Source organism: Monodon monoceros, unplaced genomic scaffold (assembly GCF_005190385.1).
Source record: "Monodon monoceros isolate NGI ecotype Baffin Bay Population unplaced genomic scaffold, NGI_Narwhal_1 Super_Scaffold_7, whole genome shotgun sequence".
NCBI classification, from domain to species: Eukaryota; Metazoa; Chordata; class Mammalia; order Artiodactyla; family Monodontidae; genus Monodon; species Monodon monoceros.
Window position 1 is genome coordinate 10,862,644 of NW_021703784.1, and position 72,089 is coordinate 10,934,732.

The window sequence follows — 72,089 nt, forward strand, 5'->3', positions numbered from 1 at the left end:
CAAAAGACCTCAAATAGCCAAAGCTATCGAGGTATCAGGCTCCCTGACTTCAGAATATACTACAAAGCTACCATAATCCAAACAGTATGGTACTGGCACGAAAACAGTAATATAGATCAATGGAACAGGATAGAAAGCCCAGAAATAAACCCACACACCTGTGGTCAATTAATCTATGACAAAGGAGGCAAGAATATACAATTGAGAAAAGAGCCGTATCTTCAATAAGTGGTGCTGAGAAAACTGGAAGCTACATGTAAAAAACTGAAATCAGAACACTCTCTAACACCATACACAAAAGTAAACTCGTAATGGATCAAAGACCTAAACGTAAAGCTGAATAATATAAAACTCTTAGAGGAAAACATAGGCATAACACTCTTTGATATAATCGCAGTAAGATCTGTTTTGATCCACCTCCTAGAGTACTGAAAATAAAACCAAAAATAAACAAATGGGACGTAATTAAACTTAAAAGCTTTTTCACAGCAAAGGAAATCATAAACAAAATGAGAAGACAATCCACAGAATGGGAGAAAATATTTTCAAACGAAGCAAACGACAAGGGATTAATCTCCAAAATATACGAATAGCTCATGCAGCTCTGTGTCAAAAAACAATGACAACAACAACAAAAACAAACAACCCAATCAAAAAAATGGGCAGAAGATCTAAACAGACATTTCTTCAAAGAAGACATACAGATGGCCAAAAGCACATAAAAAGATGCTCAACATCACTAATTATCAGAGAAATACAAATCAGAACTACAGTGAGGTATCACCTCACACCAGTCAGAATGGCCATCATTAAAAAGCATGCATACAAACAATAAATGCTTGAGAAGGTGTGGAGAAAAGGGAACCCTCCTTCACTGTAGGTAAGAATGTAAATTGGTACAACCACTATTGATAATAGTATGGAGGTTTCTCAAAAAACTAAGAACAGAGCTACCATATGATCCAGGAATCCCACTCTTGGGCATATATCTGGAGAAAACCATAATTTGAAAAGATACATGCATCCCAATGTTCATTGCATCACTATTTACCAGTACAATAGCCAAGCCATGGATACAGCCTAAATGTCCATTGACAGAGGAATAGATAAAGATGTGGTGCATATACACAATGGAATATTACTCAGCCATAAAAAAGAAGGAAATATTGCCATTTGCAGCAACATGGATGGACCTAGAGATTATCATACTAAGTGAAGTCAGAGAAAGACAAATATCACATGACATCACTCATATGTGGAATCTAATTTTTAAAAAATGATACAAATGAACTTATTTACAAAAAAGAAATAGACTCACAGATTTGGAAAACAAACTTATGGTTACCAAAGGGGATACTTGTGGGGGGTATAAATTAGGAGCTTGGGATTAACATATACGCAGTATTATATGTAAAATAGATAACCAACAAGGACCTACTCTATAGTATCTATAGCACAGGGAACTATAGCACAGGGAACTCTACTCAATATTTTGTAATAACCTATATGGGTTAAAAAAATCTGAAAAAGAATGAATATATGCACACGTATAACTGAGTCACTTTGCTGTACACCTGAAACTAACAACATTGTAAATCAACTGTACTCCAATTAAAAAAAAATAATAATATGACCAAAGAAAACACAGGGTCTAGCCAACATTCAGTGCTTCAGAGTTGAGTGGAGATCATGCTATTTTGGTCCCTGTTTTACCAGTTTGTTGGAAATTGTTAGTATATTCCTGAATTATGTCTCAGATGTCTGTTGTTGGCTCCATTTCCAGCTCAGGCTCAAAGGCAGTCCCAAGCCTAGTTCTCTAGATCAGGTGAAGGTACTTGCTGCAACCCACAGTGACAATGGTTTTACCCCTAGATGTAGTTTATTGCAAGCTGAATAACTCCAGAGCAATCTGTTGTCAGTGTCTACCAACTGCCAGGGTTGGGTGCTAAGAACCCGAAAGGGCAGAGGAAAGAGGAAAGGCCTCTCTGGCAACACTCAGTTATTCCAAGAGAGACTCTTCTACGAAATAATCAATACCAAGAGTGCCCTTTACTGGAACAAGAACCAGAAGACACAGAGGAAAGAAGAGACAAGGTGTCCTAACACACAGGAAGCTTCAAGACTAAGATGGTGGCCTGAGAAATAGGATGCACCTCCATAAAAAGACATAGGACACAAAGAAAACATGACTTTAAATAAATAAATTGCAAATTATATGCATAATTTGTCTCTCCTCTGCTCCCAGAGATGAAATCAGACCATGAGCTCAAGTATGGAGCCAGAGAGGTGAATGGACCAAGCACATCATTTAATCACCTTGGTAAACCGTCTGGACTCTTCAGTTTGAACAACTCATATGAATTTACAACAGGGAAGAAAACAAACAAAATATTTCCTTCAAAGCGGTGACTATAATTTCACTGTCCTCCAGAGCATTCTTCTAATAAGGTCACAGTGCTATGATGCTTCATTCTCTGATCTCACCTATCCAGACTCCAGGGCTTTTTTCCATATTCACATGGAACCTCTCTGTCATGCTTCCTTTCAACTGCTATTTATTCTGAACCTCTGGACTCCAGAAAGCTGACATTTGGGATGCAGAGTGATCTAGACCTTCATGAGTGGTTGGTTCCCATTCAATCCCAATTGAAATGTGACTTGTGCCTGCTCTCATCCCTATTGGTGGCCTGCTTCCCTGCTCACCCAACCAATGGCAAAGAGGGAGACACCATAAGTAGGTATCAAAATGGAATCTCAAGGGAAAGATGCAATGACCTTGAAGAGGAGGCCACACAAATAAGAAACTGAAACAGCTGTGATGTCAACCTACCAAAAATGATATCAAATGAAAGGCTGATCAAAGAGCAATCCAAGGGCTCTGAGATAAAGATGCAGAGGGGAGCATTAAAATCCCTCCTCCAACCATGCTGGTGGATTTTACTTCCACTGAAGCACAAAGGAGACGTTTTAAAAGACCAGAACTGGAGCATGAGAACCCTGGTTAGGAGCTCAGACTCTGCCCGATTCCCAGTACTGCCTCTCACCAGCTAGGTGATCTTATAATTTGTTGAATTACAAGTTCCTGTCTGTAAAATGGGGATAATCCTACCAACCTCACAGGAATACTTCCAGGTTTAAATGAGATCATAACAGGAGCACTTCTGTAGCACCTACTATATGCCAGACATCAGTAAACATGATATTTATTAAGTAACTTGCCCAAGGTCACACAGCTAGAAAGTGGCCAAGTGGTGACTGGAACCCAGGAAGGCTGGTTCCAGTCCGTGTTCTTATCTACCACACCTCTCAATACAATGCCCATAAATCACTCAGCCTGGTGCCTGGGATGTGATAATCATGTTGTACATGTCAGCTATCATTTTATTATTTTTCTTGGCATAAGAAAAAAATTCTTATCAATAGAGACTGAGGGAGGAAAGAGGCTCTGGAATGCAATACCTGGAGCTCTGCATGCCAGAAGAGTTGTTTGGGGAGAATTCAGAAAGAACTCAAAGAAATGTGATGTAGCTGCTTCCTGGAGCTGTGTCTAGCTCACACAAGTGTTCTTGGTCTAGCACCATCGTCTTTTCTGTTTTCTAAGACTGACTCAGAGCTCTAAGTCTCAATGGAGAATTGTACATGACCCTCACCCTCTCATTTTATACACGAGTAAATTGAAATCCAAGTTATATCATTTGATTACAGAAGCTTTGTAAATTGGCAACAAAACTAATACTTGAATGAAAGTCGCCTGATGCCCAGATAATGCCCTGTCTCCCAAACCTAGAGCCAATACATATACCAGATTTCTAGATTTCAAAACGCCTTGCACATTGTGTGCATAAGTGCAGTCCTCTTGGCTAAATAAGCGATTTAATTATTGATTTGGTAAATACAATTATGACAATGATTCATCACAGGGAAGACAGTTACACAACATCTCTCTCCATTTCCTTCTAATGGCCTACAGGGGTGGAGGCGTGGTGCTTAAATCAGAAGGTCCCTAATTACCTACCACAATCCTCTTGGTCTTCAATGGTCCTGAGGTTTGAGGACCTGTTTGCCAGTGCTGAGACCCAAAAGCTCACATTGAATTAGGTCGTTCGAGTGCTCCAGAGGGGACATGAAACACTGAAATTAGGGACCTCCTTCCACTCCCCACAAAAGATCCTTTGCCTTTAAGGACTCCTTTTAAAAGCCAGCAAATGTTCTCTGATCCTTCTTAATAAAGTGCCCCAGCAGCAGCGCGCCCCTTCCTTGAGATCTGTGCAGTCTCATTAAATTTGATGTGTCACAGAGGGCTTGGTTACGTGAAAGGGAGGCTATGGGAGAACTGGAGGCTGCCAGCTTTCCTAAGGAAACGTAATTCATTACGGCTTCTCAAAATGGACGCCCCTCTGGCTTCCTGCTCCATTGATTTTTCCCCCTTTGCAAGTAACAAGTGAAGGGCCAGCTCAGCCTGCAGATTTAACCCTTATCAACAGCCGTTTAAATCAGAGATGTGGTTTGATGGAGAGACAGGAGCCTTCGTAGATCCCCACTCAAAGGAAACCGAGAAGAGACGATTAAGGGTGAAAGCACGCTAGGCCGGTGGTGCGGCATCTACCCCCATCTGAGGAGAGTCTCGCACCGCTATTAAGTAGTTTACCCAAATAACGTGTGCCTACTTTTCCCTGATTAAGTATTCATGACCCACTCCTTCCTCCCCCGTCCCTTTCGAAAGAGTAATGGAGGAAGGAGGATTTGCTGCTCTACACGAAGTGACGAACAGGAGGACAATGGCAGACCACCAGCCTGCCTGACCACTGCCTCCTCAGCAGGACTGTTTCAGAACATCTAGGATGATGACCTACCTGGCTGCAGCCTTCCCTGAGACCTCGGAGTGAAAAGACGGATGCTCTGGTGCTCCTGCATGGCCGAACCTGAAGGAGACCCACCTGGTCTGGGAACAGATCCTGCAGGACAGAGAGCAGATTCCTCATGCAAATAACAGCTTCACCTCAGTCTCTGGGGACCAGTGTGTGCGGGGGCCACACAAGCTAACCAGGGAGCAAAACTGCAATGGCAAGGGCAGCGTTTTGATAAAGAGAGGGCGAAGACATCCAGGATGAGGCTGCCCATCCCAGCCTCTCTTCCCGTTTTACGTGCAGCCTCGTAATGCCTCAGATTCCTTAGGCCCCTAACCCTACGTGGTCTTAGGGGTGCCATCGTCATTGTTCCTCTGAATTTGTCCCTTAAGAGAAGAACATGGGGCATTATACCAGGTACAGCAGACAAAGCAAGACCTACCTGCCCATTGGGAAAATGAGCCATGGTAAAAGACCATCTTAGGGAAGGATGGGGACAATGTGTCCCTCAAGCAGTAAAGCCCACTCTGTTCATATTTCTGCTCCCCACTTCTGCTAACAACCCCCATCTTCACTCTAAACATAAAGAAAATAACCCCCAGAATCAGGGTCATATCCTTTGGAAAATGGATACACGTATAACAACACAGCTGTAAAAATGAAAAGCATCAAGGTGCCTGTCTCATGTTCATACTCTATAAACTTATTTTTCTGACTTGCAGCATCTAACTCAAGGAATCTAAAGAGAAACATTCTATGACAGAAACAAAATAAGACAGGCCCAAATAAGTCCGGGGCTGACAGCACTGACATTTACATATTAAGTGAATGGGGATGTCAGCTCACTTCATTCTTATTTTACTTTCAACTGAAGTGCGTAGAAGAACTTTCGGGAGTCTAAATTTTATCAGAGCAACTCATAGTGCACAAACTTCAGTACACCCTAGTTTTGACTCTACAAAGAGTAATTCTTCCCCCCATCCCGCTCCCCAAGTCCCAAAATAGGACAGAAATATATAGAACACATGGCAATGCCTCTCCACATCCTCCTCCATTCACCTTGGTGACTTTTCGGCAAGTTTTTCTGGGAGACTCAAAGTGTACACAGAGTTAGTTATAAATAGGGTTTTCTTCAAACTGTTTTGAAACAAAGTTTCAAAGTATTCACAGTGTCAGAGAGAGTTACTGCCAGCTTATGCTCACCATGGCGAGGAACATCAGAAATACAGGCTTTCCACGGTTTTTACTAATTGACACCATCAGGGAAGTGCACCAAGATGAAGCACTGGGAAAATAAACTATAAATTTCCAACGTATGTCCAGTCCAGGGGCAGATGAAGGGAGGTGCATGCTGTATGAGCTGCCAAGAACTTTCAGGTTCAGAACAGGGGTTCAAGCAAGACGCAGTCTTGGCAAAAGCTTGTTCCTCTTAATTTCAAATTCGCAAGTATGTGCAGGGAAATGTAATCCCTGTTTTTTGTTATTTTTTTCTGAGACACTTTCCCTTTCTAGAACATCCAAGCCCTGCTTTACAGGCACGTACCACATGAAAAAGGAGCTAATCACATGGAGGAAACTTTCCTGCCAAGCAAGGAAGTTACACAGCAGTAAGAAGTTGTGTATTGTGAGGTGGGTACTTCAAGAGGTCTTTTGCTCATGTACACCCTGCAGTCCCACAGTGAAATACTTCTCTGGCCCCTAAAAATGTACAGAATGATAAAGATAAAAGTGGGGGGCTTCCCTGGTGGCGCAGTGGTTGAGAATCTGCCTGCTAATGCAGGGGACACGGGGTCGCGCCCTGGTCTGGGAAGATCCCACATGCCGCGGAGCAACTAGGCCCGTGAGCCACAACTACTGAGTCTGCGCATCTGGAGCCTGCGCTCCGCAACAAGAGAGGCCGCGACAGTGAGAGGCCCTCGCACTGCGACGAAAAGTGGGCCCCGCTTGCCACAACTAGAGAAAGCCCTCGCACAGAAATGAAGACCCAACACTGCCAAAAATAAAAATAAATAAATTTAAAAAAGGCTCAAGCTTTAAAAAGAAAAAAAAGTGGGGACTAGGGAAGGAAGAATAAAACGGATACTGCTGAGCACTTAGTATGACCCAGAAGTACTTAAGAAATTTACATGCGTTGTTCATTTCATTTTTGCAACAACTTCTATGAGGTCAATTATCTTTTTCACTTAAAGATGAAGACCCTGAGGACCAGACGGGTTGGGTGGACTTCTCCAAGGTGGAAGGGGCTGAGGGAGGACTAGGGTCACAACGTATCTAATTTTGAAGCCACTCTGTTTCCACTCTACAATAGTGTCGCCAATGGCAAGGGTCTTCAGAAACCACAGAACCAAACACCATGGAAGTCACAAAACAGTGGAAACAAGAATCTTGATTCTTAGCTCAGTCTTATTTCTCATGATAGCAGAGTGTGTTTGCTTCAAAATGTTTGTTTGCTCCATTGAACTTCTAAAATGAGTCTAGCATTCTCCTGTTACAACACTTAACTCAGTGTCATATGTAGTCAGACACAAGCCATACTATACAACAGTGATGACAGTAAAGGGGATCAGTTATATGGACCGTATACATATTTACATATTTACTTGTGCCCAGTATACTATAAAGATCCTAGGGTTAAAAAAAAAAAAATCCAGGGGCTTCCCTGGTGGCACAGTGGTTGAAGAGTCTGCCTGCCGATGCAGGGGACGCGGGTTCGTGCCCCGGTCCGGGAAGATCCCACATGCCGCGGAGCAGCTGGGCTCGTGAGCCATGGCCGCTGAGCCTGCGCGTCCGGAGCCTGTGCTCCGCAGCGGGAGAGGCTGCAACAGTGAGAGGCCCGCGTACAGCCAAAAAAAAAAAAAAAAAAAAAAAAAAAAAATCCGTACAGGCAATAGCCTCAGCCTGGCCTCCTAACCCCACTCACAATACCCTCCGCCTACCTTCTACCCAATAACACTATTATCATTAGAAACTAAGAAGACATTGTCAAGGCAAAAACAGACATAAACAGATATTCACATAACACAACAGAGAAGTGGTCTGAATTCCCACAGTGAAGGTAGAACGCCTCGTCGGCAGCCTCCTTCCCTGATCACTAACACAAGTGCAAAACCTTTCCCTGGCCCCAAACTTGGTCTAACTTGTCTCCCTACTTCTAGTCTAAGCACAGAGCCCACCAACCTTATTCCCTTCCCCTGCTTTTCCTTTTAGTCACCCCCACCTACAGCTAAATCACTTTTTCATCCACACCACATATTCCATACCATCTTTTCAACAAGTCTCTTCTTTGGCGTCCTGTGGAATCCTGCTTAATGAGCAAACTCCCACATGGCTGCAAATCCTTACGCCAGCATTCTTTCCACCTCACTGTCAAATGGAAATGTGGGTTTCCCTTAACTGTAACTAGCTCTCAAACCCCTTTCCCGAAGCTGCTTTCTCTTCCCTGACCGCAACTCTAAAAAGGTCACACTTGCTTTCAACCTACCTTGCAGAGCGTTGTCCTGCCGCCATCGCCCAAGAGCCCTTCTCCTTTGCAAGTCTTTTCCCTCACTCCTTAATGTACCCTTCTGACCTTTAATCTGGAGCACGGGCTCACCCGAGACTCCACGAGCACACTGAGCTTTTATTGATCACTGATGACCTAAGCCTCTCAGCATCTCAACCTCCTCAACATCAATGACCTTCACCTCCTTTCTGTTTCTCACCACAAAGCAGTGGCTCTCAAAGCATGGTTCTTGGACCACTAGCATCAGCATCACCTGAAACGTGTTAGAAATGCAAATCTCAGGCCCTGCCTAGACCTGTAGAATCAGAGAGTTTAGGGGTGGGGCCGGCAATCTGTGCTTTAACAAGCCCTCCAGGTGATTCTGATGCACAAAAGTTTGAGAACCACTAATGCAGAGGATGGCCCCACCATGGATCATGTATCAATTGGAGATTTTCAACTCTAAGACCTCTGCTTCACCAACTTGTCCTCATGTTTCCTAATCTCTCAGCCTTGTTAATCTAATATTTGCCATGGTCTGAAGATCTAAAGCCTCTTCTGGCCTCACCTTCACCCAGTCTGGACCCTGGTCAGCATTTCCATGATGGCTCTAAGCTTGCAATTGCTACTAAACTGGTTTCCCCTAAATTTGGACATTTGGCACAAGCTATGAAATTGTGCTGATTGACTCCAAGCTAGCTCTCTTATCTGGACCATCGATGCTGGTTTATAACCATAGTATTCATTTCTTTAGGATTGGTTAATTTGTTCTTTACAGTATTTCTAAAATTTATCCACTTTCTCCAATACTGACATTTCCACCTTGGCTTGACTCTTACTTTACTTAAAAACAAAGGCACCCAATCAAGTTCCCTCCATTTCCACCCACTGCTCTCCAAATCATCTCGAGAGCTGCTTCTCCCAAAGTAGAAGCGTCCTGCTCTCTTACGCTCTGAATCTTCTCCCTCATGACTCCACCAGAACCTCGCTCCTCAGGAATGCCAGTGGAATGTAGGGCCTCTAAGAAGGAAAGTTCAAGACCATGTCTTGCCAGAGGGCAGAGGAGGTTGTCAGTGATTAATAGTGTCATATGCCAGAAATAGATCCAAGATAATGAAACTGAGGAAAGGTTGTTTTGTTTGGGCCATTACTAGATAACTGATTTCAAAATTGCTGTTTTAGTAGAGAGGTGAGGACAGAAGACAGATTGCAGGAGGTTAAGAGAATGAAGTAAGGATGTAAGGGTGTGTATGGCCCACTATTAAGAGAAATTTAGCCATGCAGCAAAAAAATGAGAGTAGAAACGTAGCTAAAGAGACTGAGGACTCAACGGACAGTCTTCTCTCCACCATTAGTGAGATCTGTGTTTGTTTTATGCAAAGGGAAAGCAGCCAGTAGAGAGGGACAGAATAAAGACACTGGAAGATGGGTTAATTAAAGGAGAAAAGTCCTGCAAGGGACACAAAAACATGGCGTAGACAGCAAAATCGGAGGGGTCTATTCATCAGGACTCTTGACTGCAAATGACAGTATATCTTCATCAACTAACTTAGGCTAAAACAGAAATAGACTGGCTCACATGACCAGCAAGAGGAGTGTAACAGGATATAACTGTAGCCAGAGGTTTGATGTTTCTGGGACCACTGTCTCATCTCTGCTGCACTGTATGTGTCTTCCATACTCTCTCCCATGAAGACAAGCACAGACTACACCCATTCCACAGGCTGCTCCTGCTGTATATGTCCCCAACTTTTCCACCAGAAAATAGAGCACTTCTCCTCAGCTCTGGTCAAATGCCATCAAGACTGATTGGGCCAATCTGACTTTCATGCCCAGTCCCGTGGTCAGGGAAAGAGGAAGAAGCCAGAGTATTCGGATTCACAGTCCTCATGGGAAACATATGCATGGAAGAAGAGGAACTCTTCACTCTCTCACAGAAGGTATGATGCCTTGACCAACAGACTGGGAAGAAATGAGGTACAGGAGAGACAGTGCCAATTAGCCAGGGTCAGCCCCAGATAGGAACAAAGGCATCTCTGTGACACTACGTTGGGTGTGAAGGTATATATTTGTGTGTGTATGTACATTATATATAATATATACATGTATAATGTATGTACATATATAATGCACATATGGGTGTATTTGTATACTTACATATACACACGCATACATATGTATAGTTATACAGTTGAAGAGGCGTGTCACAGGCCAGGCGCTCTGAAAGCAGATGCCGAGACAGTTTGGTTTGCAAGATGTTCATTGGGGATCCACACCTGTGAAAGGCAGGAAGAAGCTGTATTTGTCAGAGGACAATGCAGAACTGTAATGCGGACCTCCTTCAACCCAGAGGAGCACTCTGGAGTGGGTGTTGCTAGTCAGAGTTGTCTTACGTCAATTAGAAAGAGCTGGACCAGGGGACTTCCTTGGTGGTCCAGTGGTTAAGAATCCACCTTCCAGTGCAGGGGACATGGGTTCAATCACTGGTCGGGGAACTAAGATCCCACATACTGTGGAGCAACTAAGGCTGTGCGCCACAACTACTGAGCCCTCGCACTCTAGAGCCCACGAGCCACAACTAGAGAGCCCTCGTGCTGCAACTACTGAGCCCACGCACTCTGGAGCCCACGCACCACAACTAGAGAGAAGCCTGCGCGCCGCAACTAGAGAAGGCCGTGCGCCACGACAAAAGAGCCCACATGCCGCAATGAAGATCCCGCGTGCCGCAACTAGGACCTGACAGAGCCCAATAAATTAAATTAATTAATTAATTAATTTAAAAAAATAAAAAAAGAAATACCTGGACCAAAGTGCCAGGGCCTTTATACACCTGTGTCGCTCAGTCACTGGAGGTGGGCTGTCCCAGGGAAGGTATGATCTCAGGGGAGGTCATGCTCTCTATAGCTGAAGCAGAGTCAGAAGATGCTGACAGCTGAAAGCTGCTCTCTGTATTTCCCAGAACAGGGCAGCGAGCCCTTCTTTAAAGAGGGATCTCGATGGTGCGTCTCCATGTGTACCGTGCAAGGGTGGAAGAATAGAGGAGCTTTAGGGCAGTGAAACTACTCTGTATGATACTGCAGTGGAGGGTCGATTTCATTATACATTTCTTCAAACACATAGAATGTACAACACCAAAAGTGAACCCTAATGGTAACTATGGACTTTGCTTTATTGTTTTTGTTTTTAATTTAGTTTTATTTATTTATTTTTATACATCATGTTCTTATTAGTTAACTATTTTATACATATTATTGTATATCTGTCAACCCCAATCTCCCAATTCATCCCACCACCAGCCCTGCCCTGCTTTCCCCCGTTGGTGTCCATAGGTTTGTTCTCTACATCTGTGTTTCTATTTCTGCCTTGCAAACTGGTTCATCTGTACCATTTTTCTAGATTCCACATATATGCGTTTAATATACAATATTGGTTTTTCTCTTTCTGACTTACTTCACTCTGTATGAAAGTCTCTAGGTCCATCTACATCTCTGCAAATGACCCAATTTCATTCCTTTTTATGGCTGAGTAATATTCCATTGTGTATATACACCACATCTTCTTTATTCATTCGTCTGTCAATGGGCATTTAGGTTGCTTCCATGACCTGGCTATTGTAAATAGTGCTGCAATGAACAATGAGGTGAATGTGTCTTTTGATTTATGGTTTTCTCAGGGTATATGCCCAGTAGTGGGATTGCTGGGTCATATGGTAATTCTATTTTTAGTTTTTTAAGGAACCTCCGTACTGTTCTCCATAGTGGCTGTATCAGTTTACATTCCCACCAACAGTGCAGGAGGGTTCCCTTTTCTCCACACCCTCTCCAGCATTTGCTGTTTGTAGATTTTTTGACTATGCCCATTCTAACCGATGTGAGGTGATACCTCATTATGACTCTTAGAGGAAAACATAAGAATGCTCTTTGACATAAATCACAGCAAGATCTTTTTTGGCCCACCTCCTAGAGTAATGGAAATAAAAACAAAAATAAACATATGGGACCTAATGAAACTTAAAAGCTTTTGCACAGCAAAGGAAACTATAAACAAGATGAAAAGACAACCCTCAGAATGGGAGAAAATATTTGCAAATGAATCAACAGACAACCGATTAATCTCCAAAATATAAAAACAGTTTATGCAGCTCAGTATTAAAGAAACAAACCCAATCAAAAAATGGGGAGAAGACCTAAATAGACATTTCTCTAAAGAAGACATACAGTGGCCAAGAGGCACATGAAAAGCTGCTCAACATCACTAATCATTAGAGAAATGCAAATCAAAACTACAAAGAGGTATCACCTCACACCGGTCAGAATGGGCATCATCAGAAAAGCTACAAACAATAAACGCTGGAGAGGGTGTGGAGAAAAGGGAACCCTCTTGCACTGTTGGTGGGAATGTAAATTGATACAGCCACTATGGAGAACAATATGGAGATTCCTTAAAAAACTACCTTATGATCCAGCAATCCCACCCCTGGGCATATATCCGGAGAAAACCATACTTCAAAAAGACACATGCACCACAATGTTCATTGCAGCACTGTTTACAATAGCCGGGACATGGAAGCAACCTAAGTGTCCATCGACAGAGGAATGGGTAAAGACGACGTGGTACAATGGAATATTAGCCTTAAAAAAGAATGAAATAATGCCATGTGCAGCAACATGGATAGACCTAGAGATTGTCATACTGAGTGAAGTCAGACAGAGAAAGACAAATACCATATGATATCGCTTATATGCGGAATCTAAAAAATGGGTACAAATGAACTTATCTACAAAACAGAAATAGAGTCACAGAGGTAGAAAACAAATTTATGGTTACCAGGAGGAAAGGGTGGGTGGGGGAGGGAAAAATTAGGAGATTGGGATTGACATATACACACTACTATATATAAAATAGATAACTAACAAGGACCTACTGTATAGCACAGGGAACTCTACTCAGTACTTGGTAATGACCTATATGGGAAAGAATGTAAAAAAGAGTGGATATATGTATGTGTATAACTGGTTCACTTTGCTGTAAACCTGAAACTAACACTACATTGTAAATCAACTATACTCCAAAAAAAGTAAAAAAGAAAAAGCCGCTCGGCGGCTCTGCCTGAGAGTGTGCAAGAGTAGAAAGAGGAAATGAAATTAACTAAGTTCACTTACGAGAAGTTGAAACTTAGGGACGATATGGTGTGCTGCATCATCCATGGGATTGAATTATGTGTCCACTGCCGTTAAGAATGAAGGGTTTATCGTTTCCTAATTACTCAAACACATTATGAAAGAAATGTGTGTAAGGACCCTGTTTGATTCCTAGACAGGCCTCTGAAATATACCATGTTCAGAAGAATTTTAAATAATTTTTTAATGGTCCAGGCCCTATACAGATCACATAGAAAACCTGACCTCTGACCACTGTTGTAAATCAAAAATGATTAATTTAACCTTTCTCTCCTTCTGTGTAATGATCCATGGCAGATATGGTTCTGACCACTCCTGTTCTGAGCGCTTGTTAGCTCTACTCAGTCAGTAAACATTTACTGAATACCCCACTATGTGCTAGATGTTAGGCTGGGCCCAGTAGAAACAATGGTTATTAACACGATGTCGCTTATCTTCAAGAAAACCTCGGTTTTGTATGTGAGATAGGCCCATAATCGGTTATCACAATACAGGGTGCCAAATATTAAGATTATGTTCGTAGTATGTGTTCAACTAGTCAGTCATATCATACTACTATATCAGGAGAGATGGAAGAGAAGGTACATTAATTGAATGCCTACTGTTTGCTCTATATTTTATATAGGTCATCTCATTTACTCTTCACAAGAGTTCTACACAGTAGATATCACGTGCCCCACGCTCTATGGCTCAAGGAAGAAAGTCACTTACCCAGGGCTAGGTGTTTAAAAAGCCTGGACCAGGATCTCTCTCTCCAAAGCCCAGCTATTTTCCCGATAACCTGAAGCCTCCTGGGGTGCTACATTTATTTGTATATGTCTGTCTCTTAGAATGGATTGTATTCATTTTAGGGTGAGAATCTTACCTACCTCATTATTTTCCTCCTATGCCAAAGTATACTGATTAGTTGGTCAACAAATATGCATTTCATAACCAAAATGTAGTACAAGTTTCACAAAACGATGTTCCCTAGAAGAACATAATTGGCATTGAGTTATTATTTGTAAGAAAAAAAATGAATGAAAGAAAGACTGTATGAATGAATCAATGAAGGCATGAATGAAGGCTGAACTTGCTTTTGGCTCAGGGCACTTGCGTTTGCTGGTCCCTGGTTGGGGACTGTCTTCCCCCACATTTTTACATGACTTGCTTCCTCAACACTCTCTTCAGGTCCCAGCTCAAGTGTCACCTTATCAGCACCACCTTCACTGGCCACCCTGTGTAAATAGCAACTACCCCTCCAGCTGTCACCTCCACCTCCTGACCTGCTCCAGTTTTTTTCACAGCACTTTACCACCCCCTGACATACAGTATATTTGCCAGTTCATTCATCCTCTCCCTCCACGGGAACCCGCACCCCACGTGAACAGAAACCTGTTCTGCCCTGTATGCTGCTGCAGCCCCAGTGTTGTAAGTGCTCAATTAATATCTGTTCCAGGAATGAACTTGACTGTTAAACACAGTCATAGAGATCAAATTCCTTCCTTACCTTTTCTCTTGTTTTGCCTGGAAAAATTAAATAATTTTATCAACGCTTTAAACAGTGCTGTGTTCCAAAAGTATCATCTTTCTGTGAAAAAGCTATGAGGTTGTCTTTTCTTTTATGTCTTTTTCATGTGCACAGAGGATGGGGCTTTTTTGGGATATGCCACTGCTTTTTCCCATCTGCAGAAGTTGGAGATAAAACAGCGTGTCCAATCTCTCCTCAGTGAGCTGAAAGGTTAAAAGAAGTGCTTTCTACCCCCTAAGAGGAAGGTGTTTTGACTCTCTCCACTTCTACTTTCCTCCTCATGACTCGATTTTGGTGGTGGTTTGGAAGTTAAGTGAAAGATTGTTTTAGCCACTATAATATTGGAAGAGCGAAAAGAAACTCTGAAGGTTAATATTTACTAGCAGGACAAAAGAGGTGCAAACAGCTCAACTGGAGTTTTCCGTGTCTCCTGCAGATAACTCACAATCAAAATTCTTCCACTGTAAAGGAGGGCCCTTCACTATCTTATACAGGCTCTTTTTTTGTCTTAGATAATTAGAGAAGGTACTCGTTTCAAGATAGCACTGAAACATAATACCGTAATAATATTCATTGCAATGGAATTTTACCTTTATGATAATATTATCTAGTGGCAACCAATCTCATTCCCCAATTCTCTGTGTCTCTAATTACTTGGAGAAACATTCTAACACTGTGATATTTAAGGGTAGGTCCTATGTGACTAGGGTGTTAACAGACTTTAATGCAGAACCTTCGGGATTAAAATAAACGATGAGCTACTGAGTGCACACTCAAAGCTGAAATAGTAATAATACTTTATATGACACTCCACTTTTCTCACTTTTTCGTCACCACCGTCTCTGCATTAGAAAAAAGTCAGAATTGGAAATTTTCCCCAAATTACAGGAGAGATTCCAAGATCAATAACATCTTACAGTCACACAGCTAGAGAAGATACGGCCAAGACTCGAGCCTGGGTCTTTGGGCTCCTATGACCTCCTCAACTGGCTCTCAACAGCCCAGAAAAATGGAAACTGTGCCATGCGCTATAGGCTCTCCCCTTCAGGATCTAATTGCTGGATCTCCAAGTCAATAACATATCACAGTTTGGACCATACTGAAAAAAGGAAGAATTAGTGGAGACAATTCAAGATGAGAGCAAAACTGGCAATTGTGACCCAGCCCAGGCCTGTGACTTCTGGGGAGAAAGCCCTGAATCACATACTGAACAGAGGGAAGAAGTCCCCAGATGAGCTAGCTGCCAGAGCAGGCCAATTTGGGGTCCGGCCAAGCATTTACTCTGAAACCCTCATGGATTATTCAGTAGTAAATCATTGTTTCCCTTCTTAAATTCTTTCTCCGCAAAGAGGAGTTATTTCCTTTATGATTAATAGTTCCCCGAAACTATTCATGTGGGTGCATTTCTTTATCGCCTCTCTCTCTCCTCTCTCTCTCCCTGCCCCCCTCCTCCCCCTTTCCACATCCCACCTCCCTCTTTTCCCCTATTTCGCTCTTTTTATCACAGCTTTTAAATCCTCATTCTTGCCTGGGATATTACTTTTTATTACTGCGTTAAAAATTACCACAAAGTTGGCATCTTAAAACAACACAAATTTATCATCTCGAAGTTTCTACATGTCTGAAGACTGGGCAGAGCATAAATTCTCTGCACAGGGTCTCATTGGGCTGAAATCAAGGTGCCAGCTAGGGCTTCAGTTCTCATCTGAGTCCTCTTCCAAGATCACTGTTTTTTTGGAAGAATCTGTGTCCTTGAGGCCATTGGACGGAGATGCCCCTTTTCTTGCTACCTGTCAGCCCAGAACTGCTTTCCCTGGCAGTTCCTTGTCATCTGCCCCCACTGTCCATTCACAACACAGTGTTTGCTTCCTTCCAGAGCAGCTGGAGTCTGTCTTTCTGACCTCCTCTTGTACAACCAGCTGGAGAAAGCTCTTTGCTTTTAAAGGACCAATGTGATTAGGTCAGGTCATCCACTGTGCCATGTAGCATAACCTAGTCACTGGAGTAAAGTCCATCAGAGTCCCAGTCCCAGCGCCGATGCAGGGCATGCGTACAAGGAGCATTGGGAAGTCTTGGGGACCATCTTAGAATTGTGCCTACCGTATTTAGCTTCGTACTCCGTCTGTGTAGCATGTTGTACACATCAAAATGTTTTCTTTTTCTTTCCAGGACACGATTCTGCCCTCCTATTTGAACCACACTCTTCATTTGTCCTCTGAGAAGCCAGTTTCTTGAATCTCCCCTTTCTCCTTCCACACTTCCCAAGCTTAGAGGTATGATATTGTATTACTTATATTACTTCTCTCTCCTCCGTAGGACTTAGCACCGTGTCTTACCAGCGAAGATGTTCATTATATGTTTGCGGGATGAGATTGGATTGGTTCAAATCATTGCATGTCTTTGAGAAATTAGGCATTTAGCTAGCAGACTATTTTTTTTTTTACATCTTTATTGGAGTATAATTGCTTTACAATGGTGTGTTAGTTTCTGCTGTATAACAAAGTGAATCAGCTATACATATACATATATCCCCACATAGACTGCTTTATTGCACTTCCAGGCCTCAAGGACTGAGCAACAGTCATCTGAACCTCTGGCAGTCAGCTCGCTGGACTGACACTGCAGTTACCCGTCTAGGTTGCTAGGAGAGAGCTCCCAACCAACTGACGATTCTATGATTTCATCGAATGCAAGGGGCGGTCAAGAATGATCGGGGGGGAAAGGCCTCTTTATAAAGAGTGCATTAAACTCTCTACCTCTTTTCCATTTCATGCTCATTGTATTTTTTTTAATGTACTTTAAAAATCTTTTTGAAAGCAACGTCTTTTCTATTCAAGTGGAATAATATGATTCACCCTGCACTGCCCGTGGTCCCTACTGTGCTTCCAGGGGATATAGCAAAGGGCTACTTTCCTTTACAGCCTTTGATTTGTTCCTTCTACATCCTGTAATTTCCATCCACACCCAACAGCCAAGTGCTGTGTGGGGCTAATTAAACACTATAATTATCCATGAGTTATGGCCCAGAAGCAGAGAGAAAATCTAACACATATCTGATTGTAATATCAGGTAAATACTCAAGATATGTGACTGGTGAAATGCAAAATATTCTGTTCATTTAATATTCATGATGAATAGTGAATTAGTCTAATCACATTAGCTATTCTATTCATTTATTAGGTGAGAGTGATTAGATGTGAATAGCTGTGGAAAAAAACCCTCTCGAGTTGCAAAAATTAGACTTCTATAGTTTTATTATGTTTATTTTCAACCGAGGGTAATTGTCTATAGATTTCTCTGAGACTAGTCTACACCCCTCCCTTATCTTTGCCCCTTGAAAAACTGAGTGCAGATTACAAGGGTAGAGAGAGATGAGACAATGCAGATCTGGCATACAAATGCTCACATAGATTGTACAAACATCTGAAAATACTGCATATCAACATTGCACTTCCAAGGATATAACCATACTATTTTTTCTTTTATTTTTTTATTGTGGTATAATTTACATACAATAAAATGCATAAATCTTGCCACAATGGAAAACAGTATGGAGGTTGCTCAAACAGCAAAAAATAGAACCACCATGTAATCCAGCATTTCCACTCCTGGGTATATATATGTCCAAAGAAAATGAAAACATTAATTCGAAAAGATATGTGCACCCCAGTGTCCACAGAAGCATTATTTATAATAGCTAAGATATGAAAGCAACTTAAGTGTCAACAGATGAATGGATAAAGAAGATGTAAAAAAAAAAAAGTAGAAATGAGAAGAAAATCCAAAAAAGAGGCGATATATGTATACATATAGCTGATTCACTTTGCTGTACAGTATAAACTAACACAATATTGTAAAGCAACTATACCCCAATAAAAATTTTTTTAAAAAGAACCTAGAAAAAAATACACACACACACACAATGGAATGTTACTCAGCCATTAAAAAAATGAAATTCTGCCATTTGCAACAATATGGATGGACCTAGAGGGTATTGAGCTTAGTGAAATAAGTCAGACAGAGAAAGACAAATAGTGTCTGTTATCACTTATATGTGGAATCTAAAAAATAAGACAAACAAATATAACAAGACAGAAACAGACTCACAGTTACAGAAAACAAACTAGTGGTTACCAGTGGGGAGAGGGAAGGGGGAGGGACAAGATAGGGGCGGGAATTAAGAGATGCAAACTACCATGTATAAAGTAAATAAGCAACAAGGATATACTGTACAGCACAGGGAAATATACTTTTTTTTTTTATTCTCAAGAAGAAAAAACCCCACTATATCTATTTAGTTTAACATTTACCCAGAGCTAAAGAAAAAGATTTCAAAAGATGACCTAGGACATATACCTACGCATGCACCCCCTGACCCAGATAACCTAAAAGAAAAAAATAAGGGCAAAGTTCTGTCCAACAGATAAATTTATCTTCGCTTCTGGAAGATGTTTCCACGTCCTCTCCCTCTTGCGGCCTCTTGGGCCTTCAGAATAGCAGCCTTTCCCCGACCGGCCCTGAGCCTTGGGTTTATTTTTCATGCTCTTTAACATGGGTGCGTTTTTCAGCATGTCAGGCAAAATCAGAAAGCGGATCTTGCTGCCATGGATGTACACCTGCTCCAGCTGTGCCACTCGGCCATCTCTGTACGTGACTGTGATGTCGGACATCCGGCAGTTCACGTTGTCCTCGGCTTCAATGAGCTTCCCTCGATACACCTCACCAGTGTTCATCTCCCATGTCACGATGTGACCCTCAGCCTCATGTAGGACTTTAATCGCATGCCAACAGACATCTTGGCAGGAGGAGAGTTCGGCTCTGGTCTCCTCTTCCTTTCTGGTGCGGAGGTGACTCTCGCAACTGTGAAGGCGTGAGGCAAGTGAATGGCGGGTCCTGCCTAGACATTATTTTGCACTAACTTTAAATGGAGTATAATCTATAAAAATATTGAATCACTGGGTTGTACACCTGAAACTAATATGATATTATAAATCAACTATATTCAATAAAAAAATAAAACTTAAGTGTACAGCTCAATGAATTTTTACCTAAATAGATGCCCATATAAGATATAGTTCAAGATCGACATTTCCTAGAAATGTTCCCTTGTTCCCCTTCTCAGTCAACACCCACCGCCTCCCCAGAGGTAACGACTATTCTAACTTCTATCTCCATACACTGGGTTAGCCAGTTCCTAACTTCATCCAAATGGAATTATACAGTCCCATAATACTTTTTAAAGAACTGTATGTATAAAGTCATTTTAATAGAGAAAAGCAAAACAAAGGGGAAAATCTATTATCCCACCACCACCACCACAACCAAAAATGAAAACAAGAAAACCTTTCAACATTAAAACAATTGATATATACATATCATTAAATATTTCAGACGCAACAGAAAAGTATTTGGGAAAGCCTTCACTTTTCAAGGGTTGTTTATTACTAAGCAAACCCTGCTGGATCTTCCCCATTGGTTCCTTCAGATCCCCCCTCCATCCCTCTGCAGCCTTCTCTGGGCCCCTGGAGGCTGGCCTTTGTGGGCTGCATCAATGGCTCCTTGGCTACCTTGTGTCTACTTGGGAACTGAAAGGACAGCACTAGCCACAGATGGGAGGGCAGCAGTGAGTTAGGCGGGCATGTTCATTCCCCTGACTCTCCCTGCTTCACCTCAGGCAGCCTCTCCTAAAGCTCGCTGCTCTCCCCAAGAGTAGGAATGGGCTTTCCCCTTGACTCTTAGGCCACGCTGGTTACACTTCCCAGCTTGGGCTTGCCCCTGATTGCTTCAGCACCTCTGGCTGGCTTGCCTTCATCCTTCTCATGCCTTTAGTAAATAACCCCTTCATTAAACTCTACTTCATTTGAATGTGCTGTCTTCTGCCACTGACTACCATCCACATTAAGTTTTTTTTTTTTTTTTTTTTTTTTTTTTGCAGTACGCGGGCCTCTCACTGTTGTGGCCTCTCCCGTTGCGGAGCACAGGCTCCGGACGCGCAGGCTCAGTAGCCATGGCTCACGGGCTCAGCTGCCCCGCGGCATGTGGGATCCTCCCGGGCCGGGGCATGAACCCACATCCCCTGCATTGGCAGGCGGACTCTCAACCACTGCGCCACCAGGGAAGTCCCACATTAAGTTTTAAATAGGGTTTTTAGGAAATACTTTTGCATCCATCATGTGCATAGGCTATACAGTGCTTCATGGGTGATAAACTGTTTCTACAGGTTCGCTTTATTAGCTACCTCCTTCTAATCAAAGGACACTTACATCATTCACATCCCTAATTCATCCAATCTTTAAGCAGAACAAGGAGACTTGTCTTCAGGCATGAGCAGGTAGAACCAACATCGCTACAGTAGAACTGAAGCCCAAGGTGGATGAGAAAATCGTCAGAAAACAACTAACTTATTTTAAGTGTCCAGATCCCTAAATCCAGACAAACTGCATCCTGGAGTGTGAAGATACTCAGAGGTGCTGTCAGAGCCACCATCTTTTTTAAAGAACTGTGGAAAGAACCAGAGATGTTTACTGTGTAATAGCAAAGACCTGAGAGGAGGGGACAGGACAGCTCTCTAGGGATGGGACCATCTCTGACGCTCCAGTGGATGGGTTCACAACCAGGCGGTGGAGGTTACAGTGAATGTGGCTCATGGCCTGTCAATTTCACTTCATTCATTCACTTATTCAACAAATAATTACTGAGAATCTACCACCTGCTGGGCACCGTACTCAGTGCCAGTATAATAAATATGACAGTAAACAGAGACAAAGCTCCTGACGCCATAGCTTGTTTTTATGGGAATAGACAATAAGTAAATAAAGGAATATATAATACGTCAAGATTGATAAGCACCGTAAAAAAGTAGGTCCAGGTAAAGAGGGTATAAGGAGGTGAAGGAGGGCGCTCCCTTTTATATAGTGTGGTCAGGTTCAGATGTCTGAGAAGGTCTCTTCTCTGAATGATCAACTTAGAGATCTGGGTGATGGGGTGGAGGTAGGAATTCATGTGGATACACAGGAGAAAAATGGTCCAAGTGGAGAGAACAGCATCTACAAAGGTCCTGAGGTGGGTGCATATTTCACCATGTTTGGGGAATAATAGCAAGGAGATGATGACTGAAGTCAGATCATCGTACCCAGTGGTGAACAAGGAAATTGGTAGAAACTAACCTTCCACCTTAATCTGCTGGAGACAGATTGTGTAGGGTCTTGGGCCCTTAATAGTACTTTGCCTTTTACTTTGAGTGAGATAGGAAGCTATTGGAAGATACTGAGCAGAAGAGAGATATGATATGACTGTCTTGTGTAGAATAAACTATAGCTGAGTGGAGGAGGCAGTAAGGAGACAGTTCGGAGGCTGTTAACCCACATGAGAGAGGATGGTGAGCTGGACTAAACTCAGGGTGTCGACAGAATGGTTAGAAGTGGTTGTTAGATTGGATATATTTTTGAAAGTAGAGTCGATAGCATTTGCCATTGAATTGGAGGTAGGATGTGATAACAAATGATGTGTCAAAGATGATCTCAAGGTTTTAGAGAAGAGAAAATTATGGCATGTAATTGTCATTTATTGAAATAGGAAGAACTTCACAATAGCAGATTTCAGGGGAAAATAAGAAGTTTGGTTTGGGATGTGATAAATTAGAGACATCAGTTAGACATCCAAGCAGAGTTGGTAGGGAAGCAATTGGCTATATGAGTCTGGCTTTCAGGAGAGAGGGCCAAAATGGATATAGAAACTGGGGAGTTATCAGTATATGAATGGTATTTAAAATCATGAGATTAGATGAATCCCTCTTTCCCACCCCTAAGTTTGTGTAAACTGAGAACTGAGCCCTGTGGCACTCAAAGATTTTGAGGTCATAAGGAGGAGAAGGAACCATACCAAAAAAAAAAAAAAGATTGAGGAGGAACTGCTGGTGAAGTGGGGAGAACCCAGAGGGAGTGGTACCCCAGGGACTAGTGAGGAAAGTGCTTCAAGTGATCAACTGTAGCTAAGGTTGCTAACAGTAGACCAAGCAAGATGGTGCCTGAGACATCTATCCAGGGTGAACTCTAGTTCAAAAAGATACATGCACCCCAATGTTCATAGCAGTGCTATTTATAACAGCCAAAACATGAAAGCAACCTAAATGTCCATCGACAGATGAGTGGATAAGAAAGATGTGGCGTGTATATACACATATGTGTGTGTGTGTGTATACACACATATTACTCAGCCATAAAAAAGAATGAAATAATGCCATTTGCAGCAACATGGATGAACCTAGAGATTATTATACTAAGTGGAGTAAGTCAGACAAATACCATATGATATCACTTATATGTGGAATCTATAAAAATGATACAAATGAACTTAATTACAAAACAGAAACAGACTCACAGACATAGAAAACAAACTTATGGTTACCAAAGGGGAAATGGGGGGATGAATTGGGAATATGGGATGAACTGATACACACTACTGTATGTAAAATAAACAACAAGGACCTACTGTATGTCACAGGGAACTATATTCAATATCTTGTAAAAACCTACAATGGAAAAGAATCTGAAAAAGAATGTATATATGTATATATATATATATATATATATATGACTGAATCAGTTTGCTATACACATAAAACACTGTAAATCAGCTACACTTCAATTAAAAAAAATAAATTTTTAAAAAGAAATTTCAACATACCTTAAAAAAAAAGATAGTGCCTGAGAATCATCTGTAACTTCTGGCAACGCCAAGTTCTTTTGTGACCTTGACTAGAGCCATAGAGGAGTCATGGGAACAAAGACCCACCTGGAGGGAGTTCAAGAAAGAACTGGAGGGGAAATGATGGGGCCAGAATGTATAGACAACTCTGTCAGTGGGTTTTGCTGTAGTGAAGAAGGCAGGGATGGGGTAGTAACTATAGGGGGTGTGGGGTGAAGGAAGATGCTCTGGGTTGGTGGTCTGGCTCAAAGATGGGGACTATTCCACCATGTTTTCAGGTGGCAGGAATGATCCAGTAGAGCAGTGTTACATGTTGATATGGGGGACAGAGGGGAAACTGCTCAGGGCACATCCTTGAATAGGGTAGAGGATAGGAGTCCTAGTGTACAAGTAGGAGGGGTTCTGTAGAGCCAACCAGAGTCATTCTTAGCTTATCTGCTTTGTATTTTGCAGTTCCACAGAGACTTTCACCAGTGGAAACATGAGTGTTTAACTACTGATGTAAAAAAAAAAATTGATAACTATTTGCTTTAGTTATCTCTCACACATTTTTCTGAGCCATTTTACCCCCATCTTACTAATAAGGAAGGCTCATAAAAGTTATATGACTTGGGATTAACATATACACACTATTGTATATAAAATAGATGATCAACAGGGACCTACTGTATAGTACAAGGAACTCTACTCAATATTCTGTAATAACCTATATGGGAAAAGAAGCTAAAAAGGAATGGGTATATGTATATGTATAACTGAATCACTTTGGTGTACACCTGAAACTAACACAACATTGTTAATCAACTATGCCCCAATATACATAAAAATTAAAAATAACAAAAGTTATATGACTTCATCAAGTTCTCAACGCTTATATGAAAACCAGGTCTCAAGCTAGTTCTGGCTGATTCCAAAGACCATAAATGTTCCACGACATCGGAGCCTAGAATTCCCCCAGAAGGTCCACCAGCTAATGAGAAAGGGACGACATCATCTTAAGATGCCAGGCAAAGAAAAGCACAGCTATGTAAACCTAGAGAACCCCACACGCAAGCATTGAGGAAGCAAGAGTAAGTTACAAGCCTGGCCCCGATGCAGTGACGCCTTTGGGGAAGATGCGGTTCACTCGATAGATGGTAAAGGCAGAGGTGATGGAGGCATCAGTATCTGACATGACAGAAAGGTCCTGAGAAGAGCTGGTCTCCAAAGTAGGGCTGTTGAGTCCCGTGTGGATGGGAGGGAGCAAATGTTTCCACTTGAAAGTGGGGCAGTGGAAGTTGAGAAAAGCATTATGGGGCTTCTTTGGGTTTCCAGTCACTTCAGTGAACACTTATTAAGCCCCTGCTATGTACACAGCACAGGACTTCATGTTCAGGAAATGAAGAAGAGCAGTCCTCCTTCCAGAAGTTACACAATGAACAATTCGAATTCACATGAGATTTCTAAATACCTGTATCAGTCAGTGTTCTCCAGAGAAGCAGAATCAATAATACATACATAGAGATATAGATGATCTATATAGATATAGATCAGATAAATTTATTTCAAGGAATTTAGGGCAGGCCAACAGTCTAGAAACTTGGGCAGAAGTTGATGCTGCAGTCTTGAGGCAGAATTTTTTTTTCTCTGGGAAACCTCAGTTTTTTTTTCTTAAGACCTTCAGCTGATTGGATGAGGCCCACCCACGTTATCCATGGCAATCTAGTTAATCACCTGTAGCTGGTAACCACATTTACAAAATACCCATCGGGTCAACACCTGGGTCAGTGCTTGATTAAATAAGTGAGTACTCTAGCCCAGCCAAGCTGATACATAGCACTAAGCATCACAGTATCCTATCAGTTCCCAGTTCATTCCATAGAGGCCAAAAGCAGGTACTTTATTTTAGAGACTTTTGCCTTTTAGAATTGCTGTTGCTTGATCAGGTGTTGAGCTGTAGACCAGTGAGGGGTCAGAGGAGGGGCTGTCTCCAAGCCTTGGTACTATTAAGGGTGGTTTATAAAGGTTCTAATTCATTGTAATTAATTTTCATTGTGCAGAGGCAGAAGGCTGGCGGAATGAAAGGGGGTAATTTCACAAGTCAAAATAACAAATAAGTAAATACAAATAGTCCCCAACTTCCCAGGAGCATATCACCATCTCCAGGTCTCGCCACCCGGGATGGATCACAGCCCTGAGCCCCTGTTGCTCCCCCACCTGGTGCGCGTGCGCACACACACACACACACACACACACACACACACACACACACACACGAGAGATTCACCACAGGGCGGGCTGGGGGAGAGAAGCCCTCCTTGGTTGCGCTTGTTGCAAACAATGAAACGTTGCACGGAGCCTCTTTGTTCATCTCCAGGCTCGGAGCCCTGGAGAACCAAGCAGTGCAGGCACGTGTGCCGGATATTAAGTCTCATTTCAAAGCCGCTGAGCCGACGGGGTAACCTGACGGGTGACGTGGGAGCGGCTGCATGCTGGAAGTGGCAGGCTGGGATCCGCTTTGAGTATCCGCGTGGAGGGACAGGCGATGCAGAGGAAGACGAGGCTCTGGGCTGTGGGGTATTTTCTTTTTCGGAGGGTGAGGCAGGAAAGGAGGACTTGACTTTCTCCGGCCTGAAATCCTGTGTTGGGGTTTCAGGAGTCTTGAGTAATGACTGGTGTAGGTTTCTCATGGAGGACTCATTTATCTAGGTGCCAGTGGGTGAGCCTGGCTTCCCAAGCTTGAAAATTTAGATTTATTGGGTGCCAGAAATTGGACTGGACGCCATTTAATAGGCCCATGCACCATGAAGGTGAGGGTGGGAGGATAAGTGTCAAGAGGGCAGAATGGTTGGGGAAGGGGCTCAGTGTGAAGAGAAACAGCAAAATCTGATTAGTGCCGTAGAATGCTGGCCGCGGCGGGCAGGAAATACAAGACTCTGGAGAAACCGGTGGTTTCTGAACAGAGCCGAAATCAGATAAACCTTCGGGAAGAGAGAGATGGTGGAGAGGAAATAATCAGTCTCTTGGAACTTAAGGAAGGGACTTGTTGGAGGGGGTGGGGGAGAGAGAGAGGGAGGGATGGAGAGACAGACTCCTGAAATCTAGAGAAGGCAGAACTGCCTTCAGAAGAGGCAGATCGATAAGAAAGCCATTTGCTGGTTACAAAAAAAAAAATGCATATATCTTGTTCAGCCTCTTGCTCTGAAATAGAAGAAAAGCTTTGGGATTTATGGAATGTGGATTTACATAGAGAGGCCCTGGAATACATAAATACTCGGCTGACTTCTAATGTCAGCGAGAGAAAGGCCGAGGGAGGCACGTTTGCAGGAGGGAAAGAGCAGAGGGAAGTGAAATCCAAACCCTGGACTCCGTGCCTCATTCCCCAAGTGCACATGGGGAATTCATATCCCTTCTCCGCGTGCTTCAATTTCTTCATTATTTTTATCTGTTTTCTCCCTGGGGCTGGGGAAGCAGTGTAAAAATGATTTCTCAGGCTTTGAGACATTTAAACAGAAAACTGTGTAATGCAACGCAGCTGATCTGAATCTCTCTACTCACAAACATAGATGTTCATTCAATATTTATTGTGTTTCTTCTCAGTGCAAGGCACTGAGTTAGATTCATGGGTGGAGATGTGCATGGTAAGTACTTCATTCATTCAACAAATATCTGGGAGGAAAATCTTCCCGCAAAGCTCTCCCATCTTTGTGGGGATAGGTGGATAGGTAAATTCACATGCACGGCATGCCGGAGACTTGAAGGAGGGCCAACTGAATCAGACAGAAGAATCACAGACACCTTCCTGGAAGAGGTGACTTACACACAGGCTGTGGGCCCCTGGCCCTCAGCGGTCTGCTGAAAATCACATTTCTCAGTCAACAACCCAGATGTTTGGGCTATATGTCAGCACACATCTAGGCATTTGGAAATGCTTGGATTTCTGGTGATTAGATCCAAATGCCCACCAGCACTTGTAGAAAGGAGAGTATGCATGTACCTTGTAAATAATGCAAGCGTGGATTGTGTAATAATTGTTTTTATGAGCCATTCTTCTTCCACCAGGATGCAGATCATCAAAATTCTTCACTATTTATTACACATTAGTTTATCACTTGCCCTCAATTACATGGTGAAATTTATATGTTTGCACATGACCAAGGTGGTAGGCCCCGTGGCCCAAGGCAATTAGATAAGGCCTTAAAGAAATCAGACTGTGAACAAGGCAGAAGTTTAATAAAATTTGAAACCCACAGCTGTCAAGCTACGTGCAGCCCCGTGTTCATGAATATCAGGCAAACATCATTACAGAATTGGTCAGGGTAAGAAGCGCTTTGCATCCCATTTTGGTGACAGATTTAAAGACTCTGTCGGTGTGTGTGTGTGTGCACGCATGCGCACATGTGTACATATACATACATACATGGGTATATCAGCATGCCTGCATATGTATATGGTGTATTTATATTGACGTAGGGATGTGCTAGAGGGAGGAAAGTGAAACTGCGTAGGCAATGCTTCTTTTCAGCCGTCCCTAGTCACTTGGTCTCTTCTTATTTCCCTCTCCCTAATCACCGTCTTATCCCACACAAACCCCCAGACAGCTCAGAGCTCATGACCCTCACCTCAGTATTCCCCCTCCAGCTCCAGAGAAGCCTATGCTCTGATCCCTAATTCACATAAATGTCCTTCCCATGAAATATTTTAATTTAAACCACTAATATAGCCAAAAGATAAAGTCCAGATGATGGTAGAACTTTAGGAATGAATTGGCAACAAGTCAAGGGTGGATGTGGGGGTAAGAGGAACAGGAGAGATTTTCCTGATCAGGGGAAACGTACAAGAAAGAAATGATGATTCTGAACACCTGGAGAGGAGCCTCAGCGCTAATCCCTGCTACATCCGGCAAAGCACTTGCATCCTCTTACTTGGAGTCAGTCTCTTTTCTGTCTCCCAGAGCCTTTTGCAATCACCTAAATAGATACTTATCAGATTGCATAGTCACTTATTAGTTACTTGTTTCTGGCCATCTCCCCCTCTAGAGGGTGAGCTCTTCAAACGAGGGGACCATGTCTTCCCAGGTTCTAGCACCGATGCCTCGCTTGTAGTAAATGCCCCATTTTGAAAGCCTTCCAATGAATTTAACTATTCCGAGTCAGTTTCTCACCTGCAAAATGCAAGTTTCTCCCCTCATCCATCCATGTATTTACTTGCCATTTGCTGGACAACCTGCTAGGTTAAGTGCTGTAGGAAGCATACAAATGCATAACTTATCTAGTAACTTATCTAAAATAACATTCCCTGCCTACCTCCCAGTACCATAAGGAAGAACAAAGAGACCGTGTGTATGAACGAGCCTTGGAAACTGTACACGCTACCTGAGGTAAGGGGTGATCTTTATTCTTACTCATTACATGTGTCGTGCTGATGCTCTGGGCCCTCCTGGCCCTGCAAGGGTTATTTTTGCAGATTCCCCATCTCCCCTCTCTGTAGCTCCCAGCAGATGTATTAAGTGTAATCTTGGAACTGTTCCAGGTTCCCTCTTTAAGACTCAGAATGTTCAATATTTCCTGTGCACAGCAGGCTCTCTGGGCTGGCGTGATGCCAGGTGCTGTGAAGGGCTCACTCCCCAAGCATCCCTGGTGTCTGGGTCCCAGCCCCAACTTGTCCAGTCTATTCCATTAAGCCTGCTTGGGAAGCGGGGACAAAACCCCAGCAGAAGCTGCTGCTGCAGCCCCACCAGCTTGTATCCAAGACAACCTGCTGTCCTACAACCTCTGAGGCACCAGCTGAAGAGGGAAGTCCCACTGCCCACAGCCCCTCTGCTTCCTGACTCAGCCTGAGCCCTGCAGGAGGCAAGTGGGGCATTTGGGCTGTCCCAAGGCACTGGCTTGTTTGATGGTGGAATTAGAACTTTTGAGAGGTCAACAGGAAAATAGGTGAACAGTAGCAAATTGAGTCCCCCAGATGCTTGCTGAGCTAATAATATCATGGGACTTAACCCCACCTCACCATGTGGCTGACAAGACCCCATCTGGTTCTGCAGTGAAAACTGCCTTCTTGTGACTGCTCAGGGCTAAAGACTCATCTTTCTTATGGCAGCAGCACAAATGGAGTTCATATCCTTCTCCAAAACTGATGGGGAGGGAGGAGTTCTAAGGGATCTTGGGGAGCAACTTCCATGTGGACACATGATCCCCACCCCTCCTCTTTCCTCCCTCTTTTAAATTAATTTGCATAATCACTTGCACTGGTTGAACACATGTGACACACTCAGGACTCATGTTTGCATCTAAACAGGAACCAGTTTTGTGCTTTTAAATGTAATCTTTTCCTGACTCTTTCCCCACCCTTTGTCTTTCTTTTCACTTGGTCTCCCATCCTCTCCTATTTCTTTTTTCTCCAACCCTCCCACTCTCGGTGAATTCCATGGTCACTGTGACCTCCCTCCATCAAATACCCACCCTCTTCCCCAACCACATCAATTCAATCGAACAAGTAGATTCCGCAGTAGAGAGGAAGGAAACTAAGATTCATTGAGCTCCTCTGAGGCACCAGGCAGTGTGTCAAAACGCAGAATACAGACAGACAAGCTCCCTTGCACACGCAGAGCTCACCTGTAGCCTAGGGGCCAAGCTGATGCTACAGCACCTACCTAATGCCCAGACCTACTAAGGCAGGGAAGGCATATCCCAAAAGTACAGGGTAAGAGCTACAGAGGCCCTTAAAGGGCCTGAGATCCAGAGCCCAGCCAGTAGGAGATTCTCCCACTGAAGGTGACTGAGAAATGGTTACCTTTCCTTGTGGAAAGAATTGCATCCCAAGTTCAAGTTCAAGCTCTGCCTTTAAGTGACCTTTGTTAAGCTGTAACCTCTTCTGCCCCTCAGTTTCCACATTTATAAACTAGGACAATTGAACCAAATAACCTGTTATATCTCCAGTTCTGAAATGCTTTGAATCTGTGAATCCTTTCCTGATCTTTGCTTTGTGACCCAAAAAACTGTGTTAAACTGATAAAACTGTATTAAAATGGACTGTGAGAACAGGTAGATGTCAGCTTATTTTTGTCCGTAGACCAGCTCTCTGAATTCTTGTCATAATGGTGTGTTTGAGGCTATAATGGTTTGTAATCATTCTTGGTATATAGCATGTGTCTGACTACTAAAATCAGTGCTTCTCTCAGTATTAGGATCCATGTTATTTGGAAAAACAGACTGTTATTCATTGTGTAGACATCCTTACTGGAATCCTTTTCAGACAGAGCTTGAGCTGCTTGAGCTAATGAGAGAGACCTTTTATCAAAACCTGGAGGTCAGCAGATGTGGGCTTTATGGGAAAAGTGAAAGAATGGGGGAAATTCCATCACGGTCATGAACAGGCACTTCCAGTAAATTCTTATCCATCAAGGGAGAGTAACAGGTTGTTCTGGTCATGGCAAATAGAGAATCTTCATAGATGCTGCATGGATTATCAATTTTCAAAGGTTGAAAGAAACATGGAAATATACCAAAAAGTTGCTATGAGTAAGTTAATCCTCTCTGAGGATTCCAAAACCCTTTGTATGGGCATCACATAGCAAATGAGAAGTATCAGATTTAGAATATAATTGTTGCTATTCGTCACAAAAAACAGTGGGGCTCCTGTTTACCAATCCTGTTACTTTTGGGGAAAAAATAATATTACCAAACAAGATTTGGGTTTCCTCTCAATCCTCATTTCCAACGACTGCCCTGTTCTGCTCCATGCTCTAGCCACAGTTGGCCATGACCATTTCTAGAAAGAGACGGAGTTTCCCAACTCACACACCTGTGCTCCTGTACATCTTCTCTCCTAGCTCTCACTGCCCTACTTCCCTACCTGCCATCTCAGCTGTGGTCTCCTTCATAAACCATCCATAATATCCCCCCAAAATATGGGATTGTTCCCATTTCCCAACTCTCACAGCTCTTTGTTTTCAACTCTCTCAAGGTATTTATCAATGCTGTGCTCTTTGGACCACATGAATCTATCTAGTTCTGGCACTGTCCTTTAGAGGAAGTTTGACACATAATTTGCCTGAGGGCATAAATATTCTCGTTTGGCTTATACCTCTTGATAGGAATAGACACGTGGTACTATTAATCAGGATTTAAAATTTTGAAAGCATAGATGATGCTCTGTATTCCTTATCCTTATATGGCTATGAGCATCTTGCGGGCAGCATCATGTATAAGCAAACTGCATTTCTGTCTCCAGCACAGAGCCTGGCATGTGGGCGGGAGCAATAAATGTTTGCTGAATTAAACTGAACATAATAAAAGGACACCTTGGTGCATTCACACATTAGTGGAATGCTAGAGAGGCAAATGTTCACCAAACTTACATCTCTCATTTTCAACTGAAAAATAAAAACACATTTTACATTAGAAACAGAAGCAATGGCATACGCAATCTCGTTTGGAAGTTCAGATGATTTACGTTGATAAAGAACCATCACGAGCGATGATCTTTCAGGATATTGTTGACAAAGGCCACGCTGTCAGGTTGGCTCTTTACCGTCATAGGTATCGATTCATTCATCAAATATTACTGAGCATAACTATGAGCTAGAAGTCGTTAAAGTTTTAGGGTTGCAGCAGAGGAACAAGGCAAGATTCTTAAACTCATGAGGTTATATTCTAGAAGAGGAAATAGGATAAGAAAGTAAACAGATAAGAAATACGGTTGAGTGATACAAAGAAAATACATCAGGGTGGTGATAACAAAAGTGATGGGGAGATTAGTATTCTAGGAAAGACGGATGGTCAGGGAAGGTTGTTTGGAGATGACTATTTGACTTGAAGGAGATAATCAAGTGATCCATGTAAGTATGTGAGGGGAAAGTATTCCGGGTAAAAGGAACAGCACGGGCAGGGGCTCTGAGGCATGGGAATACTTGGTTGCTTGAGGAAGAGAATAACAAGGAAGACAGGGTAGCAGAGAAGACTGAACAGGGATGAGGTTGGGACGAATGGCGAGAGATGAGCTCAGAGAAAGAGCAGATGTAGCAGATGTACCAGATGTAGGAAGTTAGGATACAGTAAGATTTGGATTTTACCCTACGATGGATGCTTTTGGAGGAGGTGGAACTGAAGTGTGACATGATCTCACCTACATTTTAAAAGCATCACTCTAGCTTCTATGTGGAAACAGACTGTGAGATGGCAGGAGCATTAAGCAAGTCTGGAGACATTGGAGCCAGTTAGGAGGCTACTGCAATAATCCAGGATGCTGGTGGCTTGGACTAGTTTGTGAATGGTGAGGATGGTAAGAAGCGATTGGGTCTTGGATATATATTTGAAGGTAAGGCTACAGGCTTTGCTGAAGGACTGGATATGAAGTCTGAGAGAAAAACTCCAAGGATCTTAGCCTCATCAATTGGAAGAAGAGAGTTGCCATTTACTAAGATGGAGTAGATTGCGAGAGTAGGTTTTGGGGTGAGGGAGTTCAGTTTGGTATATGTTAATTTGGGGATACCTATTAGTCATCCAAGAGAGATGTTGAATAGGCAATTAGATACATAAGATTGGGGTTCAGGAAAGATGTTCAAGCTGGATATATAAATATACAAGTTGCCAGCAAATAGTATTTGTGTTAGTTTCTTGGGCTTCTATAATGAAATGCCACAAACTGGGTGGCTTAAACAACAGAAATTTATCTCTCTCAGTTCTGGAGGCTGGGAAGTCCAAGATCAAGGTGCCAGGCAATTCAGTTCCCTGGTTAGGGCTGTCTCCATGGCTTGTAGACATCACCTTAGCTCTGTGTCCTCAATAGACAAGGGAGAGAAAAGAAACAAGTTCTCTGGTGTCTGTTCTCTGGGCACTAATTCCATCATTGAGAGTCCCACCCTCATGACCTCTTCTAAACTTAATCACCTTCCAAAAGCCCCATCTCCAAAGACCATCACATTAAAGGTTAGGCATTCAATATATAAATTTGAGGGGGACACAATTCAGTCCATAGCAGTATTTAAAGCCATGTGCAGAGAAGTACATAAAAGAGAAAAGAGGGGAGGGGAAGGAAAGGAAAGGAAAGACGGAAAGGGAAGGGAGAGGAGGAGGGAGAGGATGAGAGGTTTAGAGAATGGAGCCCAGGTGTGGTAGGAGAAGATGAGGCAGGGCCAGCCATGATCATAGAAAAGGCATGGCCTTGGGAGGGAGGAGGGAACCAAGAGAGTGTGGTGTCCTGAGAGCCAAGTGAAGAAAGAATTTCAAAGAAGATGGATGATCACCTGGGTTATGTGGGATAGATCAAGTGGGATGGGGATGCAAACTGACTATGCATTTAGCAGCTGGTAGGTCACAGTGACCTTGGCAAGTGCAATTTTGTCAAGTGATGGGGATGAAACGATGACTACGGTACGTTCAAGAGGGAATGAGTCAGAAGGAATTGGAGCAACAAGTATTGATCAGTCTTTCAAGGCATTTCACTGTGAAAGGAGCAGAGAAAGATACGGTAGCTTGAAGAAAGCAAACACTTCTGCTTTAGCTGAAGAACCACAGGCAAAGAACTCACTGCCTTCTGAGGGCACGGCCTTTACTCACATGGTGGGGAGATGCTCCGAAGGCTGGCTGAGCATACTCAGAGGATGTGCCTGTGGTTTAGAACCTCTAGGAAGTGTGACTCCATCTGCTCACTAAAATCACAGAAGGCACAGCCTCTCTGCAAAGCCCCAAATCAGCAGCGCCTTATTATCTGGAATGACTAAGCTCCACATATCCCCTTCCCTTCTCTTCCTGCCTGGGTCTGTGTGCACAGTTGGGTATGGCCACCAGCACAATGACCACTTCCTAAGGTCAAGAACCCAAAGCCAATTGGAAAATTGTGCTGTGAGCAAATCTCTGGCAAGGAGGATGGAGAAAGGGAAGAAGGGGGACATGAAATGGACAAATAGGTGTAAACGCATCCCCAGCTCCCTGGATCCCATTGTACTTGGGCACCTGGCAACCATCTCGGACAGTGTCAATCACCTCTTCTAAATCTGCATCAAGGGATGCCATGAACTTACATTCTTTGCTGACAGGTGTTTCCCCGTTGAGCCTGGTGTACTTAACAGCTACAACATGCTTTGTCTGCTTTTCAATTTGGCCTCTTTAACAGAGGCTTGAAAGTTGGTGAGAAGTGGCTCTTGTACCAAGGTGAAACTAGCTGTTTAGTTTAATTTCATCCAATTACTTTTTATTGAGCACCTGCTAGAGCTAGATACTATGCTGATTTGTGCAAGGATACAACTTAAGAAAAAGAATAGAATTTGCTTCCATGGAGCTCACAACCTGGGGCCATTTTGCCCCCCAGGGGGCATTTGGTGGTGCCCGGAGACACTTTTGATTGTCACTACCAAGGGAGGGTGTTACTGGCATCTAATATGTAGAGGCCAGAAATGCTGCTAAATGTCCTATAGCGCACAGGACAGCCTCTAAGCTCAAGAATTATCTAATCTAAAATGTTAATAGTGTCAAGACTGAGAAACTCTGATCTAAGGGATATGACAGCACACATATGAATAACTCTAGTACAAGAGAGACTGTGATAAGCAACAGTTGATGTTTCCAGAGATCCTCAAGCTTTGGAGAGAGACAGCATCTTAGATTCAGTAGCAAGATGCCTCTAGTGATCCTGGGAATTCCATCTAGGGAACACAAAACTCCAGCAAGTTCCTGCATGGATATACGTATGTATCCATATGGCCTCTTACAGGTAACAAGGCTCTTTTGTATACACGATCATATTCCATCCTCACGACAGTCCTATTTAGGGGTCCTCCATCTATTAGAATAATTGTAACTGAAGAATAGTCCTCTGCTATTTGGAAAGGCCATTCTCTCCAACTGAGAGAGAGACAGGGACCTCAGCCCAGCCAAACAGCCAAATTGACCCTGGCAGTCACTGATGTCAGATGCCCCAGACAGATGTCCATCGTTCCTCTACAACTGTCTTAAGCAAACCGAGTCGGTATACACACCTCCAGCTCAGATTTGGAAACTGAAGTTCAGTGACATGACTAAGATCTCACTGTTCCTAACTTGCAGTGATTTGGCTCAAACCTTGCCCTTCTGAGGCCAGATGCAGAAATCTTTCTACCACGAGAAGCTGCCTCTTTCCAAAACAACAATAGGCATCAACACCATTATGGAGCTTAACAATTCACACGGTGATTTCCATGTCCGTCCTTTTTCTCCCCAGGTATTTCTGTGGGCAAATGCATGGGAAGGAGTGGAAAATACATTTTGCGTTTAGGCTGAAGGAGAGAAAGAGTCCTCACCTGTATTTTTATCAGCCACATCACATCTCTTTATCTTCTTACATAAATCATGGAGGACGTGCAGCTATAGAGCCACCTGGCATCAAAATGGAATCAGACTAAAGGGTTTCTCCAGTAGCATGGAGAACCATGCTACCGCATTTATGTACCCTTAAAAAAGAACAAAACACTCAGGGGAACTCAAGTATGCTAATGGCTTAAAATGACCAAGTTAAAACTGAGCCACATGATTTTATTTAAATACAGGTGGTCAGGTTTTGTTTACATCTACAGAGCAAACAGCTGATACAAAGTGGTGCCCTGTACATATAAACCAGCAAAGCCATTTCAGAACCCAGAATTTGAAAGAGTCTATATAAATGTAAATTACCAACCAAAGGGAGCATAAAATCTATGGATGTGAAAATGAGACTACTATCTTCCCTCATCCAGCTCAGATTGGCCCATGTGGGTTCACATGGCTTTCTCTCATTTGAGGAGTCTCTGGAGCATGGATTTAGCTGAGCTTCTGTGTACCAGCATTTCGGCTGGCCACGATCCAGTGACCTGTGTTTCCTCTGCGGTAGTTTGTCAATGCCAGGGGGGTTTCCAGATCTTGCGGAGACACTGAGGCTTCATGCATCTGCTTTGTCGCCCCAGCATTACTTTGATCCCTTGGATTCTCCAACAGGAGTCTTCCAGGCAAATTCAGGGAGTGGGTTGACCCATTAATTCAGCCTAATAGCTAGTAAGCCAGCTTTGTCCAGGGCCAAAACTGAGCTCTCGTTGGAAATGAACTGCTTCTGAAAGCTGACTTAACTCTTTTCCACCACTAACATTGTGATCCCTCAGGGACCCTGCAGTAGCCATTCCCTAAATGGGACTCTGGGGCATGCAAGAAGTTACAGTTGAGCTTCTCCGAGCCTGTCCTTCCCAATAAGGGAGGAAGGGGGTCACAAGGGGTAGAGGATTGATGGAATAAAAGAGAATGACCACAAACTGCTCAGAGTTCCACGCAGGAAGAACCCAGAGAAAAACAATCTAGCTAAATGAAATTGTTTTCTTCCTTTCCAACCACAGTATATTAATTGGGTACAAATCGGTCCACTTAATGCCAATTGACATTAAGCAATTTACCATTTGATGGCAACTGAAAACCCATGCTTAGTGCTCCAAACTCCCTTGATTGTTCCGAACAGATTTCCCATCCTAAAGTGGAAATGGATTTAATTTGATCTCTTCAGTCTGTTCATCATTATGTGTAAAACAGTAATACTGGTACCAGGAAACCAGCAGCTACCTGGGCAGTGGACTGTACAAAACAGAGGCATTAAGTCATTGGAGAAAATTCCAAAGAAAGAGTCACTATATGATGGCTACCGACCTGGGGCAGCATGGTTGTTCTTTGCTGTTGTTGATATCTCATTGTTTTGATTTCTTCTTCTTTTCCTTTTCTGTTTCCTTAACGCCAGAGGGGTTTAAAGTTGAGAAAAGTCCTAGAAAGCAATCTAATTCAGTTCTGTCGCTTCTCCAATGAGAAAACTGAGACCTAAGGAAGTTACATGACTTGCCCAGATACTTAAAAACAATAATCTGTTCTCTTTTCTTCATTCCTATGTCTTCTTTACTCTCTTACATGCCCACTCCTACCCTACCTCAGAGCTCTATGGGCAGAGAAGTAATGGAAAGAACATGTAATCTGGTAACAAAGGACTTGAGTTCAACTGATGTACCTCTGTCACTTAACTTCTCAGGACCTTAGGGTGTCAATGAAAGAGGAATAAAGGTCCACACCTCCCAGTATTTTTGAAGGGAAATAACTTATGCAAAAGCACTTTAAAATCTGCAAAGGAACGTGACATGTAAGACGTTGCCTGACCAAAACCCACCATGGAATGGAGATCAGCCAAATGGGTCAAAGGTTGAAAGTCAGGCAAGGAACAAATTTCGAGCCGTTGGCAATAAGAGCCATAGCACCCCAGTGCTCTCCACTCATACCTGAAACTAAAGAAAGATCAGGGATTAGAAGCCTGAAAATATTTGCAGGTGTTTGGCATGGCTGTGGTTATAGCCTTCTGACTTTTGGAACAAGTAACGTCTAGTGATATTTGCTCCACTTGTTTTTCTTTTAACTAAGTTGTCAGCGTATTGTTTGCAAACTTTTTAAATTCTAAAGATTTTGCAGAAAGCTATCTAATCACTTATCTGAAAAAAGGCAAACATGGCCTTATGGACTTGCCCTGTAATTATACTTTAAAGTGAAATACACAGAGCCTTAACTTATATTCTGTTGGCGAGGTATCCACATCCTTTATTAAACTGTGTATAGAAATATGTGCCATTGGCACTTTCACAAGTAGAGGCATAAGTGGAATAACATATAAGCAGATCATACTAGAAGCAGCCCTGGGCTAGGAGACACAAATCATTGCTTCTTATAGCTATGTGACTTGGAGCAAGTTACTTTACCTCTCTGAGTTTCCAAGAGGTAAATGGGGATGCAAAGTGGGGATAATGACCCCAGCAGTAAACGCGATCATATCATCCAGGTCTCAGCTCAAATGTTCCCTGATCAGAGGAGCAATAGTGGGTGCTCAGATAACCCCCCTCTTTCAGGACTGATGCATCATCCCCCTAACTGCTGAGAGAGTTGGCCACTGACCAGCTGGGCCCCTTCATAGATAAACCTCAGCAGTCCACCTCATCCAAGATCTCACTCTCCCCCATCCAAGGCAGCCCACGTACCATACTGGCCAATAAGAAGGTCTCAAGTCCATCCGTCCCCCAACTCAGAATACCCTGCAGGGCTATCCCAGTTCCAAAGTGTCCTGTGGCTTTGGAGGTTGAGGCTTTGCTGTGACTACATAACAGCCCAACTTTTTTCTCTTCCCAATCCTGCTTCCTATACTCCCCCATGGATATTGATCCCAAAAGAGCTCCACAGTAAACTCTCTGTGTGCTCATCACCGCCTGAGTTGTCTTCCCAAAAAACCTGACCTGCAACACGGGCCCTTCCTGGCCACATCTCCTCTGGTCACTCTCTATCTCATTGCTCTTGTCACTATCTGAAAAAATACCATTTATTTATTTGCATGTTGATTGTCTGCCTCCCCACTGCTACAATATATGTTCCATGAGGGCAGGACCTCTTTGTGTGTCTTGCCCACTATTCTATCGCTAGGGCCTAGCACATAGGAGGCACTCACTAAATACTTGTCGAATAAAAGAATATCAGATATTAAGAGCTTCCAGTATGGTAAATACAAGGAGCTGTACAAATGTTAGTTTATACATTTTTAAGAACTCAGTTTGTGCTTCAGAAAGGATAAATTAAAGATAGTTGATAAATATGCTGTAGGACTCACCCAGTGAATCACTTATCAACAAATTAATGGATCTTGCCCCAGTTGACGTGTCTGTTTGCAAACTAATGGCATATTTATTCAACTGTCTCCATTATGCGCCCTCAATATATCCAAACAGTATGTTTAAACATGAAAAAAAGCAACTTAAAAAAAAACTGGACACAATCACAGTGCATTTGTAGGCACCAGCAAATATCATTTGTATAAACTAACAGCTCATAACTAAGGAAACAGCCATCAATAAAATGAACAGATTACTAGTTCAAAAACAAAAAGTTTTGTTATAGGCAAGAGCGATTCATGTGTTGATACTTGTAAGGCTCTGGATCATAAAGGCTTCAAGTCAGGAGATCTGGGCTCTTGCCTAAGCTCCGCCTCTAACTAATCAAGTGACCTGGGTCAAGTCACTGCATCTTACTTGCTGGTCCTGAGTGTTCTTGTGGAATGAGAAAGATGCTTTTCTCATCCCTCTAACTTTGAAATTCTACGTGCCTATATTAGCTGACTGATGTATATCAATGATACACTGATGTCAAAGAAGACAACATAGACTATACGATCAACTATATTTAGGATAAAACTAGGAAGTCTCATAACCTATAGGACATTTGTGGTAAAAAGTAGATAACCTATGTTTGGCTGTCTGAGTTCAAGGTCATACTTAAACTGACTTTCCATGAGACTGGGTTAATAATTTCATGAGACTTAAAGGCAGATAAGCTGGAGGCCACTGGATGATAGAATGTGTGGGACTACCTTTGATCTAGAGCATGAGATCTACTTTTCTGGGCTTAGGGAAGCAGTGTTTTTAACAGTATTTCCTCCAAAAATCTTTTGAGAAAGGCAATGGTCCCCTTGTCTCGAGTGTGTGAACTAAGTGAGGAGGTATAAGACTCCACCTGCTATTGCTTTTTATTTTGAGCCCTGGCTCAGAAAACTGCAACTTCACAGCTCCTCTCTCCCTTCCTACCCCATCCTCTCACTGTGGTACCCTTCAAGATGCCATCCTCTACCCTCTTCCCTGCATAATCATCTCAGATGATGATATCATCCACTTACACAGTTTATGTGCAAATGGCTCCCATGACAGTATCTCTAGTCACAACATCTCAATTTATAAAACTCCTAATTGCCTGCTGGATAGTGTCACTAGCTACCTCAATATCCCAAACTCGTATCTAAATAGAACTTAACTTTTTCTTTATCATCGTGTTTACCTTACACAGTTCTTGTTTCTCACTTTCATCCTTGAGCTTGTGGTAGCACTCATTCAAGTTCTTGCTTCCTGAATCTAAATATTTACTAAATCCTTCCCTTTTTCCTTCTCACTAACTTCTGCATATGACTCATTTCCACTGCTTCAACACTAATAGAGGTCTTGAAAAGGACTAATAGTCAGTGGCACTTATGTTACTATTCTAAAAGTTGAAATAGGCAGTCGCATGAAAAGAAGTATAGACCTAACTCACTTATAAACATAGATAAGGCAATATTAAACTATTAGCAAAGAAAATCGAGCAATGAATCAAAAGGACTTTGTGACAAACTGGGTTTATGCCAGGAATTCATATACGGCTTAACATTAGAAATTTGATTAATATAAATTTTACACTAACAGACTAAAAGAGAAAAATAATATGCTAATACCCATAGACCCACAGGAAAAATATTAAAACTTGATAAAATTCAACACTCATTTGTAATTTAAAGAGGAAAATCTTAGCAAACTAAGAAGAGAACTTTTTACATCTACCAAAAACTTCCCTCAAACATCATTTTTAACAATCAAATGTTAAAAGTTTCATAGGAAAGATGCTGAAATTCCCACTATTGACACTTATAAATTTATAATAGAGGTTCTAAGAAGGACAGTAAGAAAAGCCAAAGAAATAGCAGGTATAAGAATTGAAAAGGAAAACAAAACTGCTCATAGAGTTGATATGATTTCCTACATGGAACAATAAAACAAATGAATCTACAGAAAAAAACAGTAGATTTAATAAAAGCATTCAATAAGATTGTTGGATATAGTATAAATATACAAAAATTAATTGCATTCCCTTACAAATTAAACAAAAATAATAATAAATGTAATTTTACAAGACCCAATATAAAGTACCAAATAATCTCACAGAAAATGTACAAAATCTTTAAGGATAAAATATTATGGAAAAAATATTTAAAAGATCTAAATAGAAAGATATACCAAGTTCATGGATAAGACTACCCAATAACTTAAACGTGTCTATTATTCCCAAATTAATCTATACATTCAAAAAATTCTAATCAAAGTCCTGACAGAATGTCCATGGAACTTGAGAAGCCAAATTCTACAACTGTATGAAAGAGCAAAGGGCCAAGAAAAGCCTAAGACACTTTTGAAAAAGACTTGCCCAGGTTTCAAGACTAGCATTGTGGGGTTGGAAAAGAGATGGACAAATTGAAAAAAATAAAATAAAATAAAAACAGGTTTTGGTGTTCAAAAACAGATTTGTGTATATGAAGAAACTTCATGTATAATAGAGAAAACAATGCCAATCAGCGGGGAGAGAATAGGCTATTCAATAAATGGTGCTAGAATAACTATGACCTGTATGAAAAAAAAAAAAAGAATTTCTACCCTGTTCCACACCCATTAAAAGTCATTTAAAATGAAAACAAAAATATAAACTAACCATTTTGGAAGAGTTGTAGAATATATTCATGACTTTGTGATGGGGAAGAATTCCTTAAATACTCGAAGTATAAAATCCATGAAAGAAAAGATTGATTAATCTGATTATATTACAGTTAAAGTATTCTGTGCTTCGAAAGACATAATTGGAGGGATTTGGGGTTATGGCACGATGAAGAAGTAGTTCTTCAAAAATAAGTATAACACTGGACAAAATTCTCAAAATTAATCACTTCAAGGCAGATAATGAATTGGAAAGCATTTATTCTTGAAATCTGCTAGATCTTTGGGTGTGAACAGCAGGGATGTGTGGTCTTCTCACTTGGAGCTGCTCCTATTTCTTACCAACCCAGCTTAGTTGGTAAGAATTTTAGTTTTTCCTGAGCTGGGCTAGCTGCAAAACCAGCAGCTTTGCTGCTAGAGGGAGGCAGCTGAATTCTGAGGGAAAAACTGGGGAAAACCCACAGCAGCTTGCTTGTCCAAGATTGCAACCTTAGTTGTGGTGAGGGATAGACCAGTCACAAACTTAATGGAGAGATCCGAAAATCAGAAAGCCATAGAAGAGCTGAAATGAACTTCCCACACATACCTGAGTGACTGCAAAACTATGACATGTTAGCAAGGGAGGCCCAAGAAAGTCTGGAGATAAATGCCAAGGGAAACCTGAGAACTGGTCACAAGTGTAAATGATTTCTCAATTCACACACATATCAAACAGCACAGGGTAAAAGCCTTTCCCAATCAAGCATAATCCCTGGCCACCTATGGGCTGGCCACTAAGCTATGCAGACATAGGGGGGACCTCTAGGAAGTCCGAATAAAATTAAGAATAAAAAATTTTAGCAGATACCTTAATGACTATACATCTTAGGGGAAACAGTTTCTCCACATCCCCACCAACACTTGGCATTGTTAATCTTCTTGATTATAGCCACTCTAGTGGGTATTAGTGTGATGTCATTGTGCTTTTAATTTACATTTCCTTATTGACTAATGATGCTGGGCATCCTTTCTTGTTTTTATTAGTCATTTACATGTCTTCCTTAGTGTGGTGTCTATTCAACTCATTTGCCCGTTTAAAAAATACATACACTGCTGGCGAGGATGAAAAACAGTCTGAACATTTTGTAAAATAGTTTGTCAGTTTCTTAAAAAGTTAAACATAGAATTAACTACAAGTCAGCAATTCCACTCTGAATATCTACCCAAAAGACATCAAAATATATATTGACCCAAAAATGTGTACACACATTTTCATAACATTATTCATAATGAAAGCTGGGAACAATAAAAATGATGGGTGGATAAACAAAATGTGGTATATCCATAAAACGGAATATTATCCAGCAATAAAAAACTACTGTTACATGCAACATCATGGGTGAACTTCTAAAACAGTATACTAGATGAAAAAAGCCAGACACAAAAAAACATATATCATATACTTCCATTTATATGACATCTTTAGAAAAAGCTAAACTAGTGACTCAATGCAAATCAGTGATTACCTGGAGCTGGGACTGGGAGGCAAGACTGACTGAAAATGGGCAAAAGGTAACTCTTGGAGGTGACGAAAATGCCTTAAAATTGGATTGTAGCAATAGTTGTCTAATCGTAAATTTACTAAAACACATCAGTCTGTACATTTATGATGAGCAAACTTTGTGGTATACAAATTATACTTCAATAGAACTTGGGATTTTTTTAGGCCATCATTGAAAAGGTAAGAAGTCCAGTTACAGATTGGGAGAAGATATTTGAAATTTATATAATCATAGAAGGATTAGAATTAAGAATATATGTGTTTGTGAGTAAGTATATATGTGAGTATATATAGACCCACAGACATAGAAAACAAACTTATGGTTACCAAAGGGGAAAGGGAAGGCAAGAGTGATAAATTAGGAGATTGGGATTAACATATACACACTACTATATATAAAATAGATAAACAACAAGGACCTACTGTATAGTATAGGGAACTCTACTCAATATTCTGTAATGACCTATAAAGGAAAAGAATCTGAAAAACAATATATATATAACAGAGAGAGAGAGAGAGATAAATAGATATAGATATATGACTGAATCACTGTGCCTTACACCTGAAACTAATACAACATTGTAAATCAACTACACTTCAATAAAAAAAATTCAAATTAAGAAAGTTGAAGATTAAGAAAAGAACATATATGTTTGTGAGTGAGTATATATGTGTGGGTATATATGTGTGGTATATGTATGCATATTTCATGATATATGTACATATATATGAATTCTTACAAATCAACTAGAAATAGAAAACACAATTTTGAAACAGAGGACGTGGAAAAATTATCAACAGGTAGTCCACAAAGAAAACCTGAATAAGCAATAATAAACATCTAAAAGACAATCAGTGTCATTGTAATCAAGAAAATATAGACTTAAAACTGCAATGAAGTACCAAACGGTGCCAGAAAAAAAATTTTTAATTTTGATCACTTCAAATGTTGGCAAGAATATGGAGTAACAAGAATTCTTAAACACTGCCGGAGAGACTATAAATAAGTACAGTCACTATGCAGAGCAATTTGGAATGTCTCATGATGTTGAAGATGTACACTCTTCATGACCCAGCTGCTCTATTTCTACACACACACACACACACACACACCGTGAAATTTTCACACATATTCCATAAGAAAACATAAATAAGAATACTCATAATAATAGCTGTTTTTGGTGTCAGAGACCTGGATTAAATCTTACCTAAACCATTCATTCTCTGAGTAGCCTCAGGCAAAAGGTCTTTAAATCTCTCTTAGCTTTAATTTTTCCAATTATTAAAATGCAGGCAACCATACCTGCCCACCAGAAATATGGTGCAGATTAAAAGAAAAAAAAAGGTTTATGAAGAATGTAGCACATTTGACACTTACTAAAACTTTAAGAACATTAGTTCCCATTTCTCCGTGTACTAAATGGATGTTTATATCCTAAATTGACTGGAGGGAATTCCTTGATTTTAAGAGAGGCAGGATCCTACAGTGAAGGCAAGTGTGCTGTTTCAAAATGTTTAAACTCCATTTCCTCTCTTTAGTGCCTTCCGAAAAGTACACCATGCCACACGTCCCAAAGGAAAAGAGTGTCATGGAAAGAGGGAGGCAGGGACACCGAAACAGTTACAAGCTTAGGAAACCATTGATTACAGCCTTTCCACCACCTGGATCTCAGTATGAGTTAAATATAATTATGCTTGTCTTAAAGTAGTGTTTGTGTCATATTCAAATGGATCCACGTAGCTTCAAAGGGTAAATGTGCTTACATATGTTCAGTGGGATACACTGATGCCTGGTCCTTAAAAACTTGTAAGACCATCTCAGTTTATGTTGCCGGAAAAGACCACTTATGTTATGAGGGTCAGAGTAAATATCTTGGCCCTTTCTTTTTAAATTTTACAAGGAAGCTCATGGCAAAAGAGGTTAAATGTGGTTAATTTATGAGTATGATGGAACATCCCCCTATTACAATGGACGTCAGCCTGGAAATCTGGTTGGTCTGGGTAAGCCCTAATTAAAAAAGAATTGTCTAAATGGACTTTCTAGACTCATGTCAGAACTGGGATCTACACAGAGCCAGCAGGAACTCTGAGTGGAGTAGAAAGCTGGATGGGAAGGGGAGAATCTCTGCTCTAATCCTGGCTTGGTTGCTAGCTTGCCGTGCTACCTGTGAAGCTGCCCCTTCACAGCTTTAGAGGTCTACACAGACTCAATGATCTGCCTGCTCAAGATCTAGGATTCTGAGGCTCATCACTTCTTTCTCAAACCCTGGTTATAGAACTGATCTTCTTCTAGGTCTATTAACACACCTTGAGAACAGAGAGACCTATACTGGACATAGAAGAAAGGACTGGGCAAAAATGAAGTATGGGAGACAGAGAATGAAAAGAGGAATTAGAAGGTGCATACAAATTAGAAATGCATAAAAATAGAAATGCATTTTAAAATGACATTGAATTGGAGTAGATATATTAAATCAAAATAATGCCTTCACAAGGTCATGGAGACATGAATGGACCTAGAGATTGTCATACTGAGTGAAGGAAGTCAGACAGAGAAAGACAAACATCACATGATATCGCTTAAATGTGGAATCGAAAAAAATGGTGCAAATGAACCTATTTACAAAACAGAAATAGAGTCAGACGTATTAAACAAACTTACAGTTACCAAGGGGGAAAGGGTGGGGGGAGGGATAAATTGGGAGAGTGGGATTGACATATACACACTACTATATATAAAACAGATAACTAATAAGAACCTGCTGTATAGCACAGGGAACTCTACTCAATACACTTTAATGAACTTTATGGGAATAGAATCTAAAAAAGAGTGGATATATGTATAACTGATTCACTTTGTTATACAGCAGAAACTAACACAACATTGTAAATCAACAATACTCCAATAAAAATTAATTTAAAAATATTCATGGAGTTATAAGGTTGGATACCTACTCTATAGTCAACTCTTGGACTAAGTAGCTGTGTGACTTTGAATCAGTCAGTTCCCTTCTCAGTCTCCATTTTCCCTCCTGTAAACCAAGGTGTTTGGGCCAGATGGTTTCCGAGCAAAATAATTTGATGAATTAAAGTAAGGGTGAATAGTACATAATGTATGTATAAACCTTGAGGGATCTGAGAGGAAGAAAGCCATGGTTACAAGTGGGCAGGGGTTCCATCCTACAGCCTCCCTGTTCTCCAGAAACCATGCCCTCCCTATCAGACTTCCCAGACTGTGCTGGCATCGCCAAAAGGCTGCTGGGAATTTCTCTGCAGAGCACTGTTCCTAAATGAACTCCCAGGAGATCGGGGGATGGAGGAGGGTGCCAGTTTAAAACAGGTCTGATATGATCCAGGACCTGATAGGGTTTCAGCTGCCTGCTTCTCTGGCAATTTGCAGAGAAATTAAAGAGATTCTTGTGGAGGTTAAATGGCTCAAGTCCTAGGGAGGGGACGCTGTTGCTCAGAAAGAAACACAAAGACGAGATTCATCTTGCTCAAGAATTATAAATAGAACAGTCAGATTAGATTCAGCAGAGGAATGGGGGCACCAAGAAGGAGCCAAGTTCTCTCCAAATAAAGAGGCAAGGCTCCAAAGACTCGCAAAGCAGGCTTTCAAAAGGGAAAAAAAGAAAAGATGGGAAGGAAGAAAACTTCAAAAAAAAAAAAAAAAAACGGGCCTTTTCTTTTAACCCGCAACTTCTTTCAGGCGAGAAGACAAAATCATCAGTTCCTGAAAGAGAGATTGAAAGTCAATTATCACCCCATAAGGAGTCGTTCACTGTAAAAGGAATGAAAATAGTTTACTGCTCTATGGAAAATGCAAGCTGCTTCCAAACTTTAGGTTAAAAACTTGGCAAAGGGTGCTTGGCCTCCCTGTATATCTGTCTTGGAGATGTTTATCCAGCGGATGCAGATACTGAGATGGGTCTGGTCTTCAGGTTGGTTTTTTGTTCTGCATAAGGTTTCCATCAGATACAGTCTGCAAACTGGTGCAAGCCAGGAGGCTGCTGGAGGGAGGCCCTGATTTAACTGCAGCAGGCCCTGCCTACACCAGGACTCTGCTTTGTAAGAATAGAGCAGTAGTGCAGAGACCGCTGCAGGAAGCAGCACAGCGAGCTGGTGGAGTGCATACTTGCTCCCAACTCAAAAGACCTTCTTTCCAGGTCTGCTTCTAGCATTCAATGCCCTGTGGTCTTAGACAAGTCACTCGACCTCTTGGAGCTACAGATTCCCCATCTGTTCATCAGTGAGGCTGGCTTCCACCTACATCTCGAAGTTGTTTGAAGGAAGTAATGTAAAATACAAGTTCTGTAGAAATGCCATCAGTAGTCTACATGGAAACAGATCCCTTCAAGGGGACCCTAAGTGCTTCCTACAAAACCACAGGTAATATGGGCTGCTCAATCACATTATAAATTTCCTGTTCTCCACCGGATGTAACCTAAATACTTCCAGTCTCTCCTCTTCTAAAAGGAAGTACATAGAGGCAATGAAACACAGAGATTAAGAGCATGGGTTTTGCATTAAGACAAACTAGAGTTTGAATCCCTCTTGTCTCACTCATTAGGTACATAACATTGGAAAATTTTTCTTAAACTATCTGTATCTCAGTTTACTTCACTGGAAAATGGGAATAATTCTGGCCTCCCAGGTTTGCTGTGATGATTCATAAAAAGCAAGAATGTGTGCAAACCACATAGCCTGTGCTCCAGGAAGTATGGTATGGTTTTTAATCATCGCCCAATATCATAGTCACCAATTTTACTGTCTTTGGATTAAATCAGGCAAGTACTCCTTGATTTACTCATATACCTCCAACTGCAATTTAAGTCTTATTTTGTTAAAAATATGTGTTTTATTCTTATTATAAAAATAATACATGAATATACTTCCACTTCCAGGAGGATGGAGTAGGCATACATTTCCCTATTCCTCCACTCAGTACAACTGAAAAGTGTGGGATATTATATATAAAACAAAGGTATAGACTCTGAAAGGTGGAGAGAAGATGGAAGAGTGTCCAGTGACCTCAGGACCTAAAAAACAATGCAGCACTGAGTTCCTAAGTTTTCTTTTTGCTTCATATACCCCAGACTTGGAGCTGAAGAAGCCAGAGACTCAGAAATGGCAACAGGCACATTTTTTACTACCTGATACCTTCACTAGTGAATTCTACCAACCATTTAAAGAACACCCATCCTTCTCCAGCTTTTCCAAAAACTTGAAAAGGAGGGAACATTTCCTAACCCATTCTATGAGGGCAATGTTAGCATTGCCCTGATAACAGAGCCAGACGAAGACACTACAAAATTATAAACTAATATCCCTTTTGAACATTAATGCAAAATCCTCAAAAAAATACTAGCAAACTGAATCCAGCAACATACTAAAAGGATTATATACTATGGCCAAGTTGGATTTATTTCTGGAATACGAGGACAGTTCAACATACAAAAATCAATGTAAAGCACCACATTAATGGAGTGAAGGAAAAGAAATATGTGATCATCTCAATTGATGCAGAAAAAGCATCTGACAAAATTCAATACACTTTCACGATAAAAACACTCAACAATTAAGGAATAGAAGGAAACTACCTCAACATACTAAAAGCTACATATGAAAAACCCACCATGAGTATCATACTCAATGATGAAAGACTGAAAGGTTTTCCTCTAAGATCAGGAATAAGACAAGAATGCCCACTTTACCACTTCTATTCAACATAGTACTGGAAGTTCCAACCAGAGCAATTAGGCTAGAAAAAGAAATTAAAGACATCCAAATTGGAAAGAAAAAAAGTAAATTTATCTCCATTCACAGATGCTATTTTATACATATAAAATCCTAAACATTCCACACCAAAATAAAACTGTTAGAATAAATTAATTCAGCAAAGTAGTAGGATACAAAATCAACATGCAAAAATCACTTGCATTTCTATACATGAACAATGAACAATCTGAAAAGGAAGTTAAGACAACAATTATATTTACTATAGCATCAAAAAGAATAAAATGTTTAGGAATTACCTAAGGATGTAAAAGACTTATACAATGAAAACTACAAAACATTGCCTAAAGAAATTAAAGAAGAGATAAATAAATGCAAAGATGTTCCATGTTCATGGGTTGGAAGACAATACTTTTAAGATGTCAATATTACCCAAAGCAGTCTACAAATTCAATGCAATCTCTCTCAAAATCCCAACAATGTTTTTTGCAGAAATACAAAAACCCATCCTAAAATTCACATGAAATCTTAAGGGACTCCAAATAGTCAACAACCTTGAAAAAGAACAACAAAGTTGGAAGACTCACATTTCCTGATTTCAAAACTTACTACATACAAATTTGACCACTTAGATGAAATGAATCAATTCGTTGAGAAACAGAGACAACCACGACTCATCTAATGTGAAAGAGATAATTTGAATATCCCTATAATATTAAGGAAGTTGAATTTATAACCAAGAACCGCCCCCCCCCAAATAAGTCTCTGGGCCCACATAGTTTCACTAAAGAATTCTACCAAACAGTTAAAGAAGAATTAACATCAATTCTACACAATCTCTTCCAGAAAATGTAAGAGGAGAGGACACTTCACAATTTATTCTGTGAAACTAATATTACCCTGATCCCAAACTCAGCCAAAGACAGTACAAAAAAGATATGAACACAAAAATTCTTAACAAAAAGTTATTAAATATAATTCAGAAATTACAAAAAGAATTAAACACCATGGCTAAATGGAATTTGTTCCAGATATGCAAGGCTGGTTCAATTTCCAAATTATCAATCCATGTTATTCATCATATTAATGGGGAAAAGCAGTAAAATCACATGATAATATCAATCAATGCATAAAAAGCATTTGATAAAAATTCAATATCCATTTATAATTTTTTTAAAACTCTCGGAAGAAAATAGGGTTAGGGGAACTTTAGAAACTTGATAAAGACCATCTACAACAAACCTATGACTAACATTACATTTAATAGTGAAAGACAGTGCTTTTCTTCTAAGATCAGGAATAAAGTAAGGATATCTACTCTCCAGTCTTAATCAATATAGTGCTGTAAGTTCTAAATAATACAATAGGCAAGAAAAGGAAATAAAAGACATACAAATTGGAAAGGAAAAAGTAAAATTGTCCGTATTTGTAGGTAGCACGCTTGTCTGTATAGGAAATTTCAAGAGATCTACTGAAGGAACTCCTAGAATAAGTGAGTTCAGCAACATTGCAGAATACAAAATAAACATAAATTTATACACATATATAACATATATAAATTTATTTTTATATTTCTATACACTAGCAATGAACACTTGGGCACCAAAATTACAGTACCATTTCAATCACTCAGAAAAATTAAATACTTGTGTGTAAATTTAACAAAACATGTTCAGAACTTGTATGCTAACAATGATGGAAGACATCAAATAAAATCTAAATAAATGAAGTAATATATTGTATTCATGGATTGGAAGACTTAACATAGTAAAAGATATCATTTATTCCCAAATTTATACATAGGTTCAGTGCAGTTCCTATCAAAACTATAGAAAACTTTTTTTATAGATATAGACAAGATTATTCTAAAATTTATGTGGAAAGGCAAACTAAAATAGGTAAAACCATTGTGAAAAATGGACTGAAGTAAAAGGAACACAGTCTATCTGATTTCAGAACTTTCTATATAGAAGCCACAGTAACCAAAAGTGTGTGGTACTGGCAGAGGAATGGACACATAGATCAATGGAATAGACTTACACGAGAGTGCCCAGCTGATTTTTGACAAAGGTGCAAAAGCAATTCAGTGGTGGAAAGACTGGCTTTTCAATAAACAGTGCTGAAACAATTAGACATCTATGGGCAAGAAAGAGAAGGAGAAGAAGGAGAGGAGAAGAGGAGGAGGAGGTAAAGAAGGAGAGCCTTGACCTAAGTCTCACTCCCTAAACAAAAATGAAGTCAAAATGGATCAAACATAAAAAACAAAACTATAATTTTTTTAAAAAAATAGGAGAAAATCTTTGGGACCCAGGGCTAGGAAAATAGATCCCAAACTTGACACCAAAAGCACAATCTGTGAAAGGCAAAATTGATAAATTCATAAATATTTACTGAAGCTTTATTAGTAATAGTGTAAAACTGGAAACAACCCAGATATCCTTCAACAGTAAATGGTTACACAACTTGTGGTACATCCATACTGTGGAATACTACTCAACAATTTAAAAAAGAATGAATTACTGATACACACAAAAACATGAATCTCCAGAGCATTACCTATTGTAGGATTCTGTGTATATAAATTCTGAATATGAGAAAATTACAGAAATGGAGAACAGATCAGTGGTTACCAGAGGTTAAGGAGGGGAGGATAGTGAGTATGGATATAAAAGGGCAGCATGAGAGATTCTTGGGGTGATGGAATCTTGGCTGTATCAACGTTAGTATCCTGGTCGTGATACTGCACTATAGCTTTGTGAGATGTTACCTTTGGGGGAAAAGGGACCAAGGGTACATGGGATCACTCTGTATTATTTCTTGCAACTGCATGTGCATCTACAATTATCTCAAAATTAAAAGTTTGATTTTTTCAAAGTAATAGTAATTTTAGAAAATCTGGACTACACAGACAGACACACACAGAAAAATAACAAAAATCATGTATATCGTCCCCACTAAGAGATAACCACTTTTTAATCCTTAAGCATATCTAACCAAAGTTTTAAAAACCTTTCTAAGCATGAATAATTTCAAAGAAAGGTAACTCCTATTCAATGGAAGGATCCCATGCCCCACCTCCTCAGCATGAAAATTATTTTACTTCAGAAACTCCTTCTTCTACAATGGCCTGTATTAGTCAGGGTCCTCCAGAGAAACAGAACTAGTAGGTAGATAGATACAGGTGACCCTTGAATAACACGGTTGCACAACCAAGGATACAGAGGGCCAGCTGCAAAGTTATAGGCAGATTTTCCGTGCCCCTAACCCCTACGTTGTTCAAGGGTCAACTGTATATATAAAATAAGGCAATTCAAAAGGCAGCAGTTCCCAAACCCAAGAATAGCCAGTGTTTTGGTCTGAGCTCAAGTCCAAAGGCAGGAAAAGACCAATGCCCCAGCTCCAGGCAGTCGGGCAGAAGGAGTTCCCTCTCTTACTTGTGGGAGGGTCAGCCCTTTTGTTCTATTCAGGCCTTCAACTGTTTGGATGAGGCCCACCCATATTAGGAAGAGCAATTTGATTTACTTAGTCTAGTGATTCAAATGTTAATCTCATCCAGAAACACCCTCACAGACACACCCAGAATAACGTGTGACTTGGCCCAGTCAAGTTGACACATAAAATGGCCTGATGCTACTCTCTGTCCCACCAGTGAACTGCCAACCCCGCTCTCCCAACTCTAGCTAATTTCCTGAGATCATAGCAGTGGTGCTGTAGACCTTGGCTGTGGTATTTTTCAGCCAAATATCTGACATCTGGAATGCATCTCGAGAGAGAGTTACTAAGTGGTGGTACCAGGGAGGGTAAAATACCCCACAGGGAATGGGCTATTAGTTTTGTGATGTATGAGTTGAGTGAGGTGGAACAGCAGGAAAGTCATGGTGGGGGCGTGCACGTGTGCACACACGCGCACACACACACACACACACACACCCCGAAAGGGACCTTGTGGGCTGTTATGATAGTTGTTTACTCACTTGTTTGGCAGTGAACAAGTCGGTCTGGGTGGTGCAGACCAATATTGAGACATTTTAGACAGGTCTATTCTGCAGAAAAGTACTGCCCTTCCTGCTGCCACTCTGTGCCTCAACTTCTCCAACTTTAAAATGGGCATCTTTGATTTGTCTTTGGTTCATGGAGGTATTAAGAAGTATAGTGATGTCTCTACATCCCTTCAACTCCTTACAAAAAACCTGCATAAATAAATCAAAGGCCACTGTGTAAGAAACAATTTCTAGTTCATTTACCATCCAGATCCTTATGAGACTCTGTAAATATTTAATAAAAGTAGACAAATGGCTGGCAACATGAGGATTCAGCTTGCAACAGAGTTCTAAAAGAAAAGAACTCATAGAAAACTAAGACTCAGATGGAACACCTGATAAAGGCATTCTATTTTGGCCATACATTTCCACTGCTCTAGAGAACAACTTCCCAAAGGCATATTTTTCATCACACATGCAACTACGCTATGGTCCAGCAATTCTACTGCTGGAATTCACCCAAAATAAAAAACAACATATGTCCACAAAAAGACTTACACAAATATATTAATAGCAGCCTTACTCATAGTAGCCAAAATCCAGAAACAACCTAAATGTCAGTTAACAGGTAAATGGATAAACAGATTGTGGTATATTCATACAACAGCAGAGTTCTTAGGAATATAACAGAACTACACAATAATACAGCACAGCACACAATAAAAAGGATTACATGAACTACTAATATAGGTAGCACATGAATGGATCCTGAAAGCATTACGCGGAGCCCAAGAAACCAGGCACAAAAGAGTATATACTGCATAATTCCATTTATACAAAGTTGGGAACAGGCAAAACTAATCTATTGTGAGAGAAATCAGAACAGGAGTGTGTCTGGCAGTGGGAATGGGGTTAGAGATAGTGGGAAAGTAAATAACCGGAAAGAGAAGTGAAGGCATTTTCTGAGATAATGGAGATGTTTTCTATCTTGTTTGGGGGCGGTGGTTTCACAGGTGTACAGAATGACGGAACTCATCAGACTGAACACTTCAGATCTGTTCATACTATTGTATGTAAATTATGTCTTAATAAATAAATAGGTTTTAAAAAATTGTTGGACCCACCCATATCCAGGGGCAGGGAAACTTTATCCCCACCAAATAAATTATGAATGGGCAGTGGGAAACAAAATACAGTTCTGTTTCGATCACATCCTTTGATTGTGCTTGTTGAAGATATCAGTTAAGCACACTACTTATTTTGTCCAAGAAAGGCGGAAAGGAAGGAAGAAAGGAGATGTCTGACACCCTCCCTGACTTTTCCTGTTTAATATACTTACTTCCGTCCCCCTCAACTCCATTGTTGTAGCCATTGAACATTTCCACCCCTTCCTCCATCCCAGGTGCCTGATGCTCTCATGGGTGGCCCTGGGGTGGTTGGCTGAGTGGGGAGAAAGGCCTAGAACAGCTGGATGATGACACACAAGACAGTACGTAATTAAGGGTTGATTTACATGGTACCTGTGTCAAAATTAGAGACAAATTTCTCCAAGGGGAGCTGGGGAAAGTTTCACTGAGGCAATGCGGTGAGTGTACTTTTAAAAACTGGGAGAATTGTAATCAGTGGAGACACAAAGGAACGCAATTTCATAAGGGGGATCATAACCAAAGGTGCAGAATCAGAAAAGCACCAAGCATGCTGGGGAAATAAAAAGGATGAATGATAACTACTATTTGTTGAATATCTTTGCTTTGCCACCAATAGATGTAAGCATTTATTTCCTTCTGTAAACTTTAGGACAGCTCCTCATTACACAGATAAGAAGAGGAGGACAGAGGGGAACCAGGGAACTTCCTCAACAAATGCAGAGTTGGACTTTGACTCCTGGTTCATAGCTTATATACGCGCAAATTACACCTAAACACCATTGCCCAGGTCCATGCAGATGAGGCTGCAACAGGGGTCTTCAGGCCTTTGTAGTAAAAGAAAGGATATCAATTAACTAGTTAATTAAAACAGTGCTAAGAGGTTGTTTAGAAATATTTAGGTGCTATAGATTGAAAACTTGGGGGACCAGAACATAGAAGACCTTGAGTAACAAGTTTAGGAGCATCCATTTTATTACAGGTACAGAGAAATCATTTCAGTTCTTCGAGCAAAACCATGAGAATGTGGAAGAAGATGGTTCTGGCTGCGATGAACAGGTCGAGCTAGGCAGGACCAACAGCAGGAAAAACAGGTAAGAGGATATCAGAATACTGTGCTAGTTCAAACAAGGGACCATTCCAAGGTCTATATTAAGGGACGGTAATGAGAAGGGGAAAAAAAAGTATTCAAGAGACATCATAAAAGAAATATGGTCAAGGCCTGGTGTCTAATAGGATGAAGGGCTGAGCAAAACGAGCTAGGAAAAGAGAAGAGGGTTCTAGGGGTCAAGCCTTGGTCCTAGGAGAATGTCATTTCTGTTACGGAAGTCAGGAAGGAGAGCTGAAAGGAGGGGAGAGTGATCAGCTCATCAGGAAATTTAGGGTTTGGGATCTGGTGGGACCCACAGACAAAGTGAGATTTGCCTGTCAGTGGTAGACGAAGGGGGATTGAGATCAGAAAACCAAGCCTTGGGCATTAGAGCCACCTGGTTAAGTGCTTGGACTCAAGTCAGAGCAGACCAGGATTTGACACCTACTAGCTCTCTTAGCCTCAGTTCTTCGTATAACAGTGAAATAATTAATGTACCTGTTTCACAGGGTTGATGGGAGGATTAAAATGCATAATAAGGGGACTTCCCTGGTGGTGCAGTGGTTGGGAATCCGCCTGCCAAGGCAGGGGACATGGGTTCAATCCCTGAGCCGGGAAGATCCCACATGCCATGGAGCAACTAAGCCCACGTGTCACAACTAGTGAGCCTGCGCTCTAGAGCCCACGAGCCACAACTACTGAGCCCATGTGCTGCAACTACTGAAGCCTGCGTGCCTAGAGCCCGTGCTCGGCAACAAGAGAAGCCACCCAATGAGAAGCCCGCACACCTCAACGAAGAGTAACCCCTGCTCGCCGCAACTAGAGAAAGCCTGCGTGCAGCAACAAAGACCCAACGCAGCCAAAAAAAGCACAGTAAGTACTCCATAAATGTCAGCTCTGGCTATGGAGGCATGCATATAATTGGGGAGAAAGAAGAGGAAGGGAGGCCTGGAAGACCCAGAGGAGGAAGAATCAGAGAAATTTGGAAAAGACTTAGCGCCATGTGACATATGCCCAGAGGGTCTTAAGGAGAGATTGATAAACAAAGGAGGATGGGGACAGAATGGACTACTGACAGTGACAATCAGGAGACTAAAGGAAGCAAAAATCAGGCTTCAGGGGGTTCGAGGGACACTGGATAATGTCCCAGTGGAGACAAATCAGAAGAGTAGTAAAAGGAAAGAGAGACCTAGAAAAGATACTAGAAAAAGAGCAAACTCAAGTGAAGATTTATTTTCAATATCAAGAAGGCTGGACTATGAATGAAAGCAGAAGTAAACCAAGTAAATTCCAGTGAAAAAAGAAATATAAAATATACTTAGGAGAGGGACTTCCCTGGTGGTCCAGTGGCTAAGACTCCGCACTCCCAATGCAGAGGGCCCGGGTTTGATCTGTGGTCAGGGAACTAGATCCCACACGCCGCAACTAAAAGATCCCACACACCGCAACTAAAGAGCTTGCATGTGGCAACAAAGATCCTGCATGTTGCAACTAAGACCCGGTGCAGGCAAATAAATAATATAAATAAATACATTAAAAAAATATATATATATATATACCACATACTTAGGAGAAAAATGATAATGAAGGGACAAAACTCCAGATGGAAGCAGAGTGTAACGCAGTCAAGAAGAGACATGGGTGAATTAGCCTGGGAGATAAAGGGGGAAATCTCTTATCTGCAGAGGATGTAGAAGAGACAAAGAGAGAATGAGGGGTAAGAAGGAAAAAGGACTTTGGTGCTCTGGGGTTCTGCGTATGGGGGAAAAGATTTGACCCCAAGGTTAAACCACACCAGTCCTTTGGATTCCCCTGTGATAAGCAAAGCTAGTGGCTTCAGGCCACACGGAAGGAAGCCAACCACACTCCTCATTCCCACTGGACCCCAACTTGAATATACACGCATGGTCTTACTGTCTAAGGGAGAACATATGTGTTCCATACTAGTATATGGAATCCACACAGGCTGTTCTAGGAGCTTCTCTCCATCGTCACCTCTCCAAAGTATTGTTCAGATGCCTAACAACAGGGATTGCCGAGTAGTCCCATAACACCACAGTAGAAGTTGAAAAGTGGAGATCGTAGACTTGGTGAGGGACCTGCCTCCACTGAGCTCCCTCCGGATCAATGATTTCTGTGGAAATTGTAAATGCCCCCATTCTCTGATGTATGTGGCTTTGAAGCCTTAGTCTCACAGGGGCCTAATTCAACATTTGGCAATCCATTGGAGTATGTGGTACTTGGCATTTTCATGGCTTCATTATTTAAAGGGCAATTCATTATGTGCAATGGAAACAAATAAAACTCTATTTCTGACATTTCTAAATCTGAACCCTGAACTCTCAATAAACCTTCCAGTTTCAAAATAATTATTTAAGCAAAGCCCTGGCATATTCACTCTAAACCATTGAGCAGTGCTCTTAATGGTTGGTGATGCAATCTCCAGTGCAGAGACTTGAGTATTGGAACTTCCCTGAAGAATATTAAATAGTCCCCTTCTCTGCAACCCATTAAAGGCAATCTTGTCCTCACAGGCCTCAATCAAATTTGCACAGCAATTAGTCCTGCACAGGGTCTGATACATTTCTTAATTATAAAACAACTTTGTACCCTATTGGCCCTTTCAGATGGGTTAAGAGAACATTAATTACCTCCTCCTGAGACATCAAAGAGGTTTTTTTTTTTTTAATTCCCACCTTAGGGATGAATAAAGCAAGATGTAGAGGAGCTAACATCCATTGAGCACCTACTACGTGTTAGGCTTTATTTGGGGTGATTTACACACGTGTGAACAAGCCCACTGGTAAACTATTAACCCTGTTTTGCCAATGAGAAAACACATTTAGAAAAGTTAGATTACCTGTCGTGGTCACACGGCTAGTAAGTCTGCCGGCCTGAAAGTCCAGTTTGGGATCATGGTGCCTCTGGAGGGTGATTCCCCTGATCTTTTCTTTCTTTTTTTAAATTATTACCCATCAGGCACTTTTGAGATCCTTCTGTATACCAGACCGTGTGCTAGGTACAGCGAAAAATAAATTGACTGGGTCCCGGAGCGGACAAGAAACAAACAACTGCTCTATGGTGCTTACGTGATCAAACCAGCCAGAGAGCTGGGGGCGGACAGAGCAGGGAGCCACGAGCTCAGCCTGGTGGGTGCAGCCCGGAGAGTTCACACACTCCAAGGTCGGGAGGGACCCAAATCCCCTGGAAATCGCCGCCTCTCCCTTTCATCCCAGTCTTAGGCATCACACAGGGAAGGAAGTTGAAACATAAAAAGAACCAGCCCCGCCAGCAAAAGCACCTAGGCATTCTCAGGCCACTGGCCTTGGTATCAGAACATGCCAACCGCTTTCTTCTCCTCCTCTGACTCAGGCAACCAACCCAGCCCCATGCCCTCCGCAGCCTCCCTCCCCCACCTCCAGCCGATCCAGATTTTCTTCATCATAATCTTCCTAAATGGCACATTTCATAAGACCTTCAGGAAAAAGTCAGGAAATGAGGTTTAGAGGAAGACGGAGGAGAGTAGGGGGCCTGGAGGGCGGAGGGCAGAGGGAAGCAAACTCCAGGAGAGCAAGTCTTCCATTATCACGACCTGTTAGGCGACGTCCTCCCCCTCGCCCTGCGGCACCCTCTTGCTGGATGCGCGCCATCCACGGGGCTAATGAGCAGAGCGCAGGAGATAACTAATCCTAATGCAATTACCGCTCGCCAGTACACTGATAGGTTTGAGGTGCTCCCCGCGTGCCCCACAGCCGGAGACAGGCTCGTGCAGATGTGCCTGAACCTCCCGTCCGAGACGCTTTGACAGCTGTATACAGTCGCGGGCCCCCTCCCCCTGACAGCATCCCGGGAGAGTGATCTTTTCCCAGCGAGTCCCCAAGCAGCCTGTCGGAGGTGAAATGAAATCTTAGCAGCTTGGGGGAAGCCCGGGTCGGGCCGTGCACAATCGCTGCTATTTCCAGGGCGGTGATGGAAAGAGCCAGAGACGCAGGCCCCTGCTCTCGGCCGCTCCTCCACCCGCGCCGCTTCCTAAGAGCTTACGGGGAGTTTCAACTGCAGTGAAAAATTATAGCGCGCGGGCCGGGCCCTCTCCTGGCCGAGTTCCCGCTCCCGTGATAGGGGGATGGTTTGCAGCACACATGTTCCTTTGTTTGGCCCGACCACGTGCTCTGTTTGCACAGCAGCATGTGGTACCACTGGAGGAAATCGAACCAACACTGAAAGTTCAAGGAACAGCCAAGCTCTGCTGGGAAGCGGCTGGGCTGGGGCCGGGCTGAAATGATGGCGCAGGAGACGGGCCGACTCCATCCCCCTCCCGGGAGAAGCACCGGGTGGAGGCTGCGGAGGGGGGCGGGGGGCGGGTAAAGGCTCTTCTGGAAAAAAGGGACTGCAGGTTTAAGTGGACTCTGACGATGATAATAATCTCTTGTATTTGAAAGAGCTTTATAGTTGATAAAGCTTTCTGGGAACTTTTATCTCATTTAATCCTTACAAAAACATATGATGCTAAAGTGCCTCTCCTAATTGGGGTAAAGAGGGAGAGGGGAAGGGCTGGTACCCCTGAACCCCTGACTGAGTGGTCTGACCTTCTACGAGGCCCAGCAGGGCAGCTCCAAACATGGCTGTTGGCAAAGTGCATGAAACAGAAACCGTCTCTGTGGCTGTCTGTCTCTCTCTCTTTCTCCATCCCTCTCACGCCCTCTCTCTATCCCATTTTTTAAAATTACAGAATAATACACACTTGTGGTTTTTAAAAAACGCCAAACAACACAGAAACGTATGAAACATACATGTAGGATGCAGAGAATGTTTTCCAAAATCCAGCTTTCCAAATATAGACATGGTTAAGAATTTCAGTCATTTCCTTATTTTTTCATGCCTACCTGAACATATTTATACAATTTATAAATACTTGCATCTTTATTTTTTTAAGGGGGGAATCTTAATACACATACCACTCAATTAAATCTGTTCAACTTAACAATATATCAAAGGATATCTTTACGAAACAGAATATACAAATCTACACCATTGTTCTTTGTAACAGCTGCATACTATTTCTTTGTATGATTGTACGTTATTTAATTGCAAAATCAGATTGTTTCCAGTTTTTGTTTATTAAAACAATGCCAAAATAAACATAAGCTATATGAATATACATCATATATTAATATATGAATATATTGTATATTCTTATATAAATATATACTGTACATTGTGAAAGTATTATTTCAGGATGAATTCCTAAAATTGCTAATTCAAAGCAGTGTTGGGTCAAAGGTAAAGCACATTTTAAATTTCAATAGACATGGCCAAACCGTTCAACAAAAATGTTACACTAATTTACAACACACGTAAGAAAGTTAACTGTTAGTGTAGGACGTTAATGTATAAAAGTTAACTGTTTCCATACACACCTGACCTGGGTATTTGTAAATCTTTGTAATTCTTGCTAATTCAACAGGTTGAAAATCTCATGTTTTTAAGAGTAAGGTTGAGCATATTACGATATTTTTACTGACCATTTGTTATTTTGCTTTTATAAGTTGTGTTTTCTTACCCATTTTTCTATTGGTTTACTAATCTTCTCTTACTGATTTGAAGAAATTCCTTTGAGTAATTGATAAAAGATTTTTCTCAGTTTGTTTTCTACCTGTTAGTTCTGTAGTACAAAAGTGCTAAATGCTAATGTAGCTAAATCTGTCAATCTTTATCATTTCTTGGTTTCTTGTCATGCTTAGAAAAAGTTTTTCAAACTTCCAGAAATATTCTGCTATATTTTCTTCTAACACTTTCATGATTATTTATTATTATTATTATTATTATTAAGTAGATTTTTATTGAGCAGGTATCATGCCAGACACTATTTTAGAAGCTAGATATGTAGACACAGTTCCTGAATTCATGGAGCTTATTTTCTAGGGTGGGAGACAGACAATAAACAAATGAATGAATAAGTAATTACAATTCAAAATACTCTGAAGAATTAATGGAAAATAACAGAGAAAACCTAGTTAGGAAGAGTGATTACAGAAGGTGAGATTTAAACTAAGCTCTGAGGGATGAGAAAGAGATAGTCATGGAGGTAAAAAACATTCCAGGCAGAATGAACAGTATATTCAAAGGCCCTGAGGCTGAGAGTAATTTGGAGTATTTGAGAAACTTAGAGGAGATCAGTGTGACTGGAATATGGCGAGGAATGCAGTGAATCAGAAAATAAGGAGCCTTATAGACCAGGATGAGGGCGAACTTAGTAGGTGCCTTACAGACACAGTGAGGTATCGATTTGACCCTACACCGCTGAATGTTTAAGGTAAAAAAATTAATGATCTAATTTCTGTTTTTATGTTTGGAGTCATTTAAAAGAATGATCTGGTTTCCTCGAGAATAATGTAAAGAGGGTCATAGGGGGAGGATACGAGGAAGGATTCTGGGAAACAGTATGGTAGCTTGCTGGATAGCGGTCATGGGAGACAGAGAGAAGGGAAGTTCAAGATTCATTTGGGAGGACATTGACATGATTTGCTGATGGAGTGGCTGTGGGTGATGAGGGAGAAGGAGGAATCCACATGACGTCTAGGCTCTAGTTTGAGTAACTGGGTGGATTATGGTATCATTTCCTGAGAAGTGTAGACAAGAGAGGATGTGAGGGAAAGGAGAGTCTAGGAATCCTGTTCAACCTACTGAGTTTGAGATAATCATGAGATATCCAAGTAGGCAGTTGGCAGCACAAAACTGGAGCTCGGGGAGAAGATTAGGTAGGAGTTAAAATTTGGGAATGGCTGGCCATTAGCTATTTAAATCCAGGAAACGAGTATACAGAGAAGAGCAGGGGGCCTGGCTACAAGCCATATTTCCATATAGAAACTTCCATATTTGGAGTTGAAAAGAGGAGAAGTCAGCAAAGGAGACTGAGAAGCAGTCAAGGACATAAGGCAGAAAACTAGGAGAGATTGATATCTCGGAGACTGAGAGGGGGAAGAGTAAACAGCATCAAATGCTGAGGAGAGATGCCATAATATATGAAAACCAAAAAGAGTCCATTAGAGTTGACAACAAAGAGTTTACTGATGATATGGACCGGAACAGTTTTAGTAGAAGAGGGAAATAGAAGCTATAATTTGAGAACCATGGCAACCTCCTGAAAGAAAATTTGAAATTTAATAGGGAGTTCTGTAGATATAATGCCTTGATCTGGTGTTTTCAAGCTTTGTTGTGCATTAGACTCACCTAGTTAAAAATACAGCTGCCTGAGCCCCAACCTCAAAGAGGCTGACTCAGCAGTTCCAGGGTCAATATTTTATATAAATTCTTTAGGCGATTCTGATACATAGTAAAGTTTGAGAATCAGTGCCTTACCCATGGAGAGATTTCTTGGAATGGAAATTCAGATTCTATGTTTGAAAGAGGAAACATGTGAGGAGGCCTTTCCATGCCTTTCAAATCCTGTCACATAAGCAGCTGCCTAGTCTTTTATGAGTAGCAGCTGTACAGAAAAATCCCCCCTTGGCCTTATACGCAAGTGTTTTTAACCTGAGCATAAATTGGATTCGCTGAATTTAAGCTGAACTCCCTAATTTCCCTGCCTGTTTGGATATAACCACAGGTAGGCTCAAATAACATTTCACAGGTGAAATTCATTTCCCCCCCCCCCCCCAGAAAAGGTCTCCTGAGAATTCAAAAATGCCTCTTTTCCATTGTTCTTCTAATTGACTAGATGGTCTAAGACTGAGACCATATCCTTAAGAGCAAAACAACTCCTGGGTTGGGAATTAAGAGGCAACTCCCTTTTATTTGATAACCACACTCTAGGCAAACACTTTTACATACATTATCTCAGTGAATCCTCACATGACCCTTTTGAGGCAATGAGTTTTATTTCTATTTTATGGATGAGAAACTGTGACTGGAATAAGTCGTGGTGAAATAAGTTATTACAGATGTCTCAAAAATAGCATTCCTTGGCTATGTATAGATTTGACTGTATTATCCCAATTATAGAAAGAAAAATGGCTGGTTCATTGCCCAAATGGCTCTGACATTTGCTTTGTCTTACCCTCCTGGTCTTGCTGTGTAGATCAGGTTGTTAACAGCCCAGGCTCCACTACCAGCTGGATATTTATTCTTTCCCAGCTTGGACGTGGAGCGCAATGTAGTGGGATGTGTATGCATGAGCTCTGGGGTTCAAATTCTGGCCCTGCCCCTTAATAACTCTATTGCCTTGGACAAGTTATTTAGCCTTTCTAGGCTTCATTTTCCTCATGTGTAAATCAAGGAGCTCTCAAACATATGTTGTATTACATGGTATATGTTACAAACACAGTATGCTCAATACACAATAACTATTATTACTTTTACCAAACCCCATTACACCCCTCATTCAAAGCTCAATTCCACCCCAAATCTCCTATAGGATATATTTCTAAAATCCTTTTTTGAGAGGTCCTACTAGTTTTATTTTTCTTTAACCCCTGAAGGGGTTATTTCAACCATATCTGCCCCTCTCCTGAGTTCTACATAGCCACCAACCCTTCATAAGATCTTCTTTTGGATCCTGAGAGAGATGCTGTGCTCAGATTCATACTCTATTTCTTTCTAAATCCAGCATTAACATGGTCACAGTTACCCAGGAAAATTGAGGAAAGTGAAGAGCTTTGCCAAAATTAACAACTTCATAATGAATACACAGTCAAGTCTCTAGTATCTACAAATACAATATTTTCAAACAAAATGAGAAGACACAGGAATTTGTTTCAAATGAAAGAACAAGAAAACAAAACCCTGAAAAAACAGCTAATGAAACAGAGATAAATAGTTCACCAGATAAAGAGGTCAAAGCATTAGTAATAAGAATGCTAAAGAAACAGACTCACAGATACGAAGAACAAGCTAGTGGTTACCAGTGGGAAGAAGGAAGAGGGGAGGGGCAAGATAGGCAAAGGGGATTAAAAGGTACAAACCACTATGTATAAAATAAATGAACTACAAGAATATATTATACAACACAGAGAATATAGCTAATTTTATAACAACTATAAATGGATAACCTTTAAAAAATTTAAATCACTATGCTGTACACCTGAAACTTATATAATATTGTATATCAACTATACCTCAATAAAAAATAAAAAGAATGCTAACTGAACTTGAGTAAAGAATAGATGAGCACAATGAGAATTTTAGCAAGGAACTAGAAAATATTAAAAAGAACCAGAGAGCTGAAGAATATATTAACTGAAATGAAAAACACACTAGAAGGAGTTAACAGCAGACTAGGTGATACAGAAGAATGCATAAGTGATCTGGAAGATAGAATAATGGAAATCACCCAATCAAAATGAAAAACAAATTTTAAAAAATAAGGAGAGTTTAAGGAACCTCTGGGACAACATAGTAGTACTCATATTCATAGAACACACCCTTTCGTCATACACAAAAATAAACTCAAAATGGCTTAAGGACTTAAACATAAGACCTGACACCATAAAACTCCTAGAAGAAAACATAGGCAAACCATTCTCTGACATAAATCGTACCAATGTTTTCTGAGGTCAGTCTCCCAAGGCAATAGAAATAAAAATGAAAATAAACAAATGGGACCTAATCAAATTTACAAGCTTCTGCACAGCAAAGGAAACCATAAACAAAACGAAAAGACAACCTACAGAACGGGAGAAAATATTTGCAAATGATACGACCAACAAGGGCTTAACTTCCAAAATATACAAACAAGCTCATACAACTTGATAACAAAAAAACAAACAACCCGAGAAAACCATAATTCAAAAAGAGTCATGTACCAAAATGTTCATTGCAGCTCTATTTACAATAGCCAGGACATGGAAGCAACCTAAGTGTCCATCAACAGATGAATGGGAGGTTAGAGAAGATGGCGGAAGAGTAAGACGCAGAGATCACCTTCCTCCCCACAGATACATCAGAAATACATCTACACGTGGAACAACTCCTACAGAACACCTCCTGAACGCTGGCAGAAGACCTCAGACCTCCCAAAAGGCAAGAAGCCCCCCCCCCACGTACCTGGGTAGGGCAAAAGAAAAAAGAAAAAACAAAGACAAAAGTATAGGGATGGGACCTGCACCAGTGGGAGGGAGCTGTGAAGGAGGAAAGGTTTCCACACACTAGGCAGCCCCTTCGCGGGCAGACACTGCAAGTGGCGGAGGGAGAAGCTTCAGAGCCACGGAGGAGAGCGCAGCCACAGGGGTGCGGGGGGCAAAGCGGAGAGATTCCCGCACAGAGGATGGGTGCCGACCAGTACTCACCAGCCCAAGAGGCTTGTCTGCTCACCCGCCGGGGTGGGCGGGGCTGGGAGTTGAAGCTCGGGCTTCGGTCAGAGCGCAGGGAGAGGACTGGGGTTGGCGGCGTGAACACAGCCTGCAGGCGGTTAGTGAGCCACGGCTAGCCGGGAGGGAGTCCGGGGGAAAGTCTGGAGCTGCCGAAGAGGCAAGAGACATTTTCTTCCCTCTTTGTTTCCTGGTGCGCGAGGAGAGGGGATTAAGAGCGCTGCTTAAAGGAGCTCCAGAGACGGGCGCGAGCCGTGGCTAAAAGTGCGGACCCCAGAGTCGGGCATGAGACGCTAAGGCTGCTGCTGCCGCCACCAAGAAGCCTGTGTGCGAGCACAGGGCACTATCCACACCCCGCTTCCGGGGAGCCTGTGCAGCCCGACCCTGCCAGGGTCCCGGGATCCAGGAACAACTCCCCCAGGAGAACGCACGGCATGCCTCAGGCTGGTGCAACGTCACGCTGGCCTCTGCCACTGAAGGCTCGCCCCCGGCCTGAGTGAGCCAGAGCCCCCGAATCAGCGGCTCCTTTAACCCAGTCCTGTCTGAGCAAAGAACAGACGCCCTCTGGCGACCTACACGCAGAGGTGGGTCCAAATCCAAGGCTGAACCTTGGGAGCTGGGCGAACAAAGAATAGAAAGGGAAATCTCTCCCAGCAGCCTCAGGAGCAGTGGATTAAATCTCCACAATCAACTTGATGTACCCTGCATCTGTGGAATACCTGAATAGACAACGAATCATCCCAAATTGAGGAGGTGGTCTTTGGGAGCAACATATATTATTTTTTCCCCTTTTCCTCTTTTTGGGAGTGTGTATGTGTATGCTTCTGTGTGAGATTTTGTCTGTATAGCTTTGCTTTCACCATTTGTCCTAGAATTCTGTCCGTCCGTTGTTTTTTTTCTTTTTTTTTTACTTAAAATTTTTTTCATAATTATTTTTTATTTTAATAACTTTATTTTATTTTATCTTACTTTATTTGATTTTATTTGATTTTATCCTCTTTCTTTCTTTCTTTCTATTTTTTCTCCCTTTTATTCTCAGCTATGTGGTTGAAAGGCTCTTGGTGCTCCAGCCAGGAGTCAGTGGTGTGCCTCTGAGGTGGGAGAGCCAACTTCAGGACACTGGTCCACAAGAGACCTTCCACCTCCACATGATATCAAATGGCAAAAATCTCCCAGACATCTCCGTCTCAACACCAAGACCCAGCTTCACTCAACAACCAGCAAGCTACAGTGCTGGACACCCTATGTCAGACAATTAGCAAGACAGGAACACAGCCCCACCCATTAGCAGAGAGGCTGACTAAAATCATAATAAGTCCACAGACACCCCAAAACATAGCACCAGACGTGGACCTGCCCACCAGGAAGACAAGATCCAGCCTCATCCACCAGAACACAGGCACTAGTCCCCTCCACCAGGAAGCCTACACAACCCACTGAACCAACCTTAGCCACTGGGGACAGACACCAAAAACAACGGAAACTACAAACCTGCAGCCTGCGAAAAGGAGACCCCAAACACAGTAAGATAAGCAAAATGAGAAGACAGAAAAACACACAGCAGATGAAGGAGCAAGGTAAAAACCCACCAGACCTAACAAATGAAGAGGAAATAGGCAGTCTACCTGAAAAAGAATTCAGAATAATGAGAGTAAAGATGATCCAAAATCATGGAAATAGAATAGAGAAAATGCAAGAAACATTTAACAAGGACCTAGAAGAACTAAAGAGGAAACAAGCAACAATGAACAAGACAATAAATGAAATTAAAAATACTCTACGGCTTCCCTGGTGGCGCAGTGGTTGAGAGTCCGCCTGCCGATGCAGGGGACACAGGTTCGTGCCCCGGTCCAGGAAGATCCCACATGCCGTGGAGCAGCTAGGCCCGTGAGCCATGGCCGCTGAGCCTGCGCGTCCGGAGCCTGTGCTCCACAACGGGAGAGACCACAACAGTGAGAGGCCCGTGTACCACCACAAAAATAAAGATAAAAATAAAAATACTCTAGAAGGGATCAATAGCAGAATAACTGAGGCAGAAGAATGGATAAGTGACCTGGAAGATAAAATAGTGGAAATAACTACTGCAGAGAAAAATAAAGAAAAAAGAATGAAAAGAACTGAGGACAGTCTCAGAGACCTCTGGGACAACATTAAATGCACCAACATTCGAATTATAGGGGTCCCAGAAGAAGAAGAGAAAAAGAAAGGGACTGAGAAAATATTTGAAGAGATTTTTTTAACGTCTTTATTGGAGTATAATTGCTTTACAATGGTGTGTTCGTTTCTGCTTTATAACAAAGTGAATCAGTTATACATATACATATGTTCCCATATCTCTTATTTGAAAAGATTATAGTTGAAAACTTCCCTAATATGGGAAAGGAAATAGTTAATCAAATCCAGGAAGCGCAGAGTCCCATACAGGATAAATCCAAGGAGAAACATGCCAAGAAACATATTAATCAAACTATCAAAAAACAAATACAAAGAAAAATATTAAAAGCAGCAAGGGAAAAACAACAAATAACACACAAGGGAATCCCCATAAGGTTAACCGCTAATCTTTCAGCAGAAACTCTGCAAGCCAGAAGGGACTGGCAGGACATATTTAAAGTGATGAAGGAGAAAAACCTACAACCAAGATTACTCTACCCAGCAAGCATCTCATTCAGATTTGATGGAGAAATTAAAACCTTTACAGACAAGCAAAAGCTGAGAGAGTTCAGCACCACCAAACCAGCTTTACAACAACTGCTAAAGGAACTTCTCTAGGCAAGAAACACAAGAGAAGGAAAAGACCTACAATAACGAACCCAAAACAATTAAGAAAATGGGAATAGGAACATACATATCAATAATTACTTTAAATGTAAATGGATTAAATGCTCCCACAAAAAGACACAGACTGGCTGAATGGATACAAAAACAAGACCCGTACATATGCTGTCTACAAGAGACCCACTTCAGACCTAGGGACACATACAGACTGAAAGTGAGGGGATGGAAAAAGATATTCCATGCAAATGGAAATCAAAAGAAAGCTGGAGTAGCAATTCTCATATCAGACAAAATAGACTTTAAAATAAAGACTATTACAAGAGACAAAGGAGGACACTACATAATGATCAAGGGATCAATCCAAGAAGAAGATATAACAATTGTAAATATTTATGTACCCAACATAGGAGCACCTCAATACATAAGGCAAATACTAACAGCCATAAAAGGGGAAATCGACAGTAACACAATCATAGTAGGGGACTTTAACACCCCAGTTTCACCAATGGACAGATCATCCAAAATGAAAATAAATAAGGAAACACAAGCTTTAAATGATATATTAAACAAGATGGACTTAATTGATATTTATAAGACATTCCATCCAAAAACAACAGAATACACATTCTTCTCAAGTGCTCATGGAACATTCTCCAGGATAGATCATATCTTGGGTCACAAATCAAGCCTTGGTAAATTTAAGAAAATTGAAATCGTATCAAGTATCTTTTCTGACCACAACACTATGAGACTAGATATCAATTACAGGAAACGATCTGTAAAAAATACAAACACATGGAGGCTAAACAGTACACTACTTAATAACCAAGAGATCACTGAAGATATCAAACAGGAAATCAAATAATACCTAGAAACAAATGACAATGAAAACACGTCAAGCCAAAAGCTATGGGATACACCAAAAGCAGTTCTAACAGGGAAGTTTATAGCAATACAATCCTACCTTAAGAAACAGGAAACATCTCAAACAAACAACCCAACCTTGCACCTAAAGCAATTAGAGAAAGAAGAACAAAAACCCCTCAAAGTTAGCAGAAGGAAATAAATCAGATCAGAAATAAATGAAAAAGAAATGAAGGAAACGATAGCAAAGATCAATAAAACTAAAAGCGGGTTCTTTGAGAAGATAAACAAAATTGATAAACCATTATCCAGACCCATCAAGAAAAAAAGGGAGAAGACTGAAATCAACAGAACTAGAAATGAAAAAGGAGAAGTAACAACTGAAACTGTAGAAATACAAAGGATCATGAGAGATTACTGCAAGCAACTCTATGCTAATAAAATGGACAACCTGGAAGAAATGGACAAATTCTTAGAAATGCACAACCTGCTGAGACTGAATCAGGAAGAAATAGAAAATATGAACAGACCAATCACAAGCACTGAAATTGAAACTGTGACTTAAAATCTTCCAACAAACAAAAGCCCAGGAACAGATGGCTTCACAGGCGAATTCTATCCAACATTTAGAGAAGAGCTAACACCTATCCTTCTCAAATTCTTCCAAAACACAGCAGAGGGAGGAACACTCCTAAACTCATTCTATGAGGCCACCATCACCCTGATACCAAAACCAGGCAACGATGTCAAAAAGAAAGAAAATTACAGGCCAATATCGCTGATGAACATAGATGTAAAAACCCTCAACAAAATACTAGTAAACAGAATCCAACAGCACATTAAAAGGATCGTACACCATAATCAAGTGGGGTTTATTCCAGGAATGCAAGAATTCTTCAATATACACATATCAATCAAAGTGATACACCATATTAACAAATTGAAGGAGAAAAACCATATGATCATCTCAATAGATGCAGACAAAGCTTACGACAAAATTCAACACCCATTTATGATAAAAACCCTGAAGCAAGTAGGCATAGAGGGAACTTTTCTCAACCTAAAAAAGGCCATATATGACAAACCCACAGCGAACATCGTTTTCAATGGTGAAAAACTAAAACCATTTCCACTAAGATCAGGAACAAGACAAGGTTGCCTACTCTCACCACTCTTATTCAACACAGTTTTGGAAGTTTTAGCCACAGCAATCAGAGAAGAAAAGGAAATAAAAGGAATCCAAATTGGAAAAGAAGAAGTAAAGCTGTCACTGTTTGTAGATGACATGATACTATACATAGAGAATCCTAAAGATGCTACCAGAAAACTACTAAAGCTAATCAATGAATTTGATAAAGTAGCAGGATACAAAATTAATGCACAGAAATCTCTTGCAGTCCTATACACTAATGATGAAAAATCTGAAAGTGAAATTAAGAAAACACTCCCATTTACCATTGCAACAAAAAGAATAAAATATCTAGGAATAAACCTACCTAACGAGACAAAAGACCTGTATGCAGAAAATTATAAGACACTGATGAAAGAAATTAAAGATGATACAAATAGATGGAGAGGTAAATACCATGTTCTTGGATTGGAAGAATCAACATTGTGAAAATGACTCTGCTACCCAAAGCAATCTACAGATTCAATGCAATCCCTATCAAACTACCACTGGCATTTTTCATAGCACTAGAACAAAAAATTTCACAATTGGTATGGAAACACAAAAGACCCCGAATAGCCAAAGCAATCTTGAGAACAAAAAATGGAGCTGGAGGAATCAGGCTCCCTGACTTCAGACTATACTACAAAGCTACAGTAATCAAGACAGTATGGTACTGGCACAAAAACAGAAATATAGATCAATGGAACAGGATAGAAAGCACAGAGATAAACCCACGCACATATGGTCACCTTATCTTTGATAAAGGAGGCAAGAATATAAAGTGGAGAAAAGACAGCCTCTTCAATAAGTGGTGCTGGGAAAACTGGATAGGTACATGTAAAAGTATGAAATTAGAACACTCCCTAACACCATACACAAAAATAAACTCAAAATGGATTAAAGACCTAAATGTAAGGCCAGACACTACAAATCTCTTAGAAGAAAACATAGGCAGAAGACTCTATGACATAAATCACAGCAAGACGCTTTTTGACCCACCTCCTAGAGAAATGGAAATAAAAACAAAAATAAACAAATGGGACCTAATGAAACTTCAAAGCTTTTGCACAGCAAAGGAAACCATAAACAAGACCAAAAGACAACCCTCAGAATGGGAGAAAATATTTGCAAATGAAGCAACTGACAAAGGATTAATCTCCAAAATTACAAGCAGCTCATGCAGCTCAATAACAAAAAAACAAACAACCCAGTCCAAAAATGGGCAGAAGATCTAAATAGACATTTCTCCAAAGAAGATATACAGATTGCCAACAAACACATGAAAGAATGCTCAACATCATTAATCATTAGAGAAATGCAAATCAAGACTACAATGAGATATCATCTCTCACTGGTCAGAAGAGCCATCATCAAAAAATCTAGAAACAATAAATGCTGGAGAGGCTGTGGAGAAAAGGGAACCCTCTTGCACTGTTGGTGGGAATGTAAATTGACACAGCCACTATGGAGAATAGTATGG

At 41.3% G+C, this 72,089-nt stretch overlaps 1 pseudogene; it reads right to left on the reverse strand.

The window, feature by feature from the left end:
* Positions 1–19,447: 19,447 nt before the first annotated feature.
* LOC114887690 lies at positions 19,448–23,104 on the reverse strand (annotated as a pseudogene).
* Between the last annotated feature and the right edge of the window lie 48,985 nt (positions 23,105–72,089).